The following is a 70051-nucleotide window of genomic DNA, read 5'->3' as shown; positions in this document are numbered from 1 at the left end:
CAATTTCAAGAGTTGTGACACTGGGGTTGTGGATGCTGTAACCGTATCTCAGACTGAAAAATGATTTTAGATCTGATTCCTGGCAGCTTCCCAAAAGCAAACCCAATAGGTTCTTCCCTACAATTGGTGACCCTGAGCAGCAGGGGATCCCCTTCATCTGCTGGGGAACCTCTCTGGGTCCCACTGTCAGTTCTCCTCGATTTTCCAGCACTTCAGGTGCTTCTGACTCCTTGGGGAGGTTTTCCTTGCAAGGTCTGTGTGTGAATCTTTGTGTGTAGGAAGCAAAGAGCGTGGGACTGTCACAGAGCTGAAGGATGGAAATGGTTGGTTGAGAGAGATGGGGGAGAATAAAATAGTCCCAGAAGCAGAGGTGCTGGAACGGGTGAGGGGAGGGAGTGGGGCCTGACACCCAACTTGTAAAGGTGGGAGGACTATGCCCTCCAACTCTTTACCAGCACTAAGGAAAAGGGACTGCAGGAGAGGGTAGAGAAGAGCAAGCGGAGGGCAGGGTCTTGGGGAGATGGGGCGATGTGGGGTTGGGATCTTGGGGGGAGAGTGGGAGCTCAGGGGGAAGGGGTGGGCCACAGTTTTTGTGCCTGTGGCCCCCAGACTTTTAGAGGGCTTCCGCAGCTCCTGCCCACAAGGATGACAAAAGATTAACAGGCTATTGTTTTAACTACTCGACCACTTTGTGAGGTGGGCTTGTTGTGACCTAACTGTTTCTAAGGTCTCTGCTGCCTGTTCATTGGCTGACTGAGGATGGTGCGGGGATGGTTTGGCTTTTGAAAAATCTTCCTCTGTGGTATTATAAAGGAGTAAGTGACAGGAAGAACCCCCTCCCCCCGCCCTTGGTGCAGGGAGCCGGGTTTGCTGCTCAAATTCTGTATTTCACCAAATTCCGGGTCTGGGAATGTCCAACAAGGGCAATTCTAATGGGAAGATGGATGCAGGGCACTTAACCTGTACAGATGTCCTATGGCGGTGGGGTGGGAATTAAGAATATTTTGAGGATCTTTGGGGAAAAGAGACTTTACTGACAAGGTTTGTCTCTGTTCCTGTTTCACCTTGTGGTGTTTTGTCGAGAAATTACTGTTAATTTTTCTATTATATTAATAAAACTCTAAACATTATTTAATCAGTCGTAAACATAAGTGTCACTTGAATTTCCCCTCTGCTAGCAAGAATGAACTGAAGTTTATGACTTTCTGGGAAGGGCAGAGACAGTAAATTGGGGGATTTCAATGGTGGGTGAGTGTTTTATGCTCCCATCTCAGTGCACGGAGTGAAATACTCAGGCAATGTCTGTACTACACAATTATGTCCCTGGAACTGACACAGTTATTACATTGCTTGGGTGTGTGCCCACTTGGCTCCTTGTGTCAGCAACGCACATCGTCGGTCATCTGCCGCGAGATCCAGCTAGGTCGGGGCTGTCCTGGGCTCTGTGGGGGGAGGGCTCAGCTGGGAGAAGGGGCAGACTAGGGGAGTTTGTCTCTGATATATAAGGGCTTTGTCAGCAGGAAGCTGTAGGTCACATGCCGGGGGTGACAGGGGGTTTGAGCTGGGGCAGCAGCAGCAGGGGAGCAATGTGTGTGTGTGTGTGTGTGTGTGTGTGTGTGTGTGTGTGTGTGTGTGTGTGTTGGGGGGGAGGGGTTCACTTGGTAAAAATGAACCTGCCAAGCCTCTCCTGCTGCTGGAGCAAAAGCCTCTCATTTATCTCCTCAACTCCCCTCATGAAAATCTCCACCCCTCTCCCAGCGCTGAGGGACTCCCTCACTCCCATGGACATTTTTAATTGTTCTAACTCGTCCTTGGCCTTGTCCAAACAGTTTTCCCAGACAAATCATCAAGAACATTTCAAATGAGAAAAACAAAACAAACCAAATGCAAACCACAGAAACCCCCACCACACACAGTTTGGGTCTGAATTTTTCTACTGAAATTTGGAGATAATAAAACTCATCCCTCTGTTGGCCAGAACCCAAAGCTAGACTTCCCCCCTGATCTCTGTAACTTCTGCTACCAAACCACGAATGCGCTAATGCCTCTTGTGAGACATTTTCCTGCACAGTACTGCTGCTATTCCATTGTTCCATGTGTCACTCGTTTCTCTAGCACAGGTCAGTCCCTGGCCCTGTGCTCCAGACATCCTCATTCACATCAAGCGTCAAGTTGAGAATCATTTCCCATTCCCGCTTTGTGGGAGGGGAGACTTTTGAAAGCCCTCTCTGTGCGACTGCACATGGCAAAGCAAAGAGAACAAACCCCAAATCCCCCCTGTGCTTTTGGAGCCAGGTTTCCTGTGGGAATTCTGTATTTCAGATGATGTCAAGCCTGGGCATTGCGATTATTTACCAGTTTCTGTGGCATTGAAGCACTAGTGTGCTTGCAGCTGTGATGGCCGAGTGGTTAAGGCGTTGGAGTCGAAATCCAATAGGGTTCCCCTGCACAGGTTCGAATCCTGCTCACAGCGAGGCCTGTGTTTTAGCCAGTGTCAAGATTCCTTCCCCACTCTGAACTCTAGGATACAGATGTGGGGACCTGCATGAAAACCTCCTAAGCTTACTTTTACCAGTTTAGGTTAAAACTTCCCCAAGGTATAAACTATTTTACCCTTTGCCCTTGGACTTCCACTGCCACCACCAAATGTTTATCCAGGTTTATTTTATTTGGAAAGCGTTGTTTGGAAACATCTTTCCCCCAAAAATCCTCCCAACCCTTGCACCCCACTTCCTGGGGAAGGTTTGGTAAAAATCCTCACAAATTGGCATAGGTGACCACAGACCCAAACCCTTGGATCTTAAGAACCATGAAAAAAACATTCAGTTCTTGAAAAGAAGAATTTTAATAGAAGAAACAATAAAAAAAGAATCACCTCTGTAAAATCAGGATGGTAAATACCTTACAGGGTAATTAGATTCAAAACATAGAGAATCCCTCCGGCAAAACCTTAAGTTACAAAAAGACACACAGACAGGAATATCCATTCTATTCAGCACAGCTTATTTTCTCAGCTATTTAAAGAAATTATAATCTAAGGCATATCTAGCTAGATTACTTACTAAGTTCTGAGAATCATAGAATCATAGAATCATAGAATATCAGGGTTGGAAGGGACCTCAGGAGGTCATCTAGTCCAACCCCCTGCTCAAAGCAGGACCAATCCCCAATTAAATCATCCCAGCCAGGGTTTTGTCAAGCCTGACCTTAAAAACTTCTAAGACTCCATTCCTGGTTTGTCTCCGGCAAAAGCATCACCCAGACACACACAGACCCTTTGTTTTTCTCCCTCCTCCCACCTTTTGAAAGAATTTTTCTCCTCATTGGTCATTTTGGTCAGGTGCCAGCAAGGTTATCCTAGCTTCTTAACCCTTTACAGGTGAGAGGATTTTTCCTCTGGCCAGGAGGGATTTTAAAGGTGTTTACCCTTCCCTTTATATTTATGACAGCCAGTCTCTAACCCAGGCAATACTCTCTACAACCCCTGAGATGCTCTCAATTCTCTCCCCACCCCAAGTAAATCTTGTTCTGCTCCTTTCATAGAGATCCCTGGGACACCACCTCACACTGTGCCCCTGAGGTGTCAAGCAAACTCTCAGCACCTGAAGTCTCCGCCACTCACCTAACGCCCCCTGCCCCATAGATCAGCCATAACCCTGGTTCTGTTCCTCTCTCTAGAGTGTGAAAGGAGCCGTCAGTGCAGCAAGAGGAGCCGACTCCCTGGGTGCTATGGGGCTGCAGCATGAACAGAAATAAAAAAACAGGTGCTCAGCGCCCACTGGCAGCCAGCTCCCCACCAGCACCTCCCACCTGCTAGCAGGCCTGGCCCACAAGCTCCTCCTCTTCTCCTTCAGCTTCTCCCCTCTGCCAGTGATCAGGCATGCAGGAGGAGTAGGGAGAGGAAGAAATAGGGTGGCATGGCAAGAGACTGGACAGGGGTGGGGGCAGGGGTCAAGCAACCCCCAGGAAGTCTCCAAGTCAGCACCTCTGCGTACAGAAGCCTTCCCTGAGTCTGAGCTACCAGGATCCCTGCCACAGAGCAGGGTGCACAAGTCTCAGCCTCCCTTTCCCACACATGGCTCTGGACACCACCAGGAATGATTTGGCTCCTGGCACACAAGAGCTGAGTGCCTGGACAGGGGCTTGAACCCTGGCCCCTCCCATTAAGAGCCTGATGCTCTATGGACTGAGCTGGCCAGGCTTGCTGAGAGCCTCTCCCCGTCCTCTTTTCCTCCACTCCCACTGCCGATTCCTCCTCCTCTTCCTCCCTCCTGCACCTCAGGGTCAATAAATCTCTGCACCTAGACAGCCGGCCCGCCCGCTGCACCCCAATCCCCCATGCCTAAGCCTCCCTGCCAAAGTCCTGCACCTGGCTCCATAGAATTAAGTCTCACGTCTCACTGGGAACTCGACTTCTTGTGCCCAGAGAATCTCTTCCCCCCTCAGTAGCTGACCCGAGAAACACAGTGTCCACCTTTTCGAAGGAAGTGCTTGGAAAGGCTTTTCTCTTGTGGTCTAATGGATAAGGCATCTGACTTTCGATCAGGCAATTGAGGGCACAAGTCCCTTCGCAGATGGGCTTGTGCAGTCTTCCCTTTGTGCTGAAAGTCCTGCTTTCTTCAGGACTGAAACCTCTTCTCGGCGGCTCAGGCCAATGCTCTGGCTTCAGCTAGAGCCCTGGGAAGGAGCTGGGGGTTGGGCATCACAAAAGCTGGGGCGTGAGCTCCAGGTGCATCCAGTCTAGCTGTCAGGGTTCCTTCCCCACTCTGAACTCTAGGGTACAGACTTGGGGACCTGCATGAAAGACCCCCTAAGCTTATTCTTACCAGCTTAGGTTAAAAACTTCCCCAAGGTACAAACTTTGCCTTGTCCTTGAACGGTATGCTGCTACTACCAAGCATTTTAAACAAAGACCAGGGAAAGAACCCACTTGGAGACGTCTTCCCCCAAAATATCCCCCCAAGCCCCACATACCCCCTTTCCTGGGTAGGCTTGAGAATAATATCCTCATCAATTGGTTACAAAATCATCAAATAGCCAAACCCCTGGATCTTGGAACAATGGAAAAATCACTCAGGTTCTTAAAAGAAGGATTTTATTTAAAAAAAAAGATAAAAATCATCTCTGTAAAATCAGGATGGAAAATACTTTACAGGGTATTCAGATTCAAAACACAGAGGATCCCCCTCTGGGCAAAACCTTAAAGTTACAGAAAACAGGAATAAACCTCCCTCTTAACACAGGGAAAATTCACATAAAACAAAAGATAAAGCAATCCGCCTTGCCTGGCTTACCTATACTGGCTGCAATATCAGAGACTTGGATTAGGATGGGTTGGAGAAGATGGATTTCTGTCTGGCCTCTGTTAGTCCCAGAGAGAACAACTCGTAAACAAAGAGCACAAAAAAAAATGTGCACAAAGGTGTTTTGGGGATCAAAGATTGAGGAGGAGTCATGGGATGAAGAATCACAGGATGGGCAGAGCTCTGGGCTCGGCTTTACCCCTCCTGACACAGGCGGCAGGTGGAGAGCGGAGCCTTGCAGATGTGTGGAATCTGCCTTGCACTCGGTAAAGGAAGGGACCTCGGTGTCTGCTGGGCTGGAATTGTATTTTCCGCAGGGCAAAATGATTGGCAGAAGCCACTCGCTTAAAGAAAGTGGGTGCTCCGGTTGAGGTTTGAACTCATAACCTAAACATCACTCTACACAGCACTGCTCTATAGGTAATGTGGGCTAACCCATTGCACCACTGGAGCCCACAGTTAGTCCCCACTCTCATTGTTCCATGGATGGATTGGGGGCGAGGGGGTTGCATTACCTAAAACAAATCCATAGGAAAGGCTGCAGGACAGCAGCAACAGAGGTGGGGATCCTCCTTCTGTGTGACTGAGCTGGTTCCCACCTTCCGCTGCTGCGGGGAAGGTTGGTGCTTTGAGCCCACCCGGTGCTGGAACTTCTAATGGGTGAGGTTAATGAGACTCTGAAGAAGCAAAGGGAAGACTTTTCTATTCCAGCCGATCTCCATCTGTCTCCTGTGGCCCTTCAGGCTCTCTGCTCCCCTGTTGGGGTGATGCAGAGACAAGTCCTGACCTGGGTGAGTCACAGAGAGGCTGTGTCCCATGCCGTGTGTGTGTGGGAGAGGGGTAGGGTAGGGTTGGAGTGGGCTCCAGGGGAAAAGGTTGGGTGTGACAGTGTGTGGGGGAGGGGGAAGTGTGTGTTTCTTAGGATATAAATGAGGGCAAACACAAGGGTAGTGACAGTGAAGCCCCGGGTCTGAGTGTTATGACCCTGTGCGGTGCTGCCATTCACCTTCCCCTCCTGTGATCTCAGCTGTCATTGAATCCAGCATTTTTTCATCTGTCATCGTCCCAGACGTGTCGCACATGCCCCAAATACAGAGTGTCCCTCTTGGAGACGCGAGGACTGGAGTGGATTTCAGCTGCTGGACAGCTCTGCTGGGTTTTCTACATTCGCAAGGGGAAATGCTGAGTGTTTACATTCATTTCAAGCATCCCCATTCAGCGGACCCCTGAACACACTGGAGATGGTCTGGAAATCGATTTTCATTTGAAAAAGTTTTTAAAGGGAGTCATTTGGATTTGAACTGGGAACCCATTGCCCTCCAGGCAAATATTCACCCACTGAGCTACACTCTCAGCGAAGACTGCCCTGTGTGGCCCAGAGCAGGAACAGCTTTGAACCTGTGGGTTAGTAAACTTTATCTGTATACAAACCCCAAGGCTTACAAGACCCCCACACCCACTCTGTGTCACCAGAGCACAACAACTTTCCTTGGAGCACACACTGCTCCCCAGCTCCATGCCCTTCAATCTCCCCAGCATTGCTCCAATTCTTTAAAGGAACAGGGCACAGGTAACTCGAACCCCTTCATCCTGATAGATTTAATGCCCAAATAATTCCATGTAGACCAGAAGCACAGAGCTCCTCTGAGTGTCAGCCCTATCCCGGTGTAGGTCCCCAGCAGTGAGTGTGGCCTACAATGCAAAGGTCCCTTTTTTATCGTTTGAACATTTGTGGTTCTCCGGTGGAGTTATTGTCTCTCATACAGCAGACCACTAAATCCCACTGGGGATCTGGACTGTGGCGGTGCCATGCAATCTGTAGCCGGAGCAAGATATCACTGTGAGGGGTGAGCCGCCCCAATGTGATGTTCAAGAGACAGTGACTCCGGAAAGGACTTCGGAGACATGGTGGAACTGAACATCAGCTCCCATTGCGCGGTGGTGGCGAATGTGATCTGTGGACACCTCCTTTCCACGTGTCAGTGCTTTGCTGGCCGGGTTGGATCCAGAACCCTGAGTCTGTCATGCTGAGTCATGTCTCTGAACACATTCCTTCCCCAGCCCCAGACCTCATATGGCCAGTGAAGAGCTGAGTATTATTGTCCGATGTAGAAGTTACAGAATTTAAACTAGGAAGAACGGTCAATTTTCCCATCATTTCACATCTTTACATCCAAACAAGATGATTTTCTGAATGACCCATCCTCGTTCAACCAGAAGATCTTGGGGTTGGGATGTAGGAGTCACTGGGGAAAACACAGAGACACAATTTCCTTTGCACAGATCGAAGAACAGCAAAACCTCCCTATGTGTCCTGTCTGAGCCAGGGCATTCAACTCCAGTGAACCCTTCTCTCCTGCAATGGCAATGGTCAGACAGAGGGGATGTGGCCACCTGCATCCCTGACAGGGAGATATTGGCTCGGCTCTTTCTTTATGCTGCTCTTGTTAGTCCATGAAACATCAAGGATGGAATGCAAGGCTGAGTTCATGCACCAACCCCCTGAAAAATGTCCATGCCCCAGAGAAATCCTGACCCCTGCTATTGGAATGATGTGCTGGAGATTTGACTAGGAAAGGGACTGTCTGAATTGTCAATTTGGGGAATGAACAATGATTTACAGCAATGTCGTTAACACAAACACACTCTCATCATGCTCCAGCCGGAAGGGAAATGGGCAGGAATTCTTGCTATTCAGCCATGGACAAACTTACACTAATGCACAGCCTTGAGTGTGCTGGGGAAGTGGATCTGAGCAATTTGAAGTGAAAATTCTGTGAGAACTGAATCATAGTGTAGTGAAATAGCCGTCCATCACGTAGTTGTGGCTGAGTGGTTAAGGTGATGGACTTGAATTCCATTGGGGTCACCCCACGCAGGTTCAAATCATGCTAACGATGGAAGCACAAGAAAGTTATGACTACTGCAATCTTAGTGCTGCAGCATGTGAACTGGAGCCAGATCTGGTCTCACTCTGTGGTTGGCTACACTTAAAACACTGCTGTGACACTGCGATAGCACTTTGGAGTAGACAGTTGCTACAGCGAGTGGAGGGGTTTTCCCATCGTTGTAATAGTTACATTGACGGAACAATTTTTCCTTCTATTTAGCTCTATCTAACCAGGGCTTAGGTCAGCTTAACTATATTGGTTTGGGGGTGTGGATTTTTCACACCCTGAGAGATGTAGCTCTGCCAGTTAAGTGTCCAGCGTACACCAGCCCTTAGATCCCTCTTAGGATTTCCGTGCAAGCACTGACCTGTGAGAGGAAAACATCAGCTCACAAACACAGAGACTGAATTCCCCACAGTTAATCTCTTTGCACTTTCCAGAATGTCACAAAATTCAATTCATTCCTGCTAGGACAGAGAAAAAAATAAGTGACGCAAATTTTTTGGCTTGATTAAATAAAATTAACGGTTTAATTACTACAGTAAAAATAGGTTTCAGAGTAACAGCCCATGTTAGTCTGTATTCGCAAAAAGAAAAGGAGGACTTTTGGCACCTTAGAGACTAACCAATTTATTTGAGCATGAGCTTTCGTGAGCTACAGCTCACTTCATCGGATGCATACTGTGGAAATTGCAGAATACATTATTATATACACAGACACCATGAAACAATACCTCCTCCCACCCCACTCTCCTGCTGGTAATAGCTTATCTAAAGTGATCATCAAGATGGGCCATTTCCAGCACATATCCAGGTTTTCTCACCCTCCGCCCCCCCACAGACAAACTCACTCTCTTGCTGGTAATAGCCCATCCAAAGTGACCACTCTCTTCACAATGTGTATGATAATCAAGGTGGGCCATTTCCTGCAGGAATCCAGGTTCTCTCACCCCCTCACCCCCCTCCAAAAACCACACACACAAACTCTCCTTACAACGTGCATGAAAATCAAGGTGGGCCATTTCCAGCACAAATACAGGTTTTCTCACCCCCTCACCCCCATACACACACAAACTCACTCTCCTGCTGGTAATAGCCTATCCAAAGTGACCACTCTCCTTACAACGTGCATGAAAATCAAGGTGGGCCATTTCCAGCACAAATCCAGGTTTTCTCACCCCCCCCCCGCCCACACAAACTCACTCTCCTGCTGGCAATAGCTCATCCAAACTGACCACTCTCCCCACAATGTGCATGACAATCAAGGTGGGCCACTTCCAGCATAAATCCAAGTTTAACCAGAATGTCGGGGGGGGGGGGGAGGAAAAAACAAGGGGAAATAGGCTACCTTGCATAATGACTTAGCCACTCCCAGTCTCTATTTAAGCCTAAATTAATAGTATCCAATTTGCAAATGAATTCCAATTCAGCAGTTTCTCGCTGGACTCTGGATTTGAAGTTTTTTTGTTGTAAGATAGCGACCTTCATGTCTCTGATTGCGTGACCAGAGAGATTGAAGTGTTCTCCAACGGGTTTATGAATGTTATAATTCTTGACATCTGATTTGTGTCCATTTATTCTTTTACGTAGAGACTGTCCAGTTTGACCAATGTACATGGCAGAGGGGCATTGCTGGCACATGATGGCATATATCACATTGGTGGATGTGCAGGTGAACGAGCCTCTGATAGTGTGGCTGATGTTATTAGGCCCTATGATGGTGTCCCCTGAATAGATATGTGGGCACAGTTGGCAACGGGCTTTGTTGCAAGGATAGGTTCCTGGGTTAGTGGTTCTGTTGTGTGGTATGTGGTTGTTGGTGAGTATTCGCTTCAGGTTGGGGGGTTGTCTGTAGGCAAGGACTGGCCTGTCTCCCAAGATTTGTGAGAGTGTTGGGTCATCCTTCAGGATAGGTTGTAGATCCTTAATAATGCGTTGGAGGGGTTTTAGTTGGGGGCTGAAGGTGACAGCTAGTGGCATTCTGTTATTTTCTTTGTTAGGCCTGTCCTGTAGTAGGTGACTTCTGGGAACTCTTCTGGCTCTATCAATCTGTTTCTTCACTTCCGCAGGTTGGTATTGTAGTTGTAAGAATGCTTGATAGAGATCTTGTAGGTGTTTGTCTCTGTCTGACGGGTTGGAGCAAATGCGGTTGTATCGCAGAGCTTGGCTGTAGACGATGGATCGTGTGGTGTGGTCAGGGTGAAAGCTGGAGGCATGTAGATAGGAATAGCGGTCAGTAGGTTTCCGGTATAGGGTGGTGTTTATGTGACCATCGTTTATTAGCACTGTAGTGTCCAGGAAGTGGATCTCTTGTGTGGACTGGACCAGGCTGAGGTTGATGGTGGGATGGAAATTGTTGAAATCATGGTGGAATTCCTCAAGGCCTTCTTTTCCATGGGTCCAGATGATGAAGATGTCATCAATATAGCGCAAGTAGAGTAGGGGCGTTAGGGGACGAGAGCTGAGGAAGCGTTGTTCTAAATCAGCCATAAAAATGTTGGCATACTGTGGGGCCATGCGGGTACCCATAGCAGTGCCGCTGATCTGAAGGTATACATTGTCCCCAAATGTAAAATAGTTATGGGTAAGGACAAAGTCACAAAGTTCAGCCACCAGGTTAGCCGTGACATTATCGGGGATAGTGTTCTTGACGGCTTGTAGTCCATCTTTGTGTGGAATGTTGGTGTAGAGGGCTTCTACATCCATAGTGGCCAGGATGGTGTTATCAGGAAGATCACCGATGGATTGTAGTTTCCTCAGGAAGTCAGTGGTATCTCGAAGGTAGCTGGGAGTGCTGGTAGCGTAGGGCCTGAGGAGGGAGTCTACATAGCCAGACAATCCTGCTGTCAGGGTGCCAATGCCTGAGATGATGGGGCACCCAGGATTTCCAGGTTTATGGATCTTGGGTAGTAGATAGAATATCCCAGGTCGGGGTTCCAGGGGTGTGTCTGTGCGGATTTGATCTTGTGCTTTTTCAGGAAGTTTCTTGAGCAAATGCTGTAGTTGCTTTTGGTAACTCTCAGTGGGATCATAGGGTAATGGTTTGTAGAAAGTGGTGTTGGAGAGCTGCCGAGCAGCCTCTTGTTCATATTCTGACCTATTCATGATGACAACAGCACCTCCTTTGTCAGCCTTTTTGATTATGATGTGAGAGTTGTTTCTGAGGCTGTGGATGGCATTGTGTTCACATTGTGAAGAGAGTGGTCACTTTGGATGGGCTATTACCAGCAAGAGAGTGAGTTTGTCTGTGGGGGGGCGGAGGGTGAGAAAACCTGGATTTGTGCTGGAAATGGCCCATCTTGATGATCACTTTAGATAAGCTATTACCAGCAGGAGAGTGGGGTGGGAGGAGGTATTGTTTCATGGTGTCTGTGTATATAATAATGTATTCTGCAATTTCCACAGTATGCATCCGATGAAGTGAGCTGTAGCTCACGAAAGCTCATGCTCAAATAAATTGGTTAGTCTCTAAGGTGCCACAAGTCCTCCTTTTCTTTTTACAGTAAAAATATGTACTGATTCCTCTAAATAACACCATAGTGAGAGATAAGAACAGAGACAAATCTTGTCAGTGAAGACTAATTTAACAAATGATCTTCCCGTTATTAATTTCCACTGTGCCCCCACTGCAGGTCTGGGCCCCTCCAGTGTAACTGCTCTGCATTCGCCTTCCTGTTAGAATTGGTTTTGGACATTCCCAACTTTGGAAAATTGTGCAATTCAGAATTTGAATAGTGACCCCGGCTCCTTCCTGCACCTGCTCTACATCGCTACACAGCACCTTTTCCACCTGCAGAGTCACCCGCAGGGTTCAGCAGGGACCCCTGGCAAGGACAGTGGGTGTAGCTAACAGCCGGGTGTGCCTGGCAGTGAGGCGGGGCAGCCCGAGGCTGGAAGGTCTGAGTCAGCTGTGGAGAAGCAACCCCCCCCACACACGAGTACAGCGATTGAATTCCCCAACTTTAGCATCATGACGCCCTGTAGAAAGCCCCACGTGTCCGTTGTTTTTTCACATTGAGATGCAAAAATCAGGTGACACCAGTTTTGAAGTTTGAGTAAAGAAAGTTTCGGAGATAGTTATTATGCTCCCAAAAATATGCCAAAGATCCCTCTGCCTAACACCAGAAGGTGAAATAGGAACAGAGACAAACCTTGTCAGCAAAGGCTGATTTCCCAAAGATCCTTGTTAGAATAGAAATATTCAGGCCTGTCTGTAAAGCCTATACTTTAAGAGTACAGGCTTTTTTTTTATCACAGTGTATTTTTACTGTGTGTTTTCATCACTTAGCTAGTTACAGGGTACAAAACAAAGAATCAAAATCACAGTCTGCCTGTGTGCGGGCCTTCTCTCCCCAGGAGAGTCTGAGGCTGGGTTCTTAGGCTAAGGCCTTTGGCTAAGCTGCAGGGGCAGCCATAAACTGGGAAGCGAACGGTCACATCCTCACATCCCCAACCCATCCCATTGAAATACGATGGTATTGGGTGGTTAGGAAGATGATCCTGTCCTGATAGTGCCTATCACCACCAGATACAGAAACAGATCTTAAGAGAGCCTCCAGTCTGGCAAGAAATCCCTTCTCAATGGTTGTGGATGTGAAACCCTCATTTCAATATATTTTATCTTTACGGCCCCCACTTTTCTGTTGTCAATCTGTCTGGTTCTCTAATTGTTTCTGACTTCTGTATAATTAATTTTGCTATGTGTAAGTTCATTAGTGTAGTGGGATATAATTGGTTAGAGAATTATGTTACAATATATTAGGATTGGTTAATTACATTTCAGTAAAATGATTGGTTAAGGTATAGCTGAGAATATTACCATATAATCTGGAGTCAAACAGGAAGTGGAAGTGGAAATTGGAATCATGTTTGTGAAGTGGGGGATGGGAACAGGGAATAGAGACACAGGCAAGGCTCTGCAGCGTCGGAGCCGGGAAGGGGGAGGCGGGGTAAACGCTTTGCAGTGTCGGAGCTGGGAAGGGAACACTGGGGAACAGAGTCTATTGGTGTATAGAGATAAGCCCCAGTGGTGTGAAGGGCTTCAGAATATGCTTCCTTGGAAACTAACCCCAGGAAACATCGCATTGTTTGCACTTCAGACTTCTGGTCTTTTGCTGCTTGTCGCTTGCGTGACAAGAACTGGGGAAGATGGCAGGGGAAGAGAAAGCCCTCTAACACAATGGCTACCTTGCTCCTCTCCCTCCCCAGGCATCAAGGATCTGCAGGACTCGAGGCTCTGCTTGAGGGATCCTGGCACAGCGGCTGGTGGGGGAGAAAGGATTGTAGATTCTGACCTGCACTCTGGAGAGGAAGGATTAATTGAAGGGGGCATTTTTGAGTCCTCCCCCATCCTCAGTGTCCCCTGGGCTGGCATTCTACACTCCACAGGGCCAAGCAAACAAGTGGGTGAAGCCATTTGGTTAATGAAAACCAGTGCTCCAGGTGAGGCTTGAACTCACAACCTCAGCATAGCTCCTCTCAGCACTGCCGTATAAGTACTGCGCGCTAACCAATTGCGCCACTGGGGCACCTGGCTATTTCTGCTCTCCCAGGCCCCTAGGGTGAGAAAGATGAGGCGTGACCCACCAAAACTTCTCAGTGGAGCTGAGAGCGGGAGGAGAAAAGTGTTGGTCCTTGGTGGGGTGGGTTCTTCTGAAGGGTTCCCAGCACCATTTGACCCTCTTGTTCTTCTCTGTGCGATACCAGAGCTGACTGAGACTCAATGGAGAGTCTTGCTGCAGATCAACAGATCTGAAATCCCCAAGAACCAGGTCTTAGCGTTAGTCCTGCTTTGGGACAGAGTCTCTCAGGAAGGAAACTGCCAAGTCTGTGCGAGCGGTGAGGCTCCCTCGCTAACAGCTGAGACCAGTGAGAGCTGTGTGAAGCACCGGGACCCAGGGGTGTGTGAACAGGGGGCACAACGCCCCAGGACTTTTAGAAATGGGAGGGCTCTGCCTTAACACTTTGTAATGACCTTAAGGGCGAGGGAGGGTGGGGAGGGGGCGGAGAGCAGTGATCGGGAAGCGGGGTCTTGAGGGGAAGAGTCAGTGCAGGAGTGGGGCCTTGGGGAGAAGGGGTGATGCAAGCGCGTGGCCTCAAGAGCAAGGGATGGGGCTACTGTTCGGGCTCTGGTGGCCGCTACTTTTAAGGAGCCTGCACTGCTCTTAGTGGGACCGCAAGACATCCCAGAGGAGAGAGGGTGGCCAGCAGAGCAGTGACAGGGTGGAACAGCAAGTGACCGGCAATGTGGGCAGACAGGGGAGGGAGAAAGGGGCTTTCCCCCCAGGAGGTGAGAGGTGATCTGTGGGTTTTCATTGACCCAGGACAGCAGCTGGGAGTGAGGTGCAGTGAAGGGAGGGGAACTTCCAAAGAGCTTTTGTCTCTGGATTTCAGAGCCCGAGGCAAAAGGACACCGCCCAGCGTACTGTGGGTGGGTGTTTTGCTCATAGTGTCGTGTTATGAATCCTGATTGTGGTGTTTTCCAAAGTTAAGACAAGGTGATTTTCCTCCTTTTTATTAAAGTTTCTTTTCTCCACTCAGTGCTGGTGAGTGGGGAAAGTATGGCCTCTTAGAGGCACCCAGTGGCCCTGGTTAGTTTCCCCAGATTACTGGGTGGGGGCTTAAGCAGATTGTGTGCTGTACTGTTGAAGAGGAGCCCCAAGCACCCGAACAGGGAATTGTAACTTCAGCCTTCAGATTAAGAGCCTGATGAGGGAAGGGCATCTTCGCAAGCAGGCTGGCTAACCTAGTGAGGAGGGCTTTAAACTAGGTTCACCAGGGAAGGAGACCAAAGCCCTGAGATAAGTGGGGAAGTGGGATACCGGGAGGAAGCAGGAGCAGGAGCACGCGAGCAGGGAGGGCTCCTGCCTCATACTGAGAAAGAGGGACGATCAGCAAGTTATCTCAAGTGCCTATACACAAATGCAAGAAGCCTGGGAAAGAAGCAGGGAGAACTGGAAGTCCTGGCACTGTCAAGGAATCAGGATGTGATTGGAATAACAGAGACTTGGTGGGATAACTCACATGACTGGAGTACTGTCATGGATGGATATAAACTGTTGAGGAAGGACAGGCAGGGCAGAAAAGGTGGGGGAGTTGCATTGTATGTAAGAGAGCAGTATGACTGCTCAGAGCTCAAGTATGAAACTGCAGAAAAACCTGAGAGTCTCTGGATTAAGTTTAGAAGTGTGAGCAACAAGGGTGATGTGTGGTGGGAGTCTGCTATAGACCACTGGACAAGGGGGATGAGGTGGATGAGGCTTTCTTCCGGCAACTCAAGGAAGTTACTCAATCGCAGGCCCTGGTTCTCATGGGAGACTTCAATCACCCTGATATCTGCTGGGAGAGCAATACAGCGGTGCACAGACAATCCAGGAAGGCTTTGGAAAGTGTAGGGGACAATTTCCTGGTGCAAGTGTTGGAGGAACCAACTAGGGGCAGAGCTCTTCTTGACCTGCTGCTCACAAACTGTGAAGATTAAGTAGGGGAAGCAAAGGTGGATGGGAACCTGGGAGGCAGTGACCATGAGATGGTCGAGTTCAGGATCCTGACATAGGGAAGAAAGGAGAGAAGCAGAGTACGGACCCTGGACTTCAGAAAAGCAGACTTTGACTCCCTCAGGGAACTGATGGGCAGGATCCCCTGGGAGAATAACATGAGGGGCAAAGGAGTCTAGGAGAGTTGGCTGTATTTTAAAGAATCCTTATTGAGGGTACAGGGACAAACCATCCCAATGCGCAGAAAGAATAGTAAGTATGGCAGGCGACCAGCTTGGCTTAACAGTGAAATCCTTGCTGATCTTAAACTCAAAAAAGAAGCTTATAAGAAGTGAAAGATTGGAAAAATGACCAGGGAAGAGTATAAAAATATTGCTCGGGCATGCAGGAGTGAAATCAGGAAGGCCAAATCACACCTGGAGGTGCAGCTAGCAAGAGATGTTAAGAGTAACAAGAAGGGTTTCTTCAGGTATGTTAGCAACAAGAAGAAAGTCAAGGAAAGTGTTGGCTCCTTACTGAATGAGGGAGGCAACCTAGTGACAGAGGATGTGGAAAAAGCTAATGTACTCAATGCTTTTTTTGCCTCTGTCTTCACGAACAAGGTCAGCTCCCAGACTACTGCACTGGGCAGCACAGCATGGGGAGGAGGTGACCAGCCCTCTGTGGAGAAAGAAGTGGTTCGGGACTATTTAGAAAAGCTGGACGAGCACAAGTCCATGGGGCCGGATGTGCTGCATCCAAGAGTGCTAAAGGAGTTGGCGGATATGATTGCAGAGCCATTGGCCATTATCTTTGAAACTCATGGTGATCTGGGGAAGTCCCAGATGACTGGAAAAAGGTGAATGTAGTGCCCATCTTTAAAAAGGGGAAGAAGGAGGATCCTGGGAACTACAGGCCAGTCAGCCTCATCTCAGTCCCTGGAAAAATCATGGAGCAGGTCCTCAAGGAATCAATTCTGAAGCACTTAGAGGAGAGGAAAGTGATCAGGAACAGTCAGCATGGATTCACCAAGGGCAAGTCATGCCTGACTAATCTAATTACCTTCTATGATGAGATAACTGGCTCTGTGGATGCGGGGAAAGCAGTGGACGTGTTGTTCCTTGACTTTAGCAAAGCTTTTGACACGGTCTCCCACAGTATTCTTGCCAGCAAGTTAAAGAAGTATGGGCTGGATGGATGCACTACAAGGTGGATAGAAAGTTGACTAGATTGTCGGGCTCAACAGGTAGTGATCAATGGCTCCATGTCTAGTTGGCAGCCAGTATCAAGAGGAGTGCCCCAAGGGTCTGTCCTGGGGCCAGTTTTGTTCAATATCTTCATAAATGATCTGGAGGATGGTGTGGATTGCACCCTCAGCAAGTTTGCAGATGACACTAAACTGGGAGGAGAGGTAGATACACTGGAGGGTAGGGGTAGGATACAGAGGGCCCTAGACAAATTGGAGGATTGGGCCAAAAGAAATCTGATGAGGTTCAACAAGGAAAAGTGCAGAGTCCTGCACTTAGGACGGAAGAATCCCATGCACCGCTACAGACTAGGGACCGAATGGCTAGGCAGCAGTTCTGCAGAATAGGACCTAGGGGTTACAGTGGATGAGAAGCTGGATATGAGTCAACAGTGTGCCCTTGTTGCCAAGAAGGCCAATGGCATTTTGGGATGTATAAGTAGGGGCATTGCCAGCAGATCGAGGGACGTGATCATTCCCCTCTATTTGACATTGGTGAGGCCTCATCTGGAGTACTGTGTCCAGTTTTGGGCTCCACACTACAAGAAGGATGTGGAAAAATTGGAAGGAGTCCAGAGGAGGGCAAAAAAAAATGATTAGGGGACTGGAACACATGACTTCTGAGGAGAAGGTGAGGGAACTGGGATTGTTTAGTCTGCGGAAGAGAAGAACGAGGGGGGATTTGGTAGCTGCTTTCAACTACCTGAAGGGGGGTTCCAAAGAGGATGGAAATAGACTGTTCCCAGTGGTAGCGGATGACAGAACAAAGAGTAATGGTCTCAAGTTGCAGTGGGGGAGGTTTAGGTTGGATATTAGGAAAAACTTTTTCACTAAGAGGGTGGTGAAACACTGGAATGCGTTACCTAGGGAGGTGGTGGAATCTCCTTCTTTTGACGTTTTTAAGGTCAGGCTTGACAAAGCCCTGGCTGGGATGATTTAGTTTGGGATTGGTCCTGCTTTAACAGGGGGTTGGACTAGATGACCTCCTGAGGTCCCTTCCAACCCTGATATTCTGTGTTTCTATGATTCTATGTGCAGCCAGCTGAACTAGCCACCCGTCCACCACAAGAGCAAGCCCTGGGTTCTTCTCAGAAGTTGGGGAAAAGCCTCTTGGGGAAATATCTCCTGCGCCACTGCCAAAAGGACCCCTTGAGTGGGAACGGTCAGAGGCCTCACTGGGGGGCTGGCCATGCTTTCCTACCACCTTGTGATGCTGGCCGCAGAGAGAATGCTGGTCTGTGGGTGGCCTTCAGTGGGGGTTCGGCATGCCAGGGAGCAAGGAGCAGGCTGTCTGTCTGTCTCTGTGGCTGTCTGCTGGCCACACATAGGCATGTTCCTCCTCTCCTCTTGCCCCACCCACGGTTGCTCTGTGCCTTTTAAGCCTTCCCTTCGAGCTGTCAGCACCAGCTGCCACTGCTCTAGGTGCCCAGAGGAGGAGAGGTGCGCTGGGCTCCAGCCTGGGACTCTTCCTCCCTGCTGCCTAGCCCTGACTATGAAGCCTGTCCCTGGCACTCCTTTATTCAAGCGCCATGTGGGCAAGAGGAAGAGTTTGGCAACTGCAGGTACAAGGACCAAACTTGTGAGCTTCAGGTGAAGCAGCGAGAAACACAACGTTCAGGTGTCTCTATCCAGACTGTTAAGTTCCAGGGCCCCAACCTATTGTAGCCAGACCACTGAACCAGCTGGACCAAACACTTATCTCCAGTGGGCATCAGTCGCCCAGGAAGAGGGAAAAATTCAATCTAGTTCACCCAGAGACACGGAAACCAAGCACCCTAAACTCTAAGGCTTTTGCAGCAAACCAACATAGCCCCAGGAGGTCCCACTGAGATTTGAACTCAGATCGCAGGATTCAGAGTCCTGAGTGCTGACCATTACACCATGGGACCTGCTAGCATTTCCATTTCTGGACCCCTGTGACTCTCAGCTGGCTGGCTAGCACTCTGCATTTATTGCTTCCCTCCGGCTGCTTCCTCTTGCAGGACTCTCTCTCTCCTCCATCAACTGTAGCCCTGCACTACCGGATCTGCGGGTCCTGCCCTGAGTCCCTGCATCCCCCTGCTTTATCTCCATTCCCTGCAGGCCGCAAAAATGTCCGGGGAGGCCGCCCCTCCCCTCACTTGGTGATCCTGCTCAAATCGTCCAGCTGCAGCCTCATCTCCTGGAACTCAGCCAGCTGTCACTTGATCCAATTGTACAGCAGCCCACAGTCTCCCCCTGGGTCTGCCCCTCCTGGTTATTCCTTACAGGCTGACCTGACCCCCCTTCCAGCCCCAGATTCACCCACTAATCATCCTACTGGCACTCAGAGCCACAGACATGGAGGTGCTGGAGGAGGGAGGTGTGACTCTAGGGTGGGGTTCTTCTCTAAAGATGGCTGGCAGAAAGGTAGTGCTCAGCTCTGTCAGTGACCTGCCCCGTTGCCTCGCTGCCAGGGGATGTAGACAGTTCTGTAAAGTGCATAAAGGGAGTATTTGGTTCCAAGTGAATGTGAGGAATGTGCAATTATGAGAGGGAATTTCCATCCCTCCTTCACTTATGCAGCAGGGCCCCGGGGGCCTAATGGCTAAGGCATTGGCTTCCTAAGCCAGAGATTGTAGGTTCAAGTCCCATCTGGGGTGAAAAGCTGCTTTCTTCTTCTATATTGCAAGGAAACCTTGGTCTTATTTTCACCAAGGAAGCTGGGAGATGTTAGAACACAAAGTACTGGATCTTGGGAACAATCCCCCACAAATGTCATCTTCCACTCGACAAACGCTTTCTAAACCCATCAGTAGCAAACAGTTAATACTAGTGTTTGTCTGAGAACAGAGTGAAGGGGAGTGTTTACTCTAATCTGTCAATGAACGAAACAGATGGAAAGAGCAAAGCCGTTCTGAAAGAGGGTGGATCTGTCTGGAGACAAAGCAGAGCCTGAGGATGAGCAATGGTGTGAAAAGAAGAGGTTCAAATGTGTGTTAGATGTTAGTTAGGTTGGTCTGGCAAATTTAAAGAAAATACCAATGCCCTTAGCATGATGCAGACACTGGCTGTTTCTGACCTTTTACTGAGAGTTCATTGAGAAACATTTTCCTTAATTATGTTATGGAATAAAGGGTGTCTTGCCCTTCGAGGCAACATAGCTACATGGCTTGGGCCAATGCGCAGCTTCCAGTCAACTGCTGGAGAAGACAACAACAACACAGACAGGGATGGCAGCAGGGCAGGCTGCAGCTCCAGGAAGATGGTGGTACCAGGTCTCATCAATGAGGAGGTGGCCACCCCAGCATGCACATGGCTGAGCCAGCAAGTGTGGTGTGTGCTGCAGCGTGCTGCTACTCACTTTTGCAACCGTGTTGCCCTGAGGACACTCATGTATCTGGGTAGTATCAGATCTCTGGACGGGCTCACAGAGCAGCTTAGCCTCGCTTGGCAGAGATTGGCCAGACCCCAGGAAGAGGAGGGCGTGCACTCAGGCCCTGTAAGGGGGTTCACTCACCAGGGTGGTGCCTCCCGCTGTTTGTCTCAGGGATTAGCTCACTCAGCTGGAGTTCCCTCTCCTGGTGGTGCCTTGTCCATCGTTGTCACCGCTTGCAGACCCACCTCAGTCCAAGTACAGCGCATCCTCTTTATGACTCGGCCATCCGGCCGTGCCATGATCTGTGTTCCTTCCTTTCAGGGTTATGGGGCAGGGGGTGGGTATCTCCAAATCCAGCCATGTCCCCAGTGGTGAGTGGCAGGGAACCAGGCCCACAGTACTCTGGGTTCCAGCCCAGGGATCCTGTAGAAACAGCTTCTGCTTCCTCTCCTTAACTGCCTCCACCAGTGCTGCTTCAATTCCCAGGGCTGCTCTCCCGCAGTCCCAGCACGTTGTTCGCCCTCTTCTCAGGGTCTCAAGCCTGCAAGTCCCAGCAACCAGCCAGGAGCTCTCTCTAGCTTCCCCTGGTCCCTGCTAGCAGCTGCTCTGCCAGAGGTGCTGTGACCCTATGCCCCATATTCTTCAGAGAGATATTGTTATGATATACATATGGCATTACTAACATGTGTTTTATGCAAGATGGGTCATGTGAGATATCACTGGAAAGGTTAGACTGTTCTTGAACTCAAGATTTAGGTGCACTAAGTCCAGAGTCAGCATGGCTGTCCTTGGGTTCAGGATTGCGTGGTCTAACGGCTTGAGTCAATATGGCTCCGTGAAGTACAGGGATGAATGACCTAATGGCCAGTGTCAATATGGCCACCCTTTGGTTCAGGGTTGCAAGGCCTAATTGCCAGATCCAGGGGCCACTTTGGAAGGGGCCAGCTAACTCCACCGGGTCCCAGCCCAAGGCCCTCTCAAGTTAAGGGCATTTGCCACCCAGCCAGCCGAGATCCTACCGCAACATGCTGCCCTTACACGGGTACGAGACACCACTCACTCCGCCTCCCTGGGCCACTTTCTGCCTTATTTCCTGAAGCTGTCATCCAAACATCACCGGGATCTCTGGGTTCCCTGGCACTGGCAGCTCCGTGGAACTTTGTACATCCAACAAACAATTTTTTAGTGTAGACAAGGCCTCAATTTGCCTCGTTTTTTTAACCATTCCTCAGAGATCAGGTTTTTTTAAACCTTGTATCATTTTTGTTGCCTTGCTATGTCTGAAAGGAGACTAGCTCCAAATCTGGGCTTTTCAATCTTTTCCAAGATGTCTTTATTAATGATGAATAAAACTAATTCTGTAATAAGTGAGTCCCTTACAATTATTATATGTCGCAGTACTGAGCATCTAATACTCAATGGATTGACTCAGTTCCAGGGTGAGGGGAGGACCTGTAGTTCTGGATCTCTGCAAGAGGATCTGGACTGGACTCTGATGCTATTTTTAATGACAGTTATTACAGTGGTGCCTAGAGATCAACCCAGCATGCAGTGCCATTGTGCCAGGGGCTGTACAAACACTGTAGCACACAGTCCCTGCCCCAAAGAGCTGTCAGTCTCCATAGAGAAGCCAGCCCCAGGGTCTCTAATAGACATCTCCAGTAGAATACAGACAATAGCCAGGGCCCCAGCTCAGAATCTGAGTGCCCCCCCGGACCCTCTAGCAAGGGGCATGCAGAGTGCGAGTGCACACTGGGTGTCAAGGGGAAATGGTGGAAGATACAAGACAGTGGAGGGGATTCACATCTGCAGACCTAGCTGGCAGACCCAGCCAGCACTTCACCGTTCCCCATCCCAACCAGGGAACAACTCCTCTGGGTGGAAAACCTCACAACCCCTACAGCGGCAGCTAGCAAAATGATTCACGGCATGGTTTGGCTTCAGTGGATGTTGGCAGCAGAACCAAAGCTCATTAACACTATCTGTGAACTTGTATCTCTAAAGCTTTACAAAATCACCAGGACTTTCCAGTAAAATATTGTCCTTTTCCTTTGTGATGAGCATGTCACTGGCAGAGGACAGCCTGGAGATCTTCTGAAATCTAACCCGTTAGAAGAGCTGGCGTGCTCAGTACTCACCCCAAGCATTCAGGCGTGTGGAGTGGGACACCGGCGCGTGCTATGGCAAGTGCACTAGTCATTACTGCTCCAGGTGCCCATATTTACAATTTCTATAGGTTCCAACGTTCAGACAATGCTCTGTTCTAACAAAGTCTCATGCCTGTTTAAAGAACAGAAAGGTTCTATCCTGAGAGTCCCTGGCAAAACTAGTCTGTCCTCATGAACACTGACTCCTCCTGCAAAACGACCCACAAACCCACTGCCCTCGGGCAATTGTCCTGGTAGAGTGTCTCTGAACATGCGAGTGACTGCAAACGCTGCATCTCTGGCACACCTGGGGCTGCCTGCAGTTAACAGGTATCGAATGGCATTTTCTCTTATGGCTGCTAAAGACACTCAAACACAAGACTGCTATGCTTAAAGTGTTGATGATCTAGGCTGAGATTTTCAAAGGCAATTTGGCTAAATGGATCCAAAGTCCCACTGGATGCGGACAGTGAACTCCCGGAGGCTCCTGCAGATTTCCTTACACCAGCATTCATTTACTTTTCTTCTATTTACATCGCCCATTCCCATGTGTTCCTGGGAGCCCCTGACAACCAGAATGGGACATCAGTGCATGGTTCGATTTCTAAAACAGTTGTGATACCAACTCTCTAATACAGGGGCTACTCCAAAGTGGGCCAGTGAGATCCCCCTGGCTATCCCTTGGCTCGGACGGGGCAGGTCAGCCATGCTGGACTGTTTGGGGTTCCCTGCGTACATGAAAGGAGGAAAGCAGGCATTCTCTGCCACACGTGATCAATCACAGCTTTTATACCTGTCTCCTGTAGAAGCCAAATTCCATGGTAATTAGAGATATGCCAGGTGGTGGCAAAGATTTTTCTCATGCTTTACAACACCTGGCAACATGAAAAATTTTGAATAATCTCCATCAGCTCTTGTTTCACATGTAGCCAGCGTCAGGGGTTGGCCTAAGGCCCAGGGGCAAAGGGGGAGTTTATTTCCCTGTGTTGGGGTGGAATGAAACGACTAGACGCAGTCCCTCTCACCAGGGCTGAAGAGAGCAGTTCTGAGCAGGGGGCAGCGCAGCAAGTGACACCGAGGCCGACTGATTCCACGGCAGAATTTAGCAAACCACCCCCGAGTGTGGATGCAGCTACAGAGCCAACAGGCTCAAAAAGATGGAGGTTCGGGTCACCAAAAGCTCCCCTCTCTGCTGGGAGCTTTGGGTCCTGCCATCAGCTGGGACACCAAGTCCCAGGGCCTCTGGTGCTTCACCAGAACTGAACTTGGAGGGTCACCCGTGGGGGTGAAAGGGACATTCAGTCCTTGGCCTGACACTGCTAAAACGTGTCCATCCGTGTGGGCACCTGTCTTCTTTTAAACGTGCATAAAACAGATTGAAAGTGGGGCTGGCGCCTTGTACACCCGCTCGCAGCTCAGGCTGAGTAGACGTTGCTCAGGCAGCTTGTAAGGAGCATCTGTCGATGTCACCTGCCAGGAAGCATATGCGTTAGTTGCACGGTCACACACTTTCCCACGGGATCCCGGCCTCATCCAGTGCACAGAATGGATAGTGCTGTGGGGACAAATCAAGCTGTGGACTGAAGGAGGCTGTCATCTGTAGGACCCCAGCCTCATGTGCTGCAGAAGTTGGAAAGTGCACAGTGAAGGAGGCAGAGAATTTCAGGAGGAGAAAGGCTGGTCCCATGAATGCTGCCCTGGTTAACTGGATTTTCTCCCTGCCCCAGAGTTCCTGTGTTACGTTTGGCAAGTCATGTATACCAAAATTTTCACAAGTGGCCACTGCGTTCATTTTCTGGATACCCAATTTCCTCCATTAGAAGGAGTTATGCAGTTGGAGGGAAAGCAGGACAAAGTGTAGCAGCTATACGGGCATCTATATGGGTAGAAATATTGGGGGGAAAGAATTAAATGTTTGATCATGTAACATTATTGTATTAATATTTAGTTACCTCAGAACTAAAGTGTCTGGCAAAGTATTCACAATTTCCAAGCTGAAGTGGGGAAGGCTTCACAGCCCTCAAATGGCATCCCCCTAGTTATAAAAATGAAAGAAAGACATTGAAGCTGTATCTTAAAATGCATGGAGCATGAAAGAAATGGTGCCTCTGGACCCCAGAGATCAGCAAATGAGAATGAGATGTGAGCAAACCAAAACTCACTCACTCAGATATCTATCTATCTATCTATCTATCTATCTATCTATCTATCTATCTATCTATCTATCTATCTATCTATCTATCTGTCTAATCTGATTGTTTTATGGCCATGTGCATTTATTTGTCTGTTTTAGGGCTGGTCTACACTTAAAATTCAGATTGACCTAGCTATGTCTTGGGGGCGGGGGGGAATTCACCCACCCGAGTGCCGTAGCTAAGCCGACCTAGCCCCTGGTGTAGACATGGTGAGGGGTGAGAGCAGAATTCTTCTATCAACCTAGCTACGGCCACTTGGAGAAGTGGATTCCCACCAGCGCGGTAACCCCCATCGCTCAGTGCAGGAAGTGTCTACACTCTAGGGCTCCAGCTGCAGCGATATGTGTTGTTGTCGCACCCATAACATAGCCAGGCCCTGAGCGTGTTCATCTCTTTGACTAAGTGACACCCCAAGAGGAGCCCCGGTCGCTTTGGAGTCACTGTTACTTTCCCGAGAGCAGGTTCTGTCAGTGATGTGACCCCCCAGCTAGGCACTGCCAATAGAAAGGCTTTTGAGGACAACAGATGATCCCAGCTTTTCTGAAGTCTTCAAAGCCCACTGGGACAATCCTCTTCACTTCACCGGTCATGACGCTGGGAGCCCCGGGGGCCTGCTTGTCCATCCACTTGCTGCACGTGGGCAAAGAGGTCAGAAATTAAAAAACCCGTCTGAGGAACCTTTCTGCCTGGTGCAGAGCCAGACTTCCAGGCTTGGGAGTTCTGCTTTGATTCCTTCATTTCAAACACCAAATGCAGATTTGGTCATGCCGGGGGGAGCTTGCAAAATACCATGGATGGAAAGAATCTTTTGTGAGTCCTACAAGGACAACAGCACGGCTCTTAGCCCCTTTCGCTGGGAGTCCCTGAAGTTACGCCGTGTGCTGCTGCAGCCCATTCCAGGGACCCCAGGGGACTGTTCAGTTTTACATACAACCATGTGCATCCATGAGCTGCCTGAACTCTCCAGCAGCCTGGGAGGCCTGTGCTACCTGCCCAGACCTGGCAGAATTGGCAGCAGAGAGGAATTGTTGTGCCCAGGCACGGAGAAGATGGTTTGTTTCCAACACGAGCACGGCAGGGCAGGGACTGACAGCAGCATGCTGCGCCTGCAAGGGGGAGTGGGGCGAGTGCTTTGAAGTCGGCTCATTATATATCGAGTTGCACGCGCTAAACAAATTCTATCCAGTGCAGCTCAAGGAGCAGACCCTACCTAGGAGGCTGGCCAAAGCGTGCCGGGCAATACGCGGCTGGAGAACTTTTCTCTCCTAGAGACTCTGCCTCTCTTGTTACCTTCCTGCTCCAGGCCAACAGCATTTTTTATTCTGCACCAAGGCAACTCCATGCCATGGGTGGGAACAGGCCCAGAGCCGCCCCCTGCCCACTTTGCATTGCTCTAAAGAGAGGGGATTCCCACCTGGGGCCCAAGCAGCCAGTCCCCTTTGTGCGGAGCCTGGAACGAGGTCACTTGGGAGCGACTGCTTTTGCTGGGCCACCTCTTCCCCTGCTGTGTGGAGCGGGTCCGACAGGGATGTGTTTCCAGGGCAGACGGTGACTTTTGGTTGTCACACTGAACATTTTCATTGCAAACCCAAAAGGTTTTGGGTGGAAAGTTTTCAATTTGGGGTTTTCCATTTTTTTCTGTAAAAACCAAACCTTTGTGTGGAAAGCATTTAACGGAAAATGAACTTTTCCATCAAAAATAGCTTCTACAGAAAAATGTTGATGGGTCCTATTGACGTGGGCTAAATCTGCTTTCACTGCCCCAGTCAATGGTGCGGCATGTGCGCTGCCGGGCCTGTCCCTCCGGCAGAGCTCATATGGGGAGGGGGAGGAATTGGGTGCCCCACCCCATCTCTGCCATAGCTGTATCTCCGGCTGAGGCCTCTGGGGATCCCGGCTTGTCGGGCTTCCAGCTGAACCCAAATAGGCAACTGCCAGGCTGCTAGGCAGGCTCCCACTCTCGGCTCACCTCCGACTGCTCTAAGGACTGGAAAGCCGGAAGCAGGGGCTGCCCTGCGGGCTGCTGGTGGGTTTGGACCTGTGAGGGAGACACAGTGTGTGTGTCGGCTTCACTTGCATCGCCAGCACCAGCCATTGTCCCCATTTCCCAGCCTGGAGCCAAAGCCGGTTTCGCCAGGAAACCCCCGTTCAGAGCTGCAGTGCTCCTTTGGGGAGCCTGGCCAGGCCGTCTCTCCCTGGAGTCCATCGGTTAGTTCTCTCGGGCCCATGTGTGCGCGGTGCCCCCTGTGCACATAGAGTAACCCTACATCGGTTGGGATGCCCTTGGTCCCAATATCGGGGCCGTCCGGACCGCAGCCGCGGCGCCGTCACTCACTGCTTCCTGGGGCAGCTCTCGGTGCCCGCCCGCCGGCAGGAGAGCCGCGTGCTGCAGGGGCGGGGCACGCAGGCGCCGGCAGCGGGCAGAGAGCCCCCCACCCCCCGCCCCCTGCCCCCGACCCCACCTGACCTGACCCGTGACCCTTGGTGCCAGAGGGACCAGCCTGCCAGATGGTTCCCGGGATGGGAGCCGCCCCATGTAAGCACCGCTGGGACTCCCCACCTCGCCCCCCGGCTGGTCCCTCTGGCTCTTAGGGTCAGGGCGGGGGGCAAAGGGGCCTCTGTGCGCTGCCGGCACGTGCAAGCCCCGCTCAGCGGCTCTGGTGGCTCCCGTTGGCGCTTTCCCAGCCAGTGGGAGCCACGGAGCTCGCGCTTGTGGCGGGGGCAGCACGTGGAGAGTCTGGAGACCCCCCCTCGCCGCTCTGACCCTAGGGGTCAGAGACCGCCTGGCAGGGCTGGTGAGTGCGGCCAGGGAAGGGGACAGGGTGTGAAGGTGAGTGTCTGGGAGGTGTGTGGGGGGTGCTGGGCTGTGAGGGTGGGGAGGGCAGTGGGCAGTGGGGAGGTTTGTGTGTTTTGGGGGGCTAGGCAGTGGGGGCCTGTTGGGGGGTGCTGGGCAGTGGGGGAGAGCTGTGTGTGTCAGGGCACTGGGCAGTGGGGTCTGTGGGGGACATTATGTAGTTGTGGTGATGGGGCTGTGGGGAAGGGCACTGGGAAGGAGGAGAATGTGTGTGTATTGGGAAACGAGAGAGTCGGGGGTTCTGGGTGGGGTGCTGGGCAGCTGTGGTGGGGCTGTGGGCAGGGGGGCGCTGGGCGGGGTGTGTGTGTGCGCAGCACTGTGCGTTTGTGGTGGAAGGGTTGTAGGGGGCTCTGGGCATAGTGGATCCAGGGGCGCTGGGCAGGGGAGCTGTGTGGCGCAGCGTGGGCCCACCCCCAGCAGGAAGGGGCACGCTGGTAGCACAGGGCCCGGCAGACCAGTGTGCCCTGGCTCCGGTCGGGGCTGTGCACCTGTGTCTGTCTCTCTCCCCCCCCGACCCGGTCGCCCAAAGTGTCCTGATATTTCACTCTTGGGAGCTGGTCACCCTAAGTGCGCTTGCTGCACGTCTGCCGGGAGAGCTCAGGAGCGAAAGCTGGGGCTGCCGAGAGCTGGGTGCCCCCGTCCTGTGGAGAGGCTGGATGGACGTGGCTGGGGGAGGCCAGAGGGATCCTCGCTGTGCTGCTACCAGGACAGTCAGATGGACCTTTTCCCTCTCTCTTCGGGGGGCAGAATGGATCCCTCTTCTCCAGCCAGCTGGGCTGCCGCCTTTCCCTCTGCCATGCGTTCATCAGGGAAACCAACGACTTCTGCGTGACGACCAGTGCTTGGGGCATAGATACCAGATGTGGCAGCTGGATCCCACCCCGGGCCAGGATGTGTGTGTTAAAAGGCCCCATCGTTGCAGTGGGCAGCATGCCAAGGGTATGAGTTAGCTCAGTCTGGTTACCTAATGGATCCGGCCACGGCACCCCCCGTCCCAGGGCAGTCCCATCAGAGAGCCTGAGAACCAGGATTCCTGGCGTGACATTCCCCTCCTGCAACGACAGGGGATGGAGCAGGGGGGAGTCGGGGCGCGGCCAGGGGCAGAGGGGGGTCAAGCACTCACCGGCGCCAGCAGAAGTCGGCGCCTATGCCATCTTCAGGTGGTTGGAATCATCAGCCTTTCAGCTACCAGCCAAAGTTGATAACCACAGACTCAGGTAACTGCCCACTTCCCAGGTTTGTTTTGGCAGCAACTACAGGGGTGCAACTGGCAAGGGCAGGGGGGATGCACTGCTGGGGTTGCGAGTCCAGGCCTCGCCCACAGCATCAGCATTCATGAGCCATGTCACTCCCCCCACTGACTTTCTCTCATTCACCTACAAAGTGCCATACGAGGGTGATGGCAGTAAATTCTCAACGCAGAACTGCGGAGGTTGGCCCCTAGATTGGGATCAGGATGGGCCTGAAAAGAAAAAGCTCCAAGAGTATAAAAACAGCTAGTCTCCAGGGGCAGGTGTGGTACAACTCCTTCACAGGGAGCCATTGGTGGGAGGGGGTTTCCCTTCCCCTGTCAAATGTCCTGAGAGGTATTTTAAGATGAAGACAACACCCTGGTTAGCAGTTGACTGGCACGTCCTGGGTTAAAGAAAGAAAGGGCCCTAGGGTTCATAGTCTGAAGTGTTTGTGTCACCAGCCCTGTCACTGTCTGACCCCGCTTCAGGTGGGAGCAGGTTTGTACCTTGCTGTGTGGAACACAGACCCATGGAGAGCAGTGGCAGCTGTTTCCATGGCAGAGAGCCTGGCCCTTAGGAGACGGGAAATGCAGCCTGGAGCCGAGGGGGAGGCGGCAGCTGCTGTTCCCACTCCTTGGGGACAGGCCTGTCAGCCAACAGCTAAGGGCGTCGGGTTCCTCCAGTGGGAGTGTGGAGCAGCCATTCGCTTTCCTGTTCACACTCGTCTGCAGTATAAAAATCGGGGAGGGGAGGCAGAAGCCCCACTTCCCTTTTTAAATGACGTCCAGTAGGGGAAGCCAGGACAACAGGGTGGGGTGGCAAGTGGTGGCCAGACTCTCGCCACCAGGGTCTAGTCTAGCTCAGGGTCCAGCTCAACTTCCTCCCTGCGCCACTGGCCCCCAGTCCTCTTCTGCCACCAGGTCAACCTAGGAACTAAGGCAGGAATGGGGTGAGGAAGCAAGTCAAGCTGAGCAAGGAGGCAAAAGCAAGTCTTGCCTTCATGGGCCGCTCACAACAACGTCCTTTCTGTGTGCCAAGGCTGACAAAAACATCCCGGACAGAGCAGCAGCAGGCCAAAGGAGCACTATGCAGCTGCCGAAGTAGCTCAGTTGGGAGAGCGTTAGACTGAAGATCTAAAGGTCCCTGGTTCAATCCCAGGCTTTGGCAGGTCCTTTCATCCCTCTTTGTGCAGAGGTGGCTTGTTTTCTGGAGCACAGCAGCACCTTTCCCTGCTACAGTGTCCAGTCCAAAATATCAGCCCCCTGGTGCAAAAACGCTATCTTAGGGTGTAAACAGGAGGCTTCCAGCACTGGGACACCTGACAGAGAGCTCAGTGGGGGGTGTAACAGCTGCTGACACTGAGAGTCCTGGGCTAAATCCACTTGCAGGTGGAAATGTTTCGATTTATTTCATTGACAATGAGGAAGGCGACGATTTAATCACAGGTATTTTTCGTAAAAGTCATGGGCAGATCACGGGCAAGAAACAAAAAATCATTGCCCGTGACCTGTCCATGACTTATACCATAGATACCCCTCATTGAATCTTGCAGGGAGGGGATCCCAGGAGTCTGCAGCACCAGCTGTCGGGGGAGGGAGTCTGGGGGGCCCATAGCACCAGCTACCAGGGGAGAAGCCCTGGGATCTGGCTGCCAATGCAGGGGGGAGCCCCAGGGGCTGAGCAGCTGCTCCCACTCCCCGCAGGACAGCTGCCGGGAGCCACTGAGCTGCGGCTGCTCCCGCTGCCCCCAGGACCACTGCTCAAATGGTCCCCAGGGCCAGGTGCATTGGCCGCTGCTCTGGTGGTCCCTGGGGCCAGCTGCTTGGGTGGCCCTGGAGTCAGCCACACTGGCCGCTGCAGAAGTCACGGAGGTCACAGGAAGTCACAGAATCCGTCACTTCCACAACCTCCCTGACGGTCACGGATCCTTAATAATGAGACAGGGAACTGTGTGTTTCATTGTAAATCCACCTCTGCCTGCAGCCCCTGCTCTCCCAGCCCTGAGATCCCCAGTCACTGCTCTTCTGGTGCCCCTCACTCCTGACCCGCATGACCTGCTATCTCAGCCCTGGGCTCCCCCCACACCTCTGCAGTCTCTATGTTCTATGGAAATATGCTTATAAGTGTGAATATGATGTAACTGGATTATGCTTTATGCAAAAAAGTCTCTGGTAAGATCTCACTACAAGGTTTATCATCTCCTGAGTGTGGTCATCCTATCCGTATCATTCTTGTACACGTGTCATTCTTGTGTCTGAAGCTAGAAATATGAAGTATGACTCTGAAGTCCTGTTGTAATTATGGACAGTGTGGGCTGTTGATGATGGTTTGGAAGCTCGATGGCTCCCACTGACTGGGACAATGGGTTGTAAATGGCTCTGTTCACCTGGTGCAGGCTAGCCCTGGAAGAATGGAGACAAGGGGGCTCACAGGACATGTGACATGTCCGGAAGTTGCGGACACAGGAAGTGAGGGTGGCTCTCAGGACGCCATTAGGAGAAGGTCAGAGGCCCCCAAGGGGGGGGCGGAGGGAGAGGTGGGCGGAGCGGGTCCCTCTCCTGTCCTCAGCCACGTGTCGCCTGCGTGCCACAAGCAGCCCAGCCCCGCCCCCGGTCCGAGTCTGCGCCCCCTGATCCCTCCCCCACCCATGCGCTCCCTCAGCCCCCCCAACACCTCCCATAGTCCCCCCCACACCCTCCTCAGCCATTGACCCTCGACATCCTCTCCAGCCCCCACATGGGCCCCTCCATCCCCCCATCCACCCCAGCCCCGCCCTCCATCCAGGGGATCCCTCAGACCCCACTCCCCGAACTCCCCCCTAGTTCACCCCAACCCTTTTCCTCATCCCTCGGCCCCCAGCATCCCCCGAAATGTTCTGCCACCCCCAACCTCCTCCCGCCGTCCTCAACACCCCACCCCCAAAGGACTCCCACCCCTTTCCCCATTGCTGGCCCCCACTTTTCCGTCACCCCTCCCCCAGTCCATCGCCAATGTGCCAGGTTCCTCATCGCCAGTCTCGGCTATCCCCCAACCTGCCGGGTTCCCCTTTTCTGCCACCGTGGGGCCCTCAAACATGCCCCCAACCCGTCCCCTCTGGGGTCTCTAAATTCCCTATTCCCACAGTGCGCCTTGGTAACCCTTCCCTCCTCTACCTCGAATCCCCCTATTCCCTTCCTTTGGGTCCTCCTGAACACCTCAACCCCACAGTCCACCCCCCACATATATCCTGGTCACTCATTCACACAATGAGCTAGTCCTTCAGGGGCCCCCACAGCCCACCAAACTTCTCCATCCATGAGCCCCGTGGCCCCGTGGCTGGGAAGGGGGGGCAAGCTCCCAATATGGCTGGGCTGGGTGTGAGTGTGAATCTTTTCCTGTCTGGTGTGTGCTGGTCTCACAAAGACTATTTGCTCCCTCAGGGTGGGCTGTGGTTTTTGGCCAAAGGTGACACCGTTTGGGAGCCTTGTGGATGCGATGGGGTGTCTGGAATGGGGCGTGTGTGATCCCACGGTGCCCCTTCCTCTCAGCCTGCAGAGCTGAGGACAGACGGGTCTGAGGAGCAGAGCAGGAGCTCTGGGAAGGAGAACAGCGATATGAAGATGGCATCTAAGACGAGGCCAGGTGAATTCTGTGGAGGGAGACATGCTGGACAATGCCAAGGATTCGGGAGACAACCAGGTGTGAGCCCAGGGTGCAAAGAGAGCTGGGGGAAGGTGTCTGTGTCTGTAACACTCCCCTGTCCTCTCTCACAGATGGAGTCCAAGAGGGATAGGAAGGAGAGGACGAGTGCCCCAGTACTCAAGAATAATAAGGTGCATCCTAGCTGGGCCCGGGGCTCTGCGGGGTTAAGACCAGTGGAAGGGACAAGAGTCTCCTGTGCAGAGTGACGATTTTGGGTGCAGGTGCACTGGGGTGCTTCTAATTGTAGCTCCAAGAACATCATGGGAAGGGGATTCAGGGTAGAGCCCTGGGGTATGGGAGATGCGAAAAGAAGAGCCCTGCCATCAAGGCAGAGTGTGACGATAACTGTTGTTTTTCCTTCTTGCGTTGTGTTTGGCACCAAGGGAAAAGAAGTATGTAAGTGTGTGTGTGTATGTTGGAGGGTGAGGGGGGCGGGACAGAGTCCGTCCTGGTGGAGAGATGGAAAGCGAGCGAGAGCGCAAGCACTGTTAATGCCAGGCAATACCTGTTCAGCTGGGAGTGGAGCAGCTGTCTCTGTCTGTGAGAGGAGTGCTTGGTTTGGGGACTGCTCATCTCTCTTGATGGGAGTGGCATGTCCAAGCCGAGCAGGAGGTTGGATCCAGGAGGGTGACTCCAGGTGCTGAGTTACTTTAATTTCTCCTATTCCCCCTCTCTCTCTGTCTTGTCTTCTGTGTTGGACAAAACACCTTCTCTCTCTCTTTGTCGTGCCTCCTACCGCAGGCCATGGGCAGGAGAAGTGCGCATTGATCCCCACAGGCTTGGTCTCGAGAGCCTGCACCATCTAGCAGGAGGGAAGAGAATCATAGCGGGTCCTGGAGGCGACAGTGGGGGAGGTGGGGTGACTGGCCACGCAGGCCGTTGGCTCTGTCTCTTTTCATCGCGTGGGGCTGCTCTAGAGCATGTGGGAGACGGAGGGAGGCCGAGCTCTCGCGCACTAGTAGAGCTGTGGGCAGGGCTGCCTCGCTCATCGGTTATTTCCTGCGCTTGCAGATGAGTCGCCCAGGAGCTCCAGGCAGAGGAGAAGCTGGAAAAGTGGAGCTGAGCAGACTGGACATCCCAGTAAGCAGAGATGAACAGTCCTGAGCTTTCTGCCTTTCCCACACTGGGTGTGAGTCAGCGGTGACGGCACTCTCTTCCTCAGCTCTTCCCAGGTTAGTTTTCTTCAGAGGCCGTGAGCTGCGCGTGGTATTGAGGGCAGGGGAAGAGACAATCGTGTCCTGTGCAGAGTGACTCCTTTGGGTGCAGGTGCAGAGGGGGGATTTCTAATTGTATCTGTGATGGCATAAGGGGAGGAGGGTTGAAGCCAGAGCCCTGGGGTGCAGGAGGAGCGAGAAGAGGAGCCTCGCCACGATTGCTTTTTCTTTCCCTCTTTTGTTCTGTTTAATACCAAGAGGAAAGAAGTTGTGAGGACGGAGTCCAGCCCCGAGGTGAGATGGAAAGTGAGCGAGAGCAGTGGCAGCGTGAATCCTGTTGATGCCAGGCAAGACCTGTCCAGCTGGGAGCGAAGCAGCTGTCGCTGTCAGTGAGGTAAGTGTCTGGTTTGGGGAGGGCTCTGGTCACACCCCCTCTGGCTCCAAGCAGGGACTTCCCGTTAGCTGAGTGTGGGTTTCCTGACTAGCTGTGACTTCAAGGGAGATGATGTTGCCATTTGCGGGGGCTGATCATCTCTCTGGCCAGGAGTAGGTTGTGCTCCCCAGGAGAAGGTTGAATCCCTGAGGGTGACTCCCTGTTCTGAGTTTCTTTCCTTCCTCCTAGGTTTCTCTCTCTCTCTCTCTCTCTGTCTTCTCTACTGTGTTGGCCAACTCACACTCAAACTCTCTCTCTCCTTTCATGGACACTTGTTATGTTCAGTTGCCTGCATCCTCTTCCTCTGCTCCCCTCCCCCAGTCTCCTCTGGGCTCGGCTGGGTCTATCTGCCTATGGCCATGGTCTCTGCCCTACAGGGCTAAGTGGCTTGCCCCTCCCACCCCGTATCTTCCTAGAAAGTTTGGGGAGACTTCATTGGCGTAACTGGGTCACAGCGTGAGTGGCCAGTCATGTCTTTGGGGCTGTGGGGTCTGAGACGGAGAGGGGTGGATTCGTGGTCATGGCTTTGGGCACAGGAGAAGTGGGGCTGGGATTAGAGATGCCTAGAAACCCCCTTATCATCCCTGGCTCCATTACTGCATCACCCAAAAGCCTCGCTCGGGGTCCACGCCCAGTACTGGGTTTCGAACGGTGCCACTGGCACTGTGGCACCAGGCCCACGCTCAGAAGGAGTCCCGGCCTGGCCCCCTCCACTTGCCATGTGCCCCGAGGTCCCACTACCCACTAGCTCCTCTCCCCTCTCGCCCACTGCTCGCTCCTCTTGGCCAGCCAGGCCCGGGGCTCCTCTCCGCCCCCTGACCCCCCCACCCCCCCGCCACTGCTGGCTCCTCTCCGCCGCGGGTGGTGGAAGCTCTACGGCGAAGGCTCTTTTATCGGGCACTAGCTCTCTTAGCTCAGGGCATGGGGCTCCCACTGGTGTCGCTAGACTTCGTCCTCTGCCCCGTCTCTCCGAACTCCCCAAGTCTTGTGGAAGCGAGCCTGCTCCTCTCGCAGGTGGCTGACAAAGGAGGCTCCGGCCCGGTGAGGCTCTGGCGTTGTGCAGAGTACGGTGCAGCAGGGAGTTAACACTAGGGCCGTAGTTCTTCCTTCCCAGAAATAGGACGTACGTGTGGAAAATGGGGCAGCTCCCCCAGCCCCCCCAGGGCAGCACAAGGTCAGTGTTTGTCAACAGGGAGCAGCAGGAACTCCTACCCCTGCATGGGCTGGGATGGATACCTGGCTGTCCTGGGCCCCTAGGGGTGTGAGAGCAAAGGGAAGGTTTGTTTGTGGATTTTCCCCTTCAGGGAACCGAAGGAGCTTTTTCTCTGAGAGCTCCATGGGAGGAAGTGAAGGCTCAACCCTGAGCTGGAGGCTGGCAGCGATATTTTGCTCAGGGCTGGTGGGGGGAAGCTCCCCGCAGTGAGGCTTAGAGGCTCTCTGCTAAAATCTGGCCTGGAAGGTGTTAGTTGTGCGATATTTGTTCAGTGCTGATTGATGGGCTGTAGGAGCTCTGTTGGAAAGAGAGCCACCCCCAGCTCTCAGTTCTGCTGACTTTGCTGACGCTGCCTTTTGGGTCCTAGTGCCTGTCGGGCTCCCCGTCTGCGTGCTGGGAGGAGCCATCCTGTTCTCTGTACAGCAGTGAGTGCGTGTGCTGGGGCAGGGCGGGGTGGGGGGAGCAGGGGGAACTAAGCCGTAGGGAAGGAAGGGGGTGGGATGAGGAGGGCTGGGGCAATGGGGAAGGAGCACGGGATGGGGAAGAGAAGGGGATAGAGGAAGCGGGGGCAGGGGGAAGCGGGGGCCCGGCATGCAGCATCCCCTTGGCAGCAGCTGAGGCTCCCCATTAAGCAGGCCCATCAAACCCTCACCCTGACAAGCCCCCACCTCCCCTGCACCTGGACCACCCCGATAAGCCCCCCGGACACCCACCCCACAGAGCCCTAGCCTGCTGCACTTGGACCCGCACTCCAATGAGCCCTACCTCCCCTGCACCCGGACCCGTCCTGTGCTGAGCTCCCCACACCTACACACCTCCTGCTGAGCCCCAACCACCTTCACTTGGAGCCCTCTGCAGAGTCCCACTGCGCCTGCACCTGGAGCCCCCCAACAAGCCCCTGTGCATCCAGATCCCACAGTGAGCCACCTCACCCCGACTGCTCCACACAGAACCCTCTTACCCCACCCGAATCCCCTCACACTGAGCCCCTCCACACTTCGATCCTGCCAGGCTGAGCCTGTCTGCCCACACCTGGCGCAGGGGCAGTGGCCAAGAGTGTTTCTGGGGCAGGTTTATCCCTTACACTGTGTCAGGGTCGGGTGCAGCCTCACGGCCGAGTCCCTATCCCGGGAGGGGACGGGGGAGGGGGAAGGCCGCAGGGTGATCTCCCACCTCCGCGCAGCCAGTGGCCTCTGCTCCCCACTGCCGGGCCGGAGCTTCCACATTCATTTATTGACAAATAACATTTGCAGAATTTTCAAATAGTGCACAGAATTTTTAATTTTTTGGTGCTGAATTTCCTCAGGAATATGGGGTGCTGGGCAGTTGTGGGGGGGCTGTGAGAGGGGCACTGGGCAGTGGGGAGTGTTGGGCACAGGGATCTGTGAGCCAGATCTCTGGGTGAGGGGGCACTGGGCATGGAAGTTGCTGGGCATAATAGGGTGGGGAGCAATGGGCAGGGGGTGGTATGGCAGAGCACGCTGGCAGAGCAGGGCTGGGTGGGCCAATATGTGTCTGGTGGTTGCGGGTTTGCAAACAGAGCCCCTGTGTGGGGCTGTGCAGACCGGAGCTGTGTCTCCCTCCCCCCACGTCCTCGTGCCTTATCCCTGGCCGGCCCCTGGCTCTGGTGATCAACCCCCCGTTGTGCTATACCCCATTCCCCCATGGGGACCCACATATATGTTTGGTGTCGGGCTCACAGAAGGTTAATCGGACCCTGTCCACACCTCCTTGTGCTGGGCACTGCACGGACACCCAGAGGGCCGGCAGGATGCATGAGGAGATAGATGAGTGTGTGAGGCAGATGGGTGAAGGGCTGTATGTTGCATACAGTGGGGGCGGATGGGGGGCTTTAGGGTTGGATGGACAGCGGGACAGGTGGAGAGCTGCAGGGACGGGTGGTGACGTCACGGGCCAGAGGTGTGATGGGTTCAGCTCATGGGTCCTGGCCCTGTCATCTCCTGCCCCATCTGCCCTGGACTCTGCCCCGTCTCTTGCAGGCAGCACTCAGCAGAGTCAGGCCCTGTAGCTTTACACTGGTGCCTCCATCCCGTGTGTACACCTGTGCACAGGGTGCTGCTGGAGAGCTCAGGCCTGGACAAGCCAGCGGGCTCATGGCTCCTGAACCAGCTCCTCCAAAGACTGCCCCAGATCTCCCCCTCCTTGGGCAGCAAGACCCTGGCCGGGGGGGCTCCTTGTCCCTCCTTGCACCCAAAGCAGCCTGCTCGGCAGAGAGACTGAGGTCCCCTGCCTCCGCCCAGCCTCTAGCTGGAGCTGCTCCAGCCCCGAAATTGCTGGTCTCCCAGCCTGGCTGGAGTTGGTGTGATGTCCTCGCGGAGTCAGTTCTTTCTCCCTGATAGATTATGATGTTCCCCTCTGCAGTTAGCTGGTCTTTCTCTGCTTCCTCAGAGCCCCTCCCCAGAGTCTGTCATTGCTTCACCTAAAAGCTGCTTCCCCTTTGGGTCTCTGTGTTCTGGGGTCTCTGCTGTCAGTGGGGACACTGCTCTGGCTATGGGCAGGTGCTCAGCAAGGTGAGGGTTGTAACTCAGAGCTTTCTTCATCAGAAATTTAAATAAAATTAGCCTTTGCCTCATTCCTTAAAGTGCAGAGTAACTCACAGGCACACGCCTGCTCACCAGGGATATGTGTGGGTCGGTGTCAGGGTTCAGGGCCCCTTGGTGCCCAGGTGAGGCAGTGCATGGTGAATATCGCTCCTGTTGGGGTACTGACCGCTGCTGGCCAGGTGGGATAGTGCCCTATGTGTACCCCCCCAGCACTGTGATAGTGACCCCTGCTGACCAGGCATGGGAGTGCCCTGTAGGTGCCTTCTTGTTGGAGCAGTGACTCCTGGTGGCCAGGTGCGGCAATGCCTGGCATGTATCCCCCCTCTCATTGCTGCAGCGACCTCTGGTGGTCGCTGAGGGCAACTGCCTATGTGACCCCACCACTAACATTGTGACCAGCCTGCAGAGTAAAGGTGCGGCCGAATTACCGCTGCCGCGGAAAGACGAGGGCCGCCCTGATGGCACCCGGAATGCCCCCCTTCCCAGGGCCGCTGCAGCACCTGCTTAGAACTCTGGTGCCTGGAGCCGGCCCTGCTGTGCTGGAATTGAGGGGCAGTCGGGGGCAGCAAAGCAATGGCTTTTCCCCGGGGGCTGCCTGCAGGGGTTGGTCCCTACCCACTTCCAGAGTCATCAGCCCTGTAGGAGCAGGCAAGCGGTGGGAGTTCCAACCTTCCCAGGTGCGGTGGGGCTCGGGCTTCAGGCTTCTGCCCTGGGATGGGGGGCTCAGGCAAGATGCATGGAACGTGGGCTGGGGGGGCGGAGAAGTCTGTAACTCATGCAGTTATCGTTATATGTGTGACCTCAAATATTACCAATCTGCCCCCCCTCACCAAAAAACCCTCCAAACCCAACCAACCATCTCCCCAATAGACTCTCCATCTGGAAAGCATTCATCCCTCACACTGATGAAAAGACTCACAGTCAAAAGACGATCAGCTTTTAAAACAATCCTCCTGCAAGACAAAGAAACTCACATCTTTAGACTCAGAAAACACTCCCAAGAAACATTAATAACATGAAGAAAAGGAGGACTTGTGGCACCTTAGAGACTAACCAATTTATTTGAGCATGAGCTTTCGTGAGCTACAGCTCACTTCATCAGATGCATACTGTGGAAATTGCAGAAGACATTATATACACAGACACCATGAAACAATACCTCCTCCCACCCCACTCTCCTGCTGGTAATAGCTTATCTAAAGTGATCATCAAGTTGGGCCATTTCCAGCACAAATCCAGGTTTTCTCACCCTCCGCCCCCCCACAGACAAACTCACTCTCTTGCTGGTAATAGCCCATCCAAAGTGACCACTCTCTTCACAATGTGTGTGATAATCAAGGTGGGCCATTTCCTGCAGAAATCCAGGTTCTCTCACCCCCTCACCCCCCTCCAAAAACCACACACACAAACTCACTCTCCTGCTGGTAATAGCCTATCCAAAGTGACCACTCTCCTTACAACCTGCATGGAAATCAAAGTGGGCCATTTCCAGCACAAATCTAGGTTTTCTCACACACACACCCCCCCCACACACACACAAACTCACTCTCCTGCTGGCAATAGCTCATCCAAACTGACCACTCTCCCCACACTGTGCATGACAATCAAGGTGGGCCACTTCCAGCATAAATCCAAGTTTAACCAGAACGTCGGGGGGAGGAAAAAACAAGGGGAAATAGGCTACCTTGCATAATGACTTAGCCACTAAGTCATTATGCAAGGTAGCCTATTTCCCCTTGTTTTTTCCTCCCCCCCGCCCCCCCCGATGTTCTGGTTAAACTTGGATTGTCATGTACAGTGTGGGGAGAGTGGTCAGTTTGGATGAGCTATTGCCAGCAGGAGAGTGAGTTTGTGTGTGTGTGTGGGGGTGGGGGTGAGAAAACCTAGATTTGTGCTGGAAATGGCCCACCTTGATTATCATGCACATTGTAGGGGGAGTGGTCACTTCGGATGAGGTATTACCAGCAGGAGAGTGAGTTTGTGTGTGTATGGGGGTGGGGGAGTGAGAAAACCTGGATTTGTGCTGGAAATGGTCCACTTTGATTTTCATGCAGGTTGTAAGGAGAGTGGTCACTTTGGATAGGCTATTACCAGCAGGAGAGTGAGTTTGTGTGTGTGGTTTTTGGAGGGGGGTGAGGGGGTGAGAGAACCTGGATTTCTGCAGGAAATGGCCCACCTTGATTGTCATACACATTGTGAAGAGAGTGGTCACTTTGGATGGGCTATTACCAGCAAGAGAGTGAGTTTGCCTGTGGGGGGGCGGAGGGTGAGAAAACCTGGATTTGTGCTGGAAATGGCCCAACTTGATGATCACTTTAGATAAGCTATTACCAGCAGGAGAGTGGGGTGGGAGGAGGTATTGTTTCATGGTGTCTGTGTATATAATGTCTTCTGCAATTTCCACAGTATGCATCTGATGAAGTGAGCTGTAGCTCACGAAAGCTCATGCTCAAATAAATTGGTTAGTCTCTAAGGTGCCACAAGTCCTCCTTTTCTTTTTGCGAATACAGACTAACACGGCTGTTACTCTGAAACCAACCATTAATAACATGTTGTCATGAAGAAATCAAAGGGACGGGGGACGGGGTCTGAGGCACCGGAAGTGGCTGCGGCAGCCCTCTCCCGGCTGCTCTCCCCCCTGGACCTGGGGCGACGGTCCGGTTCCGACACGGGGGAGCTAGAGCGGAGTGGGGGGTGGCTGTGGACAGAAGGCCGGGCCTGGCCTTTGGGGGCGGGGGAAGGGGTGTGCTCCATGTGTAATTCTGGGGGGTGGGGCTGAAGGGACACCCCAGGGGTGTGTGATGAGGGAGGAACTGGGGGAAGGGAGACTGGCAGTTAAGGGGGGGCTGCAGTGAAGGGGAGTATGTGGTAGCAGTTGGGGGGGCTGAGGCTATTTGCGGTGGGGGGATCTGGGAGCCTGACTAAGTGGGATGCGGAGGCTGTGGTGTGGGGGGTCACAGAATTGTCTGGTGGGCTTTGGGGGAGGACTCCATAGCTAGCAGGGCCCAGAGTGCCACGACCAGGTTCTGGGGGGTCAAGGTCTGGGATCCAGTGGCTCCTGTGAGGTGCCCCAGGGCTATAGTGACTGGCAGGGGGCTGGACAGCAGCACCAGGGTCCTTGAGGAGGGGCTGGGAATGAGGACACTGAAGGCTATGATGGGGGAGGGGAGCCCAGACAGCACCATGGCCATTGCAAGGGAGGTTGGGGGGGGCATTGGAGAGTCTGAGGGGGTTGTTGCTTAGGGAGATGCTGTGGGTGTGCGGTTGCCAAGAGGGACCCCCCACCTTCCACAGCCATTGCTGGGGAGCTTGTGGGGGGACCTCAGGGAGCAGGTTTGTGCTGAGGTGATTGGAGCCAGAAGGGGCTGGGGCTGTAGGGATTGGAGCAAGGCAGGTGGGAGCAGTGTGGTGGGGAGGGCACTGCAGCCATTGGGGGAGGAGGGACCTGGAGGGAGCTGGGTCCATAGGGAGGGGGGTAAAGGGGTGCTGAGGTTGTAGCAAGTGTGGGCCAGGGGTGCCTTTGGTCAGTAGTGGGGACTGGGGGTGCGTGTGAGACTTGTGCCATCCCCACTGAGAAGCTGACAGGAGGGGACATATAGGAGAGGTAGGGAGGCAGAAGCATCTGCCCCAGGGGAGGTAGCAGAGAGTTTGGGTGGGGTGGGGGAACAGCCTGGAGGTGAGGTTGGCTCTGGTGCAAAGTAGTGTGTTGGGAGGAAGAGAATGCACGTGTAAACACTGGTTTAAATTACACAAGTGCCACTTTATCCTGCAGCCAACCCTAGGGGCCGCAGTGACAAGAAAAGGATTTACAAGTAGGAAAGTGAGATTGACACGACAAAGGTTAGCAGGGGGATGCTGAGCGTAAGACCTGAAATGTATCCGTGTGGTTCCCAGGATCAAATCTCAAGAAATGCTCTTACAGTCGACAACCAAAGCGCACCCAGCTGAAGCTCTGAGCAGCCCTTCACAAGCTGTTCTAAAAAATACTTCAGCAGAAACTCTAGACTGGAGCCTGCCCCCGATCAGAGCAGGAGCCCCAATGCACCTCTGCTCATTGACCCCCCCTCCCCCCCCCAGCCCTCGCAGGACAATTTAACTGTCACAGCAGCAGCCGCGTTGAGTTTGCTGTGGCCATAAGTTCAACTAAAGCAAAAATGTGTTTGGGAATCACGGGACTGGATGATAACGGCCTAGTGGCCTTAAAATCCCTGGCTGGTTTAATGCCTTTGACCCCTCTCAAAAGAAGCTGCTCACAGGGTAAGAGGCTCCTGTGACACTTGAAAACATGCAGCAGTTCTACTGCTGGAAGGGCAGGGGCAGAGGAGAGGCCCAGCAACCTGCCCCAGGATTTGGCATTTCCTCAGGACTATGGGACCTTCACTGAACACTGTTAGATGCATTAATTGATTTTATTGGGGGAGGGGGGGACTGTTAGACAGTCATTTACAATTTTTCTCTTTATAGACTTAAGCAACCAAATAAAATATTGTAAACTGCAGAATTCTGTAGCTCTGGTCCCTGTTGCTGCTGCCCCATTCTGTAGCCCTTGGTCCCATTTTACTCCTTTCTTGCTGTCTCCATTGGATTGGTCTGTAGGATGAGCTCATGGGCAATACGGAGCCAGCTGGGCTTGCCTGAAGAACAAGTGGAGCTCTACAAGGTATCTGCAACCCTAGCTCCCCTCCCAGGGACTACAGCTGGCCAGGACAGCCCATTAACTGCATTGGAGGCTTGCTCCTCCTGCGTATTTCCTCTCCAGGTAGCTTTTCTTGCTAGCAGGGTACCAGTGTCATGCAATGAGTGACATCTCGTCTGTGCTGCCTCTGCCCTCATCAATCTACTGCAATGCTGTCAGTGCAATATTGTAGCTGCTCACGCTGTGGCCACTGTGAAATTGCTATGACTGCATGGGCAGACAGAGCAAAAATCCAGTGGAGAACTGCTCATCTAGGCACTTCTTCAATTCAGGTAATTATGGATCTAAATCCCCATGACTGCTCTGAAAGTCTCAGCCTCCGTATTGCCACCACGTGATTTTATCATGGGTCTCATGGTATTTGGGGTTTCCAAGAGCACAGAGCTAAACAGTGTGAAGTGGGGACCACACCATCCTGCAGAGTTGTTGCAAGTTTGTTACCTCGCTTCTGTTCATAGTTCTGGTCATAGTAAAGGGTTTATCTAGACACTGAGCTACTCAGCTCTAATCCTACATCGACACTAGAAGATGCTCTAAGCTCCTCCCATCTGCTTAATTGCCCCACTCGCCGTGAGAGGCGTAGCTCTGTCAGCGGGAGAAGCTCTCCTGCCGACACAGCGCTCTCCTCAACAGCGCTTCGATCGGGATCACTTACGTCGCTCAGGGGGTGGATTATTCACCCCCCTGAGCGCCGTAAGTGATACCGAAGTCAGTTCTAGTGTAGACAAGGTCTAAGATACCAGAGCAACTGCTGCTGCTATTTCAACAGGAAGAGAAGGAGGCGGCTGCAGGATGGTGAAGGAGAGAAAATCAACACTGCAGGAGCAGGAGAAGGTAAAGACCAGGAGAATCCAGAAGCCAAGTCACCAGAGAGGCACAGGGAACCTCTCTGCAACCTCCCCAAAACTCTCATTTGAAGAGGGGTGTGGACTGTGGAATATGTAGCTTTCTCCCAAAAAACATAAAGAAATAGCTTTGAGCTCTGATGCGCTATGTAAGGTCAGTTCTTTGATGGGGTTAGTGAGGGGTTCGATGCCATTTAACTAATCCACTTTCAAGTCACACCTTCTACTAATCAAAATTCATTTTGCTGAGTGTCCCCCTGTTGGCAAGCCCTGAATTCTCCACGCTGACCCGTCCCTTCAAGGCCCTGGGTTTGTGGTACAGGAAGGGCTTGATCACTTTTTATAGTGGGGGAGCTGAAAGCCGGCTAGCTGGACTCCCATGTGTTCACAAGCAGTGTGAAAAAGCACAATTCCCGCTCACACTACTCAGGGGCAGCACAGCTCCGGGGTTCTCAAGGATCACACAATAATGCTAGCTTCAGAGGCATGCGCATGGGGTGGGCCCAGGCACACCCGAATCAGGGTCGCCCCAAGCGCAAAAAAAAAAAGGGGGGGGGCGGCCAGACTGCTGGAGATGGGGGGCGGGGGAGTCTGGGGTAGGGGGGCCCCGGCCCAGAAACTCTTCTCTGCCCCCGCTCTCTCCTGCGGGGCAGAAGCTTGGTGGGGCTGCGCCCCGGGCTCGGTCCTGCTGCTCCGAGGCTGCCGGCAGCCAAGCTCCCGCCTCACCCCGCAGCTCGCTGCGGACTCGCCCCACCTCCGCCCCCTGCCCCCCGTCCGCAGTGTGCCGGGCAGAGGGAGGGGGACGTGGAGAAGAGGCAGAGACAGGGCCTTGAGGAAGGGGGTGGAATTGGGGTATACCCCCTCCAGCCCCCTCCTGTGAACTGCTCAGGGCAGGGGCCTGGGAGCACCCCCACGACTCCAGCGCACCTCCCCAGCCCTGACCCCTGCAGCCCTCTCCCACACACGCAGCCCGCTGCCCTGACTCCTGCACGCCCCAGCCCTGACTCCGGCACCCCCCTCACACACACCCAGTCCTGACACCTGCACCTCCCACACATCCCCACCCCACCCCGAGCACCAAACTGGAGCTCTTGCACCCTCCCCCCCCCACATACCAACCTGCACCCCTGGCACTGAATGGGAGCTGCCCCAGGTAAGCGCTCCACACCCCCAACCTCCTGCCCCAACCCTGAGCCCCCTCCCTCATTCTACCTCCTGTTCAGACCCTGCACCCCAACCCCCAGCCTTCTCCTTCACACCCAGCCCTGTGCTCAGTGCACTCCCATCCTCAGCTCAGTGCAGAGCAAGACGAAGAGAATAGGCTAGAACCAGGGCTAAGGTATGTAACCACCGTATGTGGGCAGGAGTGGGCGGGAGCCTGTTTAACCCCTTCCCAGTCCTGCTGGTCTTGCAGTTTACCCCCGGCCCCTCTCTTGCTCTAAGGACCAACCCTAGCTCCTGCCCCACTGTGCTTTTGCACTCAGCCCCTGCCTTGCTCCAGTCAACAGGGACTAGTCCTCCCTTCATCCGCCGCTGTGCTCATCTTGCCCCTGTCCCCTGCCTCACTCCAGCTGGGGACCAATCTTTCCCCCCGTCCCCATGCCCAACTTTGAGGGTGGATAAAAATCAATGACGTTTTTAAAAAATCAAATAATCTGATTTTTTTAATTTAAATTGGATTTTTGAGGAAAAAATATCTAAAGATTGTTTTAATTAAGGTACATCAGAGATGCTTAGTTTTGCAGTTCTCAAACTGTGGATTTGTGTCTCCAGAGGTAACGTGCTTGTTAACAGCAAAAATGTTTTAAATAAATAAATAATATAGAGAGGTGAGAAGTAACAGACCTCAACTCTATTGTCCCTCTGCAAATTTGTGGACACAGGGTCAACCCCTTACCTCTCTTTAAAAGTAAAAAGTTCAATGAATAGAAGATTGTTGGGGGCAGAATAGATCTGGACAAGGAAAAGAAGTCTGGAGATAAAAGTGAGAAGTGAGAAACATATGCTTTTTGTTAAACTATTATGTTTGCTGTTCAGGAAAAATATCCAGAATACTTCACATTGTTGTTTTAGCTAAATAAAGCAATTTAAATATCTGTCTGGGGATGTTCTCTTCCTAATACAGCCTGCCAAGAAAATCCTCCAAATATTAATGATTAACCTGTTGAATTGGAGAGAGTTCACCTCCCAATAACTTCATAAATATCTGCGTCAGTTACCTTTGGTAAATGAAATAACCAAACACTCATTCATTTTGTGACATAGCTGTAAAACTCATCTGAAAAGTTTTCAAAATAAATCACGGTTTAAAAATCTATAGTGTTTCCCTTCTAAAAATGAAACTTACATCGATCTCTGAGTTGTGAAGAATGCGTATTAAGGTTATAACAACCAACAAGAATGCACTTTTATGTAGAAAACCATGATTAAATGGAGTCTTCCTGACGAGTGATTTAAATCAAATCCACCCTGCCCGCTGTACTCTTGCCCCGGCCTCTTCATTCCCCAGGGGGGCCCACAAATATGTTTGGTGCCAGGCCCACAGAAAGTCAATCCTGCGCTGTTCCTAGAATGAACCCTCATTGAGTGGGGCGATCCCCAGGGAGCAGCTCCAACCTCCAGAGTGTCTGGCCAGCGACAGGACATGAGCACGGCAAGGGAGGGGGGTGGCAGTGACATCACACAGGCCTTTTGCAGGAACTCAGCCGATTGGTCAAAGGTGGTGGGGAGGTGGTGACCTCACAGACAGATGCTGACATCAGCCAGGCAGGTTGGGGAGGGGCCAGGGAAGTCTCCTTCTCGAGGTCTCTCCATGAGGACTGAGAGGGGATCAGGGGTCACGTCCGTGAGCGCCAGGAGGAACCTCTGTCGACTTTTCTCCTTTCCTTTCATTGATTTGATGAGAAAACAGACGTCCCTGTTGAGAAGGTAAGAGCCTGCTCAGGGCTGAAACCTCTTCAGTCGGATCCGTCTGGTGACAGTCGAATTCTAGGCGTGGGAAACACAAGCTTAAGGAGGCAGAATTTTATTCCGCACCTAGAATTTTGTCCCTTAGAATCACTGGGGACATGAGGGTTTGTCTGTTTTATTTCACCTTTTCCTCCTTCCCTCCCTCCTTTCTCTTCTTCTCTTGCATCTTTTCTTCCTTTCTCCTCTTCCCCTCCCAACACCAGGAGGGGGGTGTGTGTGACGGGAGAGTGCTCTGCAGCTCATGTCGTGGGAGGTCCGCCCAAAAATGTGGGGCTGAAATAGTGCTCGGGCAGTGATCCCCACCAGTGACCTTTGGGCTCTCTGGTGAGAACTCTCAGCCTCCAGTCCTCAGCCTCTACCCTGATTGGCTGAGCAGGGGGTTATTGACAGGGAGGAGACTCAGGTCCTTGTTGTTCTCTTTTAAGACCAAGTAAGTTAGTAAGTCACAACCAGTCATATGGTTGATGAATTTTGCTGCTTCTCTGCATTAATTGTCTCTGAGCAGTTCATGATTCTCTTGAACATTCCAGTTTTCCTCAAATACTTGCTGAATAATTCCTGTGCACTCTTGTTGGTCTGGAGCTCATTTGAGAGCACTTTATTCAGGTCATTCAGTGTATGAAATTGAAGATCCGATGGTTAGTTTGAAAATCAGGGCACTTGGGTCCTATTCCCAACTCTGCCACTGACTGGCTGTATGACCTAAGACAAGTCAAATCTCCTTTCTCAGTCTTAACTTCTCCCTCTTCCAAGTAGGGATAATAACGGTCCACTCTTACCTACCTCACGGTGGGTGGAGGATGCGGATCCATTGGAGAGTGTCACTAGGAGTAGTGCATAATATGAGGTGTCCTATCACGTTTACTCAGATCAGATTATGACATAATAGAATAGCTGAAATAGTCTATTTTATTTGTATTTTCTTATCTAATTTTTGAGATCTAAGTATCTCCTCTTTGTGTGCGATGAGACAATTTAACACACTGTGACAAAGAGGAGATGCTTTTGTTTGGCAACAAAATCTTTTTGCAAAGAACTCTCATCCCACTTGTTATGATTTCCAGGAACAAACTGGTTTAGTCTGAATGAGATTTTCTGACAGAAACGGTTTCAATGAAATTTCCCACCATCTCAATTCTTGGGCTCTATCCCTGCCTCTTGGGGGTTTGTTGTCCGTTAGGAGTCAGGACTGGTGGCTTCTCTTTCTGGCTCTGCCACCGCCTTGCTGTGTAGGCCCTTGGGTAGGTCACTTCCCTTCTCTGTACCTCAAGCTCCTCCCCATCTGTTCAATGAGAACAGGGACAATTCTCCAACTCTGGGCAGTCATGATCCTGAGTGAGATAAAGGGCGTTAAAGCCCTCTGGGAAGGAGAAAGGGGAGTTTCACGGTGTTTAGCACCAAGGAATTCTAAAGTTTGCTAAAGTGTCTAGTCTGTGGAAACAAGAAATGGTCAGGGCCAAATTTTTTAACCACTGCCTTTTTTAAAGCCCATTCAGGGATGTGAGTCCCTGCCTTTTAGGTACCTGGGGTTTTTTGCCAGCAGGAGAGAAGAGGTTCCTGCCTCTAGTTTTGTGGCCTTAACGAACCAGGTGCTGTGCCCCAGTTCTCGTCTGAGATCCCTGAAAAAGAACATCTTCCCGTCCAGTAACAAGACAGGACCTATCTTTAAAAGGGGAACAAAGAGAACCCTGGGACTTACAGACTAGCTAGCTTCACTTCCATAGCTGGAAAGATCCTGGAATACATTCTTAAACAATCAGTTTGTCAGCACCTACTGGATAATTCGGTTCTTAGGACTAGTGAGCATAGATTTGTCAAGAACACATCATTCCAAACCAATCCTATTTCCTTCTTTAGTAGGGTTACGGGCCTAGTGGAGGTGGGTAAAGAGTAGATGTGATCGATCTTGGTGTTACTAAGGCTTTTGACACAGTCCCATAGGACATTCTCACAAGCAAACTAGGGAAATGTGGTCTAGATGCAATTAGTGTAATGTGGGTGCAGAGCTGGTTGAAAGCCCATCCTCCAAGAGCCCTTCTCCATGTTTGGCTGTCCAACAGAGAGGGTGCACCTAGTGGGTCTGGCAGGGATCAGTCCGGGGTCTGGTACTATTCAATATTTTCATAGAATCATAGAATCATAGAATATCAGGGTTGGAAGGGACCCCAGAAGGTCATCTAGTCCAACCCCCTGCTCGAAGCAGGACCAATTCCCAGTTAAATCATCCCAGCCAGGGCTTTGTCAAGCCTGACCTTAAAAACCTCTAAGGAAGGAGATTCTACCACCTCCCTAGGTAACGCATTCCAGTGTTTCACCACCCTCTTAGTGAAAAAGTTTTTCCTAATATCCAATCTAAACCTCCCCCATTGCAACTTGAGACCATTACTCCTCGTTCTGTCATCTGCTACCATTGAGAACAGTCTAGAGCCATCCTCTTTGGAACCCCCTTTCAGGTAGTTGAAAGCAGCTATCAAATCCCCCCTCATTCTTCTCTTCTGCAGACTAAACAATCCCAGCTCCCTCAGCCTCTCCTCAGAAGTCATGTGCTCTAGACCCCTAATCATTTTTGTTGCCCTTCGCTGGACTCTCTCCAATTTATCCACATCCTTCTTGTAGTGTGGGGCCCAAAACTGGACACAGTACTCCAGATGAGGCCTCACCAATGTCGAATAGAGGGGAACGATCACGTCCCTCGATCTGCTCGCTATGCCCCTACTTATACATCCCAAAATGCCATTGGCCTTCTTGGCAACAAGGGCACACTGCTGACTCATATCCAGCTTCTCGTCCACTGTCACCCCTAGGTCCTTTTCCGCAGAACTGCTGCCTAGCCATTCGGTCCCTAGTCTGTAGCGGTGCATGGGATTCTTCCATCCTAAGTGTAGGACCCTGCACTTCTCCTTATTGAACCTCATCAGATTTCTTTTGGCCCAATCCTCCAATTTGTCTAGGTCCTTCTGTATCCTATCCCTCCCCTCCAGCGTATCTACCACTCCTCCCAGTTTAGTATCATCCGCAAATTTGCTGAGAGTGCAATCCACACCATCCTCCAGATCATTTATGAAGATATTGAACAAAACCGGCCCCAGGACCGACCCCTGGGGCACTCCTCCCAGATTCCCATCCACTTTTGCTTCCCCCACTAATTCTACCCGGTTTGTGAGCAGCAGGTCAAGAAAAGCGCCCCCCCTAGTTGGCTCCCCTAGCACTTGCGCCAGGAAATTGTCCCCTACGCTTTCCAAAAACTTCCTGGATTGTCTATGCACCGCTGTATTGCTCTCCCAGCAGATATCAGGAAAATTGAAGTCACCCATGAGAATCAGGGCATGCGATCTAGTAGTAGGGTTCATTAATGATTTGGAAAATGGAGTGGAAAGTATGCTTCTAAAATATACAAATGACACCAAGCACTTTGGAGCACAGGACTGGAATTCAAAAAGCCCTTAGGAAATTGGAGACTTGGTCTTCTTGAGCCAAACTCCATGACTGGGCCCCTCTCTATAGACTGGGCTGAAGTGAAACCCCAGAGCCGAACACTCCTCCTCCCAGGCAGTGCGCTCCGACCTTTAATGGGCAGATGCTGCTTGGCACTGTCAGAGCAGCTTTTGCTGCGGGATTCTCCCAGCACTGTCCAATCGTGGAAAGTATTCAATCCCCATTTGACTGCTGGGGACAGAGCCATAGAGGGGGAGCAACTTGCCCAAAGTCCCACAGGAAAAGGAAAAACAACCAGCAATGGAAGCAATAGGGAACCCAGCAATGGAACTCAGGAGTCCTGGCTCCCAGTCCCCTGGTCCAGTCACTCCAGCAGAGCACACTCCCTCTCAAAGGCAGGGGGAGCGGACACGAGGGCCTGGTTGTAATTGCCAGCTGTGGGAGGGAGTGTGCAGCAGTGGTTAGTGAAGGGGCCTGGAAATAAGGACTGCTGGGTCCCATCCCAGGCTCTGACACTTGGTGTGACCCTGAGCCAATAGCTTCCCCTCCCCAGGCCTGTTTCTCATCAGTCGGGTTGGGGTCGCAGTCCCTACAGCCCGGGGGGGCTGGGAGGCTCCAGGAAGGTGTGTAAAGTGCTGGGATGTCAGGATCCGGGAGGCTCTGTCACCTCCACACTAGCGCGGTGTACTGCACCCCCTGCTGCAGGCCGAGTTTCTCTGTCCCTTGGCAATAAGACAGACTCTTGTTTTCACAGCCAGTCGATCGCCCAGTGTCATCACCCTGCCTGCTGGCTGGGCGGGGTAACTCCTCAGGTCACCACCACCCTCTCCAGCCTGCCTCGGGCTTGGAGAGTGAGGAGATGGGTGAGGGACGACAATGAACATCCTCCATCCATCGCTCCATCACCAGAGCAAGTGAGTGGCATTAGGGTTCCTCTGTGGCATTCCCTGTCTGTCTGGGGAGAGGCAGAAAGAGGGGGAGAGAATCTCTCCCAAAGGAGATTGGATTTGCAAACAGCCCCCAGGAGTCTCTGGCTCTCAGACCAGGGAGGGAATTCTCCAGAGCCATCTCCAGTGTGTTTGGAAAGGTCCCAGCAATGGGGCTCCCAGCCCTTCCCTTGTGGGAGCCTGTTCCGCAGGCTGAGAGTCTCTGAGCTGGGCCTGACACTGTGAGCTGCTGAGCATGGAAACCAATGGGGGGAAACAACGAGACCCTGACCTTGCTATGCCGAGGGAAGTGGGGAATGGTTTGAAGTGGGGAATGGTTTCCCAGGAGAAGTCCGGACTCCTGGGTTCTGTTCCTGCTCTAGCCTGGGTGGGGGCAGAGGGGGGAGATGGGAGTGTGGCCTGTGGTGGCAGGAGGGAGCTGCTTGTCCAAAGTAACTGATGGTCTTTGTGACTGACCCCAGTGCTCGAGAGGAGGAGACTCCCCAGTTATTGCAGCACCAGGGATGACGAGGGGGAAAGTTGGGAGCAGATCATGCAATGAACTTCTGCCAGTGTGTGTAGCTTGCACTCCCTGTACCCCTTTGGGGGGAGAGGGGGAAGGAGCTGCTCTGGCTGGGGCAGGGATGGGGAGGGACCAAAAAGGCTGGTTAGTGAGAGGCTGCCTTGAGCCCAGACTCACGGCTGTTCCCCGCTCGGGTCCAGGGTGGCCCGGCTCCTGAGGGTGCTCAGGAAGAAGGCTCTGCAGGTGGCCCCAGAGCCTGAGGGAAGCAGCTGCCATCTGCCCCAGGAGCAGAGCGGCCCCTCCGTCCCCACTGGCGGGGAACGAGCTCACGGCCGGGCCAGGAGGTGGAAGTGCCCAGCCTTCTGGCAGAGGAAACCCGCTCCCTGCGCAGATGCTGAGGTGGGAGAGGCAGTGGCCAGGCCAAAATGGAGCTGGCCCAGGATGCGGCTGGGCAGGCAGGACCCAGCCCAGGAGCGGAGCCGGGCAGGGTGGCTCTGGGGCATGTTGTGTGGGCAGCATTGGCTGCAGGAGCCCAGCCCTGATTTCCAGCACGAGGCATCGCCCTGCCCATTCACTGAGGACCTTCCAGCCTCCCCAGGGCAGGAGGTGGAGGATCCCTGTCCCAGCACCAGCAGCTCGGCCCACTCCCCATGGGACAGCAGCAGCGCCTGGGACTCGAGCAGCAGCCAGGCCGATGGACACTTCTGCTTTGTTCCAGGTGAGGAGCCAGCCTGGGCTCAGGGAGGGGTGAAGAGGGAGCTGTGAACACTCTGGGCCCTGGCCCTCGACCAACGCTATGGGGGGCAGGTCCCCAGCCCAGGTGTCTGGTCTGAGCCATGTGAACCCCACTGTCACAAGATGCTGCCACTTGGGTCCAAGGTGCTCCATTGGGCGGGACGGGGGGGGGAGGCACCTCCCAGGGAGCCCAAAACAGTGGTTGGGGGGGGTCTCTTTGCTATGGAGTCTAGAAGGAGTTGGGGGCTGAAGGCATCATTGAGAAGGGGGAGTGTGGGCAGGGAGGTCCCTGGCTAACTGGCTCTCTCCCGCCTAACCCCACTCCTGGTGGGTGCAGGATGAGGCCCAGCAGCTCACGTTCCTGCATGCCATCTGCCCCACGTGTCTCGCTGCACACCAGAGAGGGCAGGACACACTGGAGCCGCACTGCTGCAAGGTGGCTGTGGTGGAGAGGATTGTGGTGAGCAAGACACGGCGCCCGGCAGCTGGAGCCAGCTGGGGGATGGCTGGTGCTGGAGGGGCAGCTGAGGGCAGGGATTGCTGGGGTGAAGATAGGGGAGAAGAGAGGGGAGAAATAGTGGGCAGGAATTGGAAGAGTGGGAGGCAGGTGGGGGGATCCTGTTGGCTGGGTGGGGTGCTGGCTGTGTAATCTTCTCATTGGAAAGTGTCAGTGAGGCCCGAATCTCACACGCTCCTTTGTCTCCTTTGGGTTTCACAGGAGCTCACTGAGGAGCTTCCTGATGACTCTCCACCCGGCGCCATCCTGGCCAACTGCCTGATTGCTGTGGGCAACCTCAGGTACCGAGACTCTCTTGCCCAGTTCCCCTCACCCCAGTGCTGCTCAGGTCCATGGCTGGGAGTCACTGTCCCTCCCACTCCCAGGTCACCTCCAGAGGGTGAGTTCTCTGGCAGAGGTGGCGGGAAGGTTCACACGCTCCTGGCTGGGCTGTTCTTTTCATTCCAGTAACAGTGCAATGGCTTTTGGGAGAGGCTGACTCCCAGGATCAGATACAGGAGGGGCAGCAGGGTCCAGGGAACAGGCGCTATTCCTGCCCTGCCACTGTCTGTCTGGGAAACCTTGGCCTTATCATTCCCTGGCTTGGTGCCTCAGTTTCCATTCTTGCCAGCCTCTGCTTATTTCCCTGAAGTTTCACGTCCGTGTTGGTGCCAGTCCCACCCCTGCACTGCACAGTCTAATCCCGGCTCCTCTCTCTCTTGCCAGCACCATGACACCCACCCTGGAGCCAGAGCTGGAGACCCACCTCCTTCGTGCTGCCCTTCATGTCATGTTCACCCTAAGCATGAAGAAGGACCCCACACAAGTCCAGGTAGATCATGCTAAAGTCATGGCTTGAAGAGCTAGTTGTCATCCTGCCACGAATCCTTGCTAATTGCCTGCAGTGGGATGTGAATGAGAGAGGCCAGAATATGTGTTTGGGGGTCTCACCACTGCTTCCCACAGACCCCTCTTCCTATCCTGTGGCAGGTGTAGCCCCAGTTTCCCTAACTCTGACCCATGACTCTCCCTTGCTTTGCAGGATCTGCATAGGGTCTTGCCAGACATCCTGGATGCCATGCTGGGGAATCTGCTGGCAGAGTCCCCAGGCACCAACAGGCTCCACTACATCTTGGAGGTGAGTGTAATGAGAGGGGTGGGGGCAATTTTACCTTAACTCTTAGATCCATTTTCCAGTCTGTCCTCCTAGCTGGGCCCGCAGTGGGCCATCCTTGGTCAGGGCAGTTAGTGCAATGCAGTGTCAGGCCCTTCCTCCTGGAAGGACAGAGGAAGGAGCTGGGACTTCAAGCCAGAGGTCTGCCTGGTTCTGTTCAGCACTAACCACAGGGCCCCTGGCTGGCTTGGGGAGTGAGAGTCTGAACCCTTCCTGTGAGATCCAGAAGACGGTCCTCAGAGAAGAGTCACAGGTTCATTCCTAGAGAAACAGGAGGACCCCACACAATCAGCCCTTGTCTCCGAGGGGCCCTGAGATTCCTGGGGGGATTGTGCTCACACTCAGTCCCTTCACCCAACCAAGGACTTGAGAGCCAGGGAGGGGGAAGGGGTCTGTCTCTTTCCTGGTAAGCTGTTCAGGAATCAGGAGTTCAGGGAGGATGGGAGCAGCCCCAACACCGAGCATTGTCCCAATCTAGAGAGACAGTGACAAGTTGTGACCTGCAGGATACAACCATCATCCTGGGGCAACAATCCCCTTCGGAAGCTCTGCAATCAATGAATTAGATATTCCACCCCACACACAATGTCTCAGCCCCCTGGGGATGGGGAGGGGCTCATTAGCACAACACATGCACCTACCCATTGATCCTGAGCTGCCTCCTTTCCCCACAGCACATTAACTGCTGGATCGTGTCCAGGGTGTCGCGAGAGAGAGCCAGGGCCATTAGGAGCAGCATGGCCCTGCTCAGATCCACCATCACCCTCCCTGCGTTCGACGACAGTGGCCACTGACCCCAGGCTCCTGGTTCCAGGCGTAGGTGGGCTGGAGCAGGTCTGGCGAGTCAGGCAGCGGCACAGAGCACTGCAGCGGCACAGGAGCTAGCGAACAGAGCTGTAGATGGGGGGTTTGAGGGGGAGTTTGTCAGGGGAGTTTGTCTGGTGGGGCTTGTGTTTTGCTGTGGGCGGTGGGGTTTTGGTGGGGTTTGTGTTTCCCAGATTAACAGGATTTAGGTGGGAAGGGTATGACAGACACAGAGGCAGCAGTGGGAGTGACCCATGTAGCGGAAGACACAATGGAGATGACTGGCTGTGGAAGCTGCGGTATATCCATGATCCTGGAGGGGGGAACTGGTAAGAGTTTTCTCTGCATGAAGTGCCGTCTGATAGAGCTGATGGAGGAAAAGATCCGAGGTTTGGAGATGCAGGTGGAAAGTCTGGTAGAGTTTAGGAAGGGGTTTGAGCAGATGATGGAGCAAAGACATGAGGTATCTGAAGGGAAAAGCTCAGACTTGCAGATGGAAGCAGGACTGGGGAATTCTGAGGAGAGACAGCTGGGTGAGGAAAGTGGTCAGTGGAAGCATGTGACTAAAAGAACCAGGCAGAGGAAAAGACGGGCTAGTGACGGAGAAATAGAGCTTAAGAATAGGTATGCAGAGTTGGAAAATGAAGAAGGGGCTCAGCAGGTAGTCACTGAAGGTGAAGGGGCAAGGAAGAAGAGAAGAATGGCTAGTCCTATAGGAAAAGGGGAAGAGTTAATGCAGATTACACCAAATATGAGCCCCAGGAGGATACAGGATGGGTTAAAGAGGATTGCAAGAGAGAATAGGAATGGAAATAACTTGCAGCCAGAGGGAACAGGGGATAGACTGGAGAATAGCACCGTCACTAGGAAAAGACAGGTGTATGTGATTGGGGACTCTTTACTGAAAAGAATAGATAGGCCTGTAACCAGAGATGATCCGGAGAATAGGAGGGTGTGCTGTCTTCCAGGTGCTAAGTTACGGGATGTAGACCTGAGGTTGAAAAGGATTCTAAAGGGAGCGGGAAAGAATCCCCTAATTATCCTTCATGTGGGAACAAATGATATGGCTAGATTCTCGCTGGAAAGTATTAAAGGAGACTATGCTAGGCTGGGGAAGAAGCTTAAGGAAATTGAGGCTCAGGTGATCTTTAGTGGGATTCTGCCTGTTCCTAGAGAAGGGCAACAAAGGTGTGACAAGATTATGACAATCAACAGATGGTTCAGGCAGCGGTGCTGTAAGGAGGGCTTTGAGATGTATGGCCACTGGGAGGCATTCATGGACAGAACACTGTTCTCTCGGGATGGACTTCATCTGAGTAGGGAAGGAAATAGACTTCTTGGATGGAGGCTGGCACAACTGATTAAGAGAGCTTTAAACTAGGAATTAGGGGGAGATGGTTGGGAGATGTCCAGGTAATCTCCACGCCAGAATTTAGCATTGAGAGGAAAGAAAATGAATTAAGAGTGGATACAGCCGTGGGTAGGAGGAAGGGCAGTGTAGATACAAGTCTAATAGGTTATACTGGTAGTAAAATGACCGTGCCTAATAGGGTACAGAATGTGAGTGAGGCCAAACAGCAAAAATGAAGATGTTTGTGCACTAATGCGAGGAGCCTAGGGAACAAAATGGAGGAACTAGAGCTACTGGTGCAGGAAGTGAAACCAGATATTCTAGGGATAACAGAAACAGGGTGGAATAGTCGTCATGACTGGGCTACAGGTATTGAAGGGTATGTGCTGTTTAGGAAAGACCGAAATAAAGGTAAAGGTGGTGGAGTAGCATTGCCTATCAATGAGGAGGTAGACTGTAAAGCAATTCGAAGCAATGGAATGGATAAGACAGAGTCCGTCTGGGCAAAAATGACATTGGGGAAGAAAACTACTCAAGCCTCCCCTGGGATAGTGCTTGGGGTGTGCTATAGACCGTCGGGGTCTAATTTGGATATGGATAGAGCCCTTTTTAATGTTTTTAATAAAGTAAATACTAATGGAAACTGTGTGATCATGGGAGACTTTAACTTCCCAGATATAGACTAGAGACAAGTGCTAGTAATAATAATAGGGCTCAGATTTTCCTAGATGCGATAGCTGATGGATTCCTTCAGCAAGTAGTTGCTGAACTGACTAGAGGGGATGCCATTTTAGATTTGGTTTTGGTGAGTAGTGAGGACCTCATGGAAGAAATGGTTGTAGGGGATAATCTTGGCTCAAGTGATCATGATCTAATTCAGTTCAAACTGAACGGAAGGATTAATAAAAATAAATCTGCAGCTAGGGATTTTGATTTCAAAAGGGTTGACTTTCAAAAATTAAGGAAATTAGTTAGGGAAGTGGATTGGACTGAAGAATTTATGCATCTAAAGGTAGAGGAGGCCTGGGATGATTTTAAATCAAAGCTGCATAAGCTATCGGAAGCCTGCATCCTAAGTAAGGGGAAAAAATTCATAGGCAGGAGTTGTAGACCAAGCTCGATGAGCAAGCATCTCTGAGAGGTGATGAAGAAAAAGAAGAAAGCATATAGGGAGTGGAAGGAGGGAGGGATCAGCAAGGAAAGCTACCTTATTGAGGTCAGAACATGTAGGGACAAAGTGAGACAGGCTAAAAGTCAAGGAGAGTTGGACCTTGCAAAGGGAATTAAAACCAATAGTAAAAGGGTCTATAGTCATATAAATAAGAAGAAAACAAAGAAAGAAGAAGTCGGACCGCTAAACACTGAGGATGGAGTGGAGGTCAAGGATAATCTATGCATGGCCCAATATCTAAACAAATACTTTGCCTCAGTCTTTAATAAGACTAAAGAGAATCTTAGGGATAATGGTAACATGACAAATGGGAATGAGGATATGGAGGTAGACATCACCATATTTGAGGTAGAAGCAAAACTCAAACAGCTTAATGGGACTAAACTGGGGGGCCCAGATAATCTTCATCCAAGAATATTAAAGGAATTGGCACAAGAAATTGCAAGCCCATTAGCAAGAATTTTTAATGAATCTGTAAACTCAGGGGTTGTACCGTATGATTGGAGAATTGCTAACATAGTTCCTATTTTTGAGAAAGGGAAAAAAAGTGATCCAGGTAATTATAGGCCTGTTAGTTTGACATCTGTAGTATGCAAGGTCTTGGAAAAAAATTTGAAGGAGAAGGTAGTTAAGGACATTGAAGTCAATGGTAAATGACAGGTTTCAGAGTAACAGCCGTGTTAGTCTGTATTCGCAAAAAGAAAAGGAGGACTTGTGGCACCTTAGAGACTAACCAATTTATTTGAGCATGAACTTTCGTGAGCTACAGCTCACTTCATCGGATGCATACTGTGGAAATTGCAGAAGACATTATATACACAGACACCATGAAACAATACCTCCTCCCACCCCACTCTCCTGCTGGTAATAGCTTATCTAAAGTGATCATCAAATTGGGCCATTTCCAGCACAAATCCAGGTTTTCTCACCCTCCGCCCCCCCACAGGCAAACTCACTCTCTTGCTGGTAATAGCCCATCCAAAGTGACCACTCTCTTCACAATGTGTATGATAATCAAGGTGGGCCATTTCCTGCAGAAATCCAGGTTCTCTCACCCCCTCACCCCCCTCCAAAAACCACACACACAAACTCACTCTCCTGCTGGTAATAGCCTATCCAAAGTGACCACTCTCCTTACAACCTGCATGAAAATCTGGTCAAACTGGACAGTCTCTACGTAAAAGAATAAATGGACACAAATCAGATGTCAAGAATTATAACATTCATAAACCAGTCGGAGAACACTTCAATCTCTCTGGTCACGCAATCAGAGACATGAAGGTCGCTATCTTACAACAAAAAAACTTCAAATCCAGAGTCCAGCGAGAAACTGCTGAATTGGAATTCATTTGCAAATTGGATACTATTAATTTAGGCTTAAATAGAGACTGGGAGTGGCTAAGTCATTATGCAAGGTAGCCTATTTCCCCTTGTTTTTTCCTACCATCCCCCCCCCCCAGACATTCTGGTTAAACTTGGATTTATGCTGGAAGTGGCCCACCTTGATTGTCATGCACATTGTGGGGAGAGTGGTCAGTTTGGATGAGCTATTGCCAGCAGGAGAGTGAGTTTGTGTGGGGTGGGGTGGGGTGGGGGTGGGGTGAGAAAACCTGGATTTGTGCTGGAAATGGCCCAACTTGATTTTCATGCAGGTTGTAAGGAGAGTGGTCACTTTGGATAGGCTATTACCAGCAGGAGAGTGAGTTTGTCTGTGGGGGGGCGGAGGGTGAGAAAACCTGGATTTGTGCTGGAAATGGCCCACCTTGATTTTCATGCAGGTTGTAAGGAGAAAGAAGGGGAGTACTGGTGGCACCTTGGAGACTGGCCAGTTTGTTTGAGCGTGGGCTTTCGTGAGCTACAGCTCAGCTGTGGCTCGCGAAGGCTCATGCTCGGATGGATTGGTTGGTCTCTGGGGTGCCACCAGTACTCCTTTTCTTTTTGCGAATACAGACTAACACGGCTGTTAGTCTGAAACCTGTCATGTTGTAAGGACAGTGGTCACTTTGGATAGGCTATTACCAGCAGGAGAGTGAGTTTGTGTGTGTGGTTTTTGGAGGGGGGTGAGGGGGTGAGAGAACCTGGATTTCTGCAGGAAATGGCCCACCTTGATTATCATACACATTGTGAAGAGAGTGGTCACTTTGGATGGGCTATTACCAGCAAGAGAGTGAGTTTGTCTGTGGGGGGGTGGAGGGTGAGAAAACCTGGATTTGTGCTGGAAATGGCCCAACTTGATGATCACTTTAGATAAGCTATTACCAGCAGGAGAGTGGGGTGGGAGGAGGTATTGTTTCATGGTGTCTGTGTATATAATAATGTATTCTGCAATTTCCACAGTATGCATCCGATGAAGTGAGCTGTAGCTCACGAAAGCTCCTGCTCAAATAAATTGGTTAGTCTCTAAGGTGCCACAAGTCCTCCTTTTCTTTTAATGGTAAATGAGACAAAATACAACATGGTTTTACAAAAGGTAGAACGTGCCAAACCAACCTGATCTCCTTCTTTGAGAAAGTAACAGATTTTTTAGACAAAGGAAATGCAGTGGATCTAATTTACCTAGATTTCAGTAAGGCATTTGATACCGTGCCACATGGGGAATTATTAATTAAATTGGATAAGATGGGGATCAATAGGAAAATTGAAAGGTGGATAAGGAATTGGTTAAAGGGGAGACTACAATGGGTCCTACTGAAAGGTGAACTGTCAGGCTGGAGGGAGGTTAGCAGTGGAGTTCCTCAAGGATCGGTTTTCGGACCAATTTTATTTAATCTTTTTATTACTGACCTTGGCACAAAAAGTGGGAGTGTGCTAATAAAGTTTGCGGATGATACAAAGCTGGGAGGTATTGCCAATTTAGAGAAGGACAGGGATACCCTACAGGAGGATCTGGATGACCTTGTAAACTGGAGTAATAGTAATAGGATGAAATTTAATAGTGAGAAGTGTAAGGTCATGCATTTAGGGATTAATAACAAGAATTTTAGTTATAAGCTAGGGACGCATCAATTAGAAGTAACGGAGGAGGAAAAGGACCTTGGAGTATTGGTTGATCATAGGATGACTATGAGCCGCCAATGTGATCTGGCTGTGAAAAAAGCTAATGCGGTCTTAGGATGCATCAGGAGAGGTATTTCCAGTGGGATAAGGAGGTTTTAGTACTGTTATACAAGGCACTGGTGAGACCTCACCTGGAATACTGTGTGCAGTTCTGGTTTCCCATGTTTAAGAAGGATGAATTCAAAGTGGAACAGGTACAGAGAAGGGCTACTAGGATGATCCGAGGAATGGAAAACTTGTCTTATGAAAGGAGACTCAGGGAGCTTGGCTTGTTTAGCCTAACTAAAAGAAGGTTGAGCGGAGATATGATTACTCTCTATAAATATATCAGAGGGATAAATACCAGAGAGGGAGAGGAATTATTTAAGCTCAGTACCAAAGTGGACACAAGAACAAATGGATATAAACTGGCCACTAGGAAATTTAGACTAGAAATTAGACTAAGGTTTTTAACCATCAGAGGAGTGACATTCTGGAACAGCCTTCCAAGGGAAGCAGTGGGGGTAAAAGACCTATCTGACTTTAAGATTAAACTCGATAAGTTTGTGGAGGAGATGGTATGATGGGATAACATGGTTTAGGTAATTAAATATTCATGGTAAATAGGCCCAATGGCCTGTGATGGGCTATTAGATGGGGTGAGATCCGAGTTACTCAGGAAAGAATTTTCTGTAGTATCTGGCTGATGAATCTTGCCCATATGCTTAGGGTTTAGCTGATCCCCATATTTGGGGTCGGGAAGGAATTTTCCTCCAGGGCAGATTGGAAGAGGCCCTGGAGGTTTTTCGCCTTCCTCTGTAGCACGGGTCACTTGCTGGAGGATTCTCTGCTCCTTGAAGTCTTTAAACTATGATTTTAGGACTTCAATAGCACAGATATAGGTGTGAGGTTTTTTTTTAGGAGTGGTGGGTGAAATTCTGTGGCCTGCGTTGTGCAGGAGGTCAGACTAGATGATCATAATGGTTTCTTCTGACCTAAATATCTATGAATCTATGAATCTATGAAATGAGCTTGGCTTGAGTCAAGTTCTTGTCCTGGTTAAGTGAGGACTCTGGGCTTTTAAGGGGACCCTGCTCCCGATTCATGCCTTCCTGTCATCCTGGAGCAGCCAGGGAAGCAAATCCTCATGGAGGGCCCTGCCCACATCCCTGTGCTCCAGGCTCCCTTGCAGGGAGAGAAAATTAAGGGTCTAGCTCTAGCTCCTATGCTATAGCATCTCCTGCAGAGGGGCTAAGGGGAAGGAGGGTCCTGGCCCGGGGCGGGGCCTGGGAGCTGACAGAAAAATGCTGATGGAGTTCCCTCTCCCTCTCCCTTCCATTAGAACTCAGCCGAATTCCCCAGGATGTGTCACCATGTGGCAAATCTGGCTCTGTTCATCTGTGACCCATCGAAGGACATCAGCCGGCAGGCCAGGGAGGGGGTTTTCTGGCTCTACCAGCTGCTGCTGCACCAGAGAGGTAAGGAACTCAGCTGGGAAATGGCACCCGCTAGAAAAGTGAGACTGGGACCCCCCGCCAATTTCTCTCAGACTGACCCCAGCTGGGGGATGAGTCTCTCTCTATCTCTTTCGGTGTTCTACACCACCCCCTGCAATTGTGTTGGGCCAGGCACGCAGCGAGGACTCTGCCCACTGTGCAGCCACCAATGGGATTAGAAGGACACAAACACTGCAACCAGAATGACAAATGTGTGTGTCTCTCTTTCCTGGGCCTGACCATCCATGAGGCCGAAGACCTGTGGGTCTGGGACTGGCACCAGGACAGCAGGCTCCTGGGCTACAAGAACACAGCCAGGGTGGGGGAGGTAAGGACGCTCTGCCAGGGCATGGGAGTGGGGGTGGCTGCCTCCTGGAGCAACTAGACGGAGAAGCCGTTCTAGTCCAGAATTTGGAGCCTGGTTCTGGGCAATCTGCTGAAGCCTCATATATGGTTGGTTTTAGGTCTTCAGGAAGTTCTTTTCAGAGGAGCAGAGAAGATTGTTCCTCCGCATGGCAGTGCTGGCCATCCACGACCCCCTGCTGCATGTCAGGCAGGCTGGGCTGCTCCTCACATACTCCCTCCTAGGGAAAGGCCAGCAGCTGATGGGGGACAAGGTAAGCAGCTGCAATAGACTCAGGAGATTGAGGCAGGGCCCAGGCCTCATTCCCATCCTATGGCCATTCGCTGGCCTGGCAGCAAGGAGCCTGGTGGGGAATGAGGGTGAGAGGAGGTGCTCCTGGGAAGGGAGATGAATTCACCTCCATGAGCAGGAGGGAGCCAGCTTGTCCCTGGAGCAGCTCCAACCCAGCTCTTTAGCAAGGTTAATTAATGACAAGCATTGCCTCATCATGGACTTATGTTCTTAGGACACGGTGTTATCGCTCTTGGGAAGAGCAGCAGAGTCCCCTAAGTGCTCTCTGCAAGCCTCTCCTGTCACCCGAGCCACCACCCAGAGTTGCTCCCATCACTGGCAGCCTGGGAGGCCAGGAACTGACGGGTCATGGTGACAGACGAGGCAGTTGTGAGGCACATGGGCGGGGGAAGCTTGTCCTGCTGCTGGCAGGGTTGGACCCGCCCTAGAGAGAACGGGAGGATTCAGTCAGCAGGGGTTGCTGATCTGCCCCATTCCCCAGGGCTGCCATGCTGTGGCTTCAGCATGAATGGCGGGGATGACTTGGGGACAGGTCTCAACCTCCCCCCATCCCACTTCACTGCTGCCAGAATCCCTTCTCCCTCCTGCTAGAGCCCCCTCCCTGCCCTGCCTGGGTAGGGGTGGAGGAGACGGTTCTGAGAACTTGGGCTGAGGATTGGAGGTGGAACAACTGTCAGGGGCACTGAGGGGGTGGTGGCAGGAGCTCACCCTACAAGGAGGGGGGTTGCCACTGGAGGTCACTCGAAAGGACAACAAGACTCCATTCTGGGGGTCAGGAGGGTGAATCCATCCTGCAGAGGTGGGCAGGTGCTGGGTGCAAATGCTGCTGGTTCCAGGTGCCCTTAATCCCCCCTGATTCCTCGTGGGCATCTGAGTCTATGACAGGTTCTCGATCCCTTGCAGCAGGAGGCCATCACGGCCAATATTAGGCTCCAGGTCCACATCATCCGGCACTTGCGACAGGTGCCTGAGGCACTGCAGGGGCTGTGCCTCTGAGGCCACCAGCAACTCCCACTTCCTGCTGCAGGTACTGCTCTGGTCCCTGTCAGTGGGGAGCTAGTGGAAGGGGAAATGGAGCCCCTGGCACTCTCTCCCCTCTCAGATTCCTTCATCTGGGACAGGAGCTCTTTCCCTCAGACCCATCCCCATCCCATTCCCCCTGCTCCCAGGCAGAGCTCTCCCTGCCCCATATGGTGCAGAAAGGCCGTTGTGTCAGGGCCACGGCCCCAGCCCCACTGAAGCTCGGAAAGCTTCACTTTTGAGGAGGTAGGGGTTGGATAGAGGCTCAGGGCTAGCTTCACCTCCTGCCCTTTATTCTCCCCTTGGCCCTTCTGTGGGGTCTCTGGGTGGGAAATAAATAGGAGCCTCCTTCCCAGCTCTCTCCCAGGCCCTGGGATCTGGTACAGCCTCCCAGACGGGAGCATCCCGGAGCTGAGCCACGTCACGGAGCAGTGCGGACTGGTCACCTCGTCCCATCAAAGCAAGCAACGCCGGCTCTCAAAGAGTCTTAGATCATAGAATCATAGAATATCAGGGTTGGAAGGGACCCCAGAAGGTCATCTAGTCCAACCCCCTGCTCGAAGCAGGACCAATTCCCAGTTAGATGGAAGACCCTGCTCCTTCCTGGAGGTAAGAGCCATGGACTCCTCGGGACATGGGGGTCTCTTGGGGGAGAAATGGGATCCCTGATACATTGTCTAGCTGATAGCTTCCCCCATCCCTTGATCCCAGCCTCAGGACAGAGATGTTTCCATCAATGTTCCACACTTGTTTGTTCCCTAGCAAGAGGCTCCCCAGAGACGTCCTTGATCCTGGACTCCTCAGAGTGTTTCTGGAAGAGAGCATCATGCTGTCTTGTTCCCATGGCATCTCCGTTCCCCAGCTCCACTTTCCCAAGCAGAACAAATGAACCCTTCAGCTCCCAGAGTCTGGACTCTTTGACCTCCTTCCGATCAGCAGTGGGGTTTCTCCAGCCCCCTCATCACACTTGTAATCCCTCTGAAAGATGAAGGACCTGAATGTCACAGTCCCCAGAAGAAGAAAAACTCCAGCTGTAGCTGGTGGAGCCTGTGTGTACTCAGCCCCTCTGGAAACCAGCTCTGAAATGGGGAGCAAGGACCCCAGCCCAGTGACAGCAGGACTGGGCAGAGAAGGCTTGTAACAGGGTGCTTTCCCCTGGGCTGAAGAGCTTGGGGCCCAGCCAAACTGATTACAGAATGAGCCCTACCTGAGGGGGACCATGTAGCTCCCCCTATAGAGCCAGACTTCAGCGGTGATAAAACCCAGCTGGGCTATGAACTGGAATGAGAATAAGGTAGGAAGCTCAGAGCAGCAAGAAAAGTCCTGAGGGGAACTTTAGAAGACAGGTAGGAAGTAGCCAGGGAAAACTTCAGCAAAAGAAAAGAGCAGACCTAGCTGTTGGGTACAGGGCCCTGGGCTGCTACCAGTGTCAAAGAAGGGGGCATACATGTACCCAGAAAGGGTTACCAAACACAGCAAGGGGGCTGCAGGCTGAGCAAGAGCCCCACCGAGGGCACAAGGGCTTCTTTCTGTGGAAAGACCTCTTTGGACTTTTAGTGTGAGGCAAGCTGGGCCCTGGAAGGGTGGACTATAGGTGGTGACCTGGCCAGAGGCTGAGAAACTGCCATGGTGCTCGAGGGACCATCAGTGGGGGATGTTAGGCCAGCGAGAGGGTTGTGATTCTGTGCCTGGTCACCAGGGAGCATGTAACGATGAACAGATTTATTTATGATTTGCATAGTCGGCAGGATTTAATTCCCCCTGTGATCCGTGAGGACTGATGGAAGTCTTGGTTGCTGAAGGAAGGTCTGTCCTTCCAAGCGGGCCTATTGAGGGACCAAGCTGGTCACTGGATTTTCCACTTCAGTTCCAGGAACTGGTTAAGCAGCCAAAGCAGGTCTAGGGGTTTCTCCAGAAGCTCCTAGAAAACCAAGAGAAGCAGTAGGAAGTGCAGAAGAGCTACAGACGCAGCTGGCAATATTCATGGAGTAGCAGCAACACCTGTCAGAGATCCTGCAAAGGGAAATCAGCGCAGGACGTGCTCTGCCCACTGAGAAAAAGAGCATGCCTGGGCTGTGCTGAGAAGGTTAGCCCAGGAGAGCAGGGCATGCGACAGTGCACTTATGCCTAATACTTAAAGCCTGATCCCAAGATGGGGACAATGACCTCTTGGAGGTAAGAGCTATTTACTCTTTGGGGCATGTGGGTCTCTTGGGGGAGAAATGGGATCCCCGATGCATAGCCTGGCTGGGAGCTTCCGCCGTCCCTGGCTCCCTAGCTCTGGGACAGACATCTCCATCATGGTACCACCCTGGTTTTGTTCCTAGAAAGGAGCTCCCCAGAGAAGTCCTTAAACCTGCACTCCTGAGAGCGTTTCTGGGAGGAGGCTCCAGCCTCTTGGGCATGAAGAGAGCATCAGGTAATCTTGTTCACATGGTATCTCCGGTCTCCAGCTCCACTTCCCGCAGCAGGGCAAACGAACCCATCATCTCCCAGAATCCCAATCCTTTGACTTCCTTCCGCTCAGCAGTGGGGTTTCTCCAGCCCCCTCACCACACCTGTCACCCTCTGAATGATGAAGGGCCTGAATGTCAGAGTCACCAGAACAAGCAATCTCCAGTTCCCGGCAGTGGGGCTTGTGTTACTCAGACCCTCTGGAAACCAGGTCTGAAATGGGGAAGAAGGACCCCAGGCCAGTAAGAGTAGGAGTGGGCAGAGCAGGCCTGTAACAGGGTGCTTTCCCCTGGGCTGCACAGCCTGGGGCCTAGCCAAGCTGATTACAGAATGAGCCTGGAGCTAGGCCAAATGGATTAGAGAGTGAGCTCCACCTGTTTCCCTCCGCTCCAAGGGTATCTGGGAGGTATCTGGGACTGTGGATCCCTGGTGTGATTCTGGTGCAATGAACTGTAATCTGTTGGGGTTCTTGGGGCAGTTGGCCTTTACATGCCCCAGATCGTTACATTTAAAACATCGTCCAGCTGACGGGTCACTGGGGAGAGGTGGGTTGCTGGAGAACGGGGTGGTGGGACGATAGGGTGTCTGGAGGGTTCTTTGGGAGGTAGGTGGGGCCTTGGGCGGCCCCCGGTAATAGGGTGTGGTCTGTTATTGTACCTTGTGGTCTCCGCTCCAACTGCGACCAGTTTTCTTCTTCTCTGCCACCTCCACCCATCTGGCTCCAATCTCTCCTGCCTCGATTACAGTTTTGGGCTTCCCATCTAGGATGTATCTTTCTATTTCCTCAGGAACACTCTCTAAGAATTGTTCCATTTGCATTAGGAAGGGCAAATTTACTGGAGATTCAACACTTGCTCCTGATATCCAGGCATCCCAATGTTTCACAATGTGGTAGGCATGTCGGGTAAATGACACATCTGGTTTCCACCTTAGGGCTCTGAACCTCAGATGAGAATGCTCAGGTGTTATCCCCATTCTGACTCTCGCCTTGGATTTAAACAGTTCATACTTCTTCATGTGTTCTTTAGGCATTTCAGCCGCCACCTGAGCTAAGGGTCCACTGAGCTGCGGCCTCAGCTCTACCATGTATTGTTCGGTAGAGGTGCTGTACCCAAGGCAGGACCTTTGGAAGTTTTCTAAGAAGGCCTCCGTATCATCGCCTGCCTTGTAGGTGGGGAACTTTCTGGGATGGGAAGTGGTACCTGGAGAAGGATTGCTAGGGTTTGTTGGTATATTCTTCTGAGCCTTTACCTTCTCCATCTCCAGTTCATGCTTCCTCTCTTTTTCCTTCTCCTCCTCCACATGCTTCCTCTCTTTTTCCTTCTCCTCCTCCACATGCTTCCTTGCCTCCATTTCCCTCCTGTGGGCAGCCTCCTGTACCTCCTTCTCCAGCCGCATGAGTTCTATCTGTCTTTCATGTTCCTTTTGTTTTTCCTCAGCCTGAAATCTGGCTAATTCCAGCTTTTGTTGAGCCATGGATTCTGTCATCCTAACCTCTCTCTTTTTAACTAACTTTACACCTGAGGTTTAGAAATAAACAAACAAAACTTGGCTGTAAAATTTTGCTGTGCTGGAATAGGATACCTATTCTCTGATAGTGATTGTCAGCCTACAGAAAAAGACAATTCCCTTTGTCTCTGCTCTGGCCCCAAATCAAAGCAAAAAACCTCCACTACTTGGAAACCTCCTTTCCAGCAGCCCCAAAGGAAAAAAAAATCCTTTTCAAATCTGTGCTCCTTGTAAAAAAAATCAAAATCCTAAAATAAAAACCCCTACCACTTTTGTCTCCAGGCAAATGGTTATAGAACACCCCACTATTTACTTTTAGGGGAAAAAAACCTCAGGTTTGTGATGACTGTGAATTTCTCTGCAGGAGGTTAACTACTCTGCCTCCAGGCAAAGAAAACCTGCAATTCACAAAGATAATCCCCTTTTGTCTCTGCTCTGGCCCCAAAGCAGAGAAAAAACTAGCTGCTTTCAGTTGGACCTCCTTTCCAGCAGCCCCAAAGGAAAAAAATATTTCCTTTTTAAAATCTGTTTTTCTGGTTCAAAAAATCTCAAATTGATCTGAAAATGATTTCAGGTTAATCCCACCACTCTGCCACCATGTCAAGGTTCCTTCCCCACTCTGAACTCTAGGGTACAGATGTGGGGACCGGCATGAAAACCTCCTAAGCTTACTTTTACCAGCTTAGGTTAAAACTTCCCTGAGGTACAAATTAATTTTACCCTTTGCCCTTGGATTTCCACTGCCACCACCAAACTTTATCTGGGTTCCTGAAAAAACAGAGTTTGGACACGTCTTTCCCCCCAAAATCCTCCCAACCCTTGCACCCCACTTCCTGGGGAAGGTTTGGTAAAAATCCTCACCAATTTGCATAGGTGACCACAGACCCAAACCCTTGGATCTTAGAACAATGAAAAAGCATTCAGTTTTCTTACAAGAAGACTTTTAATAGAAGTAAAGGAATCACCTCTGTAAAATCAGGATGGTGGATACCTTACAGGGTAATTAGATTCAAAACATAGAGAATCCCTCAAGGCAAAACCTTAAGTCACAAAAAAGACACACAGACAGGAATAGTCATTCTATTCAGCACAGCTCTTCTCTCAGCCATTTAAACAAATCATAATCTAACACATAGCTAGCTCGATTACTTACTAAGTTCTAAGACGCCATTCCTGTTCTGTCTCCGGCAAAAGCATCACACAGACAGACACAGACCCTTTGTTTTTCTCCCTCCTCCCAGCTTTTGAAAGTCTCTTGTCTCCTCATTGGTCATTTTGGTCAGGTGCCAGTGAGGTTACCTTTAGCTTCTTAACCCTTTACAGGTGAGAGGATTTTTCCTCTGGCCAGGAGGGATTTTAAAGGGGTTTACCCTTCCCTTTATAGTTATGACAAAGACATTTTTGGACTTTTAGTTTAGGATGAGCGCGACCCAGGAAGGGGTGGACTAAAAGACGGTCACCTGACTGAAGGGCTGAGTTCCCAGGCAAAAAAACTGCCAGAGTGCCCTACCGACTCTTGGCCGGGGTGCTAGCCCAGCAAGAAAGCTGTGGCACCAGGCCTTGCCAGGAAGGGGAACCTATCGGTGAGTGAACTCTGTTACAAGCCTGCTTCCATTGTGGAAATAGCCGGTAATGGAGAGTGGTGGGGATCGCCTCTGGGAGAGGATGGCTGGAGTGGTCATACAGCAGGGGCAGCAGGGTCCAGTGATGAGAGCAGGGAACAGGTTGTAGTGCAGCCCTGCCACTGAGTGGTAACGTGATCCTGGCCACGTCACTCTCCCACCTGGTGCCTCACTTTCTCTATCTTTGAAATGGGGACCATCCTGACCCACCTTAAGAACGCGTTTGATCCTCTGCTCTTGTTTCTCCAATCCCTGCCCTCCTAGCCCCACACAGGCCTCTGCCCTGTTCCTCAAACTTCCATGCCCATGTTAGTGCCTGCGTCGCCCCCCAGCTGCAAGGTCTCCTGTACAGTCTCCTGCCAGCAAACTGAAGCCGCCCCTAGATCCAGAACAGGAATTGGTTGGTTCAGTTGCTTATTCTCTGGGGTTCAGACCCTCTGTTCCCCCCCTGGGGTGACAGAACCCTGATTGTCATACCTGTCTTTCAGGCTCTGTCCCAGCCTCTCAGATATATCCTGCAGCCAGCCCAACTCAGGGAGCAGTGCGGACAGGTTATCTCATCCTGTGAAACCAAGCAACATGGGTCCCATTGAGACTCAGATGGAAGATCCCATACATCTCCTGGAGGTAAGAACCGTTCACTCGTCCTGCCACTTGGGGCTTTTGCTACAAACAGGGGGCTCCTGCTACATATCCTTGTTGGGAGGTTTCCCTGCCCCTGGATCCCAGCCCTGGTACAGAGACCTATTTCTCATCATGATATCCTCATGTTATTCTCAGAGGATGTGTCCAGGATCCTGGAGACTGTTTCCTGCAGGAAGTTTGAGCGGGCAGAGATCACTCACTGTCATGACCCACGGGTCTGCAGGGTTCACGGAAGCAGCCACACTCCAACCCTCCACCTGGAAGCCTGCTGAAAATTGCTTACCTAGGACCCACGACGTTCAGCCCCAGTTTGAGGCTCCATTCCTGAGGTCCTCTTGGAGGAGTCGGAGAGCAGCTAATTGGCCCCCTGGCCCTGCGTAAGACAGCAGCAGGAAGAGGAAACTGTCTGAACACCAGGGCTGCTCCCTGTTCTGGACCATGTGCTGCCTCTTTCTGCTGCCGCTCCCCTGGCTTGATTTCCTGGCATCTGATTTGTGGTTGTGATCGCAAGTTTGTTTTTTGCTTCTGATCTTCCAGTATCCTGACCCAGCTGACTCATGACTCCTGTCCTGTGAGTGTGGACTCTGGCTCTGACCAGTAGGTCTGGCTGTCCTTGACCCAGCCATGACAGTCATCGACTCATAGACTTTAAGGTCAGAAGGGATCATTATGATCATCTAGTCTGGCCTGCACAACGCAGGCCACAGAATCTCATGCCCCCACTCCTGCAATAAACCTCTCACCTTTCTCTGAGGTATTGAAG

At 51.9% G+C, this 70051-nt stretch overlaps 2 long non-coding RNA genes and 4 other non-coding genes across 7 annotated transcripts; 4 read left to right on the top strand and 2 right to left on the bottom strand.

Moving 5' to 3' along the window:
* Window positions 1–2391: 2391 nt before the first annotated feature.
* On the top strand, window positions 2392–2473 carry TRNAS-CGA (transfer RNA serine (anticodon CGA)). Its single transcript has one exon. It is a non-coding gene; the product is annotated as a tRNA-Ser (tRNA).
* An 11155-nt stretch (window positions 2474–13628) lies between these two features.
* Window positions 13629–13722, bottom strand: TRNAI-UAU (transfer RNA isoleucine (anticodon UAU)). Its single transcript has 2 exons — window positions 13685–13722; window positions 13629–13664 (listed from the first exon to the last, which is right to left on the bottom strand). It is a non-coding gene; the product is annotated as a tRNA-Ile (tRNA).
* A 5010-nt stretch (window positions 13723–18732) lies between these two features.
* TRNAQ-CUG (transfer RNA glutamine (anticodon CUG)) lies at window positions 18733–18804 on the bottom strand. Its single transcript has one exon. It is a non-coding gene; the product is annotated as a tRNA-Gln (tRNA).
* Window positions 18805–29774: 10970 nt separating this feature from the next.
* Window positions 29775–29847, top strand: TRNAF-GAA (transfer RNA phenylalanine (anticodon GAA)). The gene has a single exon. It is a non-coding gene; the product is annotated as a tRNA-Phe (tRNA).
* Window positions 29848–52195: 22348 nt separating this feature from the next.
* LOC141975995 (uncharacterized) lies at window positions 52196–53101 on the top strand. Its single transcript, XR_012636044.1, has 3 exons — window positions 52196–52315; window positions 52574–52653; window positions 53078–53101. It is a non-coding gene; the product is annotated as an uncharacterized LOC141975995 (long non-coding RNA).
* Window positions 53102–53390: 289 nt separating this feature from the next.
* On the top strand, window positions 53391–69589 carry LOC141976005 (uncharacterized). Of its 2 annotated transcripts, none has more exons than XR_012636047.1 (3): window positions 53391–53489; window positions 69132–69270; window positions 69424–69589. It is a non-coding gene; the product is annotated as an uncharacterized LOC141976005 (long non-coding RNA). The 2 variants fall into 2 exon arrangements; XR_012636048.1 differs by lacking the exon at window positions 53391–53489 and adding an exon at window positions 68520–68604.
* The last annotated feature ends 462 nt before the right edge of the window (window positions 69590–70051 follow it).

Source organism: Natator depressus, chromosome 22 (genome assembly GCF_965152275.1).
Source record: "Natator depressus isolate rNatDep1 chromosome 22, rNatDep2.hap1, whole genome shotgun sequence".
NCBI lineage: Eukaryota > Metazoa > Chordata > Testudines > Cheloniidae > Natator > Natator depressus.
Note: the sequence above shows the minus strand (reverse complement) of the source record. Positions and strands in the feature narration are given on the sequence as shown.